The sequence below is a fragment of the Quercus robur genome, chromosome 7, assembly GCF_932294415.1.
Source record: "Quercus robur chromosome 7, dhQueRobu3.1, whole genome shotgun sequence".
In the NCBI taxonomy this organism is placed as follows: domain Eukaryota; kingdom Viridiplantae; phylum Streptophyta; class Magnoliopsida; order Fagales; family Fagaceae; genus Quercus; species Quercus robur.
Window position 1 is genome coordinate 12,892,570 of NC_065540.1, and position 72,089 is coordinate 12,964,658.

At 35.0% G+C, this 72,089-nt stretch overlaps 2 protein-coding genes and 2 long non-coding RNA genes across 5 annotated transcripts in view; 1 reads left to right on the top strand and 3 right to left on the bottom strand.

The window, feature by feature from the left end:
* The window catches only part of LOC126692315 (protein NRT1/ PTR FAMILY 8.1), a 4,394-nt gene extending 3,063 nt beyond the window's left edge, over window positions 1-1,331 (bottom strand). Inside the window, exon 1 of one of the 2 annotated variants that reach the window (XM_050387879.1) lies at window positions 1,147-1,331. Coding sequence is in view for 1 of the 2 variants with exons in the window: in XM_050387878.1 (XP_050243835.1) it covers window positions 280-303 (24 nt within the window). In the remaining variant the exon portion in view is untranslated. Of the gene's footprint in view, window positions 1-279; window positions 561-1,146 lie in introns of those variants that run through there. The other variant, XM_050387878.1, reaches the window with a different exon arrangement.
* A 23,048-nt stretch (window positions 1,332-24,379) lies between these two features.
* Window positions 24,380-44,290, bottom strand: LOC126692316 (uncharacterized). Its single transcript, XR_007644962.1, has 2 exons — window positions 44,187-44,290; window positions 24,380-24,794 (listed from the first exon to the last, which is right to left on the bottom strand). It is a non-coding gene; the product is annotated as an uncharacterized LOC126692316 (long non-coding RNA).
* LOC126692317 (uncharacterized) lies at window positions 41,678-42,351 on the top strand. Its single transcript, XR_007644963.1, has 2 exons — window positions 41,678-42,007; window positions 42,098-42,351. It is a non-coding gene; the product is annotated as an uncharacterized LOC126692317 (long non-coding RNA).
* Window positions 44,291-45,295: 1,005 nt separating the features above from the next.
* LOC126691033 (uncharacterized) lies at window positions 45,296-45,928 on the bottom strand. Its single transcript, XM_050386115.1, has one exon. It carries the CDS (start codon window positions 45,926-45,928, stop codon window positions 45,296-45,298), a length of 633 nt encoding a protein of 210 aa, XP_050242072.1.
* Window positions 45,929-72,089: the final 26,161 nt, after the last annotated feature.

The following is a 72,089-nucleotide window of genomic DNA, read 5'->3' on the forward strand; positions in this document are numbered from 1 at the left end:
GTCCAGGTTATACTTGATTCTTTTGTTAGTGCTTTGTTTGTAAAAAAGGTGAGGATAAATGGAGGAAGTTAGAATGCTACAGCAACCACTTAAATCCTAGATACTCAAAAATTTTACGCCAGTTTAATCTGATTTCTCTAAATAGTTGGTAACCTAACAGAGAACATGAAAATGAAATCAAGAGGCCTAAAATACCCAATAATCAAGAACTCAAGCAGCACACCTAAAATACCGGACATACATATCACATGCTCATGCTTTCCAATATGAATATCTCACCTGACAAATATTGCCACCCAACATTAGTTGAAGAACCCCATATTATGGAGAAATTTTTCTTTAAGCCCAAAACATAAATAACAAATTTCTAAAACATGATTTGAGTGGCATAAGGACATCATGAGCTCCATAATTATTACAAATCTGGGGAACAAGATATACATCATGAAAGAATCCATGGACCCGAAATCAATCGAACAAACAAAAGATGCATCAAGCCTAAACATTGTACCATCATTGTGAAAGTCATAACCCATTTTCCAAAATCCACCTTTTATTGGTTTCTTTTTGGTTTTGTTGATAGGCTGAAAGACCCATTTTGTGTTGGTGGGGCTTTTGCATGGACCACTTTAGGTTTGTTAGTGTTGAAAATGGTAATGTGGGTTTGATTAGATCACAATATTACTTTAAAAGCTCATACTCAAACAAACAAATATAAAAAGAGAGGTAGTACAATTTGAAGAATAACAAACACGATAACTTGAATTGAAACTTTTGAAAGTCAAGGGCTATGAAACTCCTAGTATTGGTCTTATGGTCAAAAAATCAATATTATAATATGCGAATGATTAGTTAACAAGATTGCTCAAGGAGTCAAACAAAACAATCTTAACATAATCAGAGCACGATAAATCCAGAAACCCGGGTTGAAATTTGAAACCTTGGAAGGTAGAAACAGAATTAAAAAAAAAAAAAAAAAAGGATTGAAGGCATAAATTAGAACCCCACCTGACTGATCTCTGGAAACGCCAGAAAAGTTGTACATAGTCTTTATACTCACATGAATGCATGCAGATGCAGATAACAACAGAAAAGGCTATACAGTGGACAGAGATTTCTAGCAATATTGATCAGATTGAAACATACCTCGAAAACAAGATCAGGGGAGAGACTTGCCGGCTTGGTGCCTTAGTGGTAGTAAAACAAGAACACAAGAGCAAAAGAGATCAAAGATTCTATACAAGTCAGAGGGGATCTTCTACTTTGTTTAAATAAAACGTAACTCTCCGGAATAATGGTAGTTCCACAACTATTCACACAATTTTTGCTACAACTTAGTACGTGTCGAGTTGTGAGTAGTAGAGATATGAACCTATATAGATCTATCACATTTTCTCCCCCAATCACAACTTGTCACGTAACAAATTGCGAAAAAATTGGTGTAAATAATTGTGATCCTAGCATTTTCCCTCTATGTTTGATGTCATCTTTATATAATGACAAAAAAATAAGGTGATTTGCAGTCGTATCCTGCAGGATCCTCTATTTTGAGTTTGACATTTTCTTTTTTAGTAAAGGATTGGTTATATATGGAATGTGTACCCAATTGCCATGCTGCTCTGCTGTATTTATTGTCAATGACAACTTGGGTTGGGCATCTAATCTAGGTGCGGTTGTGACTTGTGAATGTGACCTACATCATGGCCTCATTTTAGCATTAGCATCCCCAAAAATGGTTATTTAGCAACAAAAACACTTAAATTGAGCTTTACCCGTTTTAGCAATTGTGAATAGTAAGTTTGTATTTATTTTTTCATTCTCACTTCTCTCTCCTCTCTCTTCTTTGACTCTCTCATTCACTCTCTCCCCCTAACCCCTTCTCTCTCTCTCATTCTATTATTTTATTATATTGTATGTAAAAATAAAAAATGGACTGTTGGGTATGTATAAGTGTATTGTTAAATGAGTTGGTAAAATAAATAAAGATAGTTTTTTAGGATGTAAAATAGGTTGGTTTTTTTTTTTTTTTTAATTGCATAGAATGATTTTCTTAGCTAGGACCAAATCTGAGGCCATTAATACACCAAGAGCTCGAATTATTTTGCATCTCCCACAAGTACCCTACTCCTTTAGTTGGAATAATAATAATAATAAATTATTAGGGTGATTTTTGTGTACAGTGGAAAATGATAAATTAAAACTTGCGAACATTATGTTTCTAAGTTAAATATCTATCGAAAAAAGGTTTTTCTGTTAAATTTAAACACATAACTGCATTGAGATTCTTTGCAAATGAATTTATTAATTAATGCAACCAAAATTTTGAAATTAATTAAGAAATCTAATATATTGTCTTTAAGGTACTTTATCTAATTTTTGACCAATGGAAAGAAGTTGGTAAGGTTGAAAAGGTGGTTTTAATGGAATAAAAAAATTATTACTATATTATCCATATCTATATTGTGGGTAATTATTAAGTACTCCCGGAGTATCATAAATGCGTACTCTTTCTTCTCACATAACTATGGATTCTACTAACTAAATTTATGATGGAACCCAAAATTCATGTGAGAGGAGGGAGTACGCATTTATGATACTTCTGGAGTATTCAAGAATTTTCCCTATATTATATATAAAATGACTCTCCTATTTGAACTAAACTTTTATAATTCAAAAATACCCTCATTAATGAATGGTAACTTACTAACTTCTCTTAGAAATAAGGTCATAAATGTCAAATAAAATTTTTCATTTTGAATTTAAAAGAAAACTCCTAAAATTTAGGATTTTTTTCCTTCACGTTTATCTTTTTATTTCCTAAAATTTAGCATTTTTTACTACTTTTTCATCTGAATAAAAGTAAAACACCCCCATTTAAAAAAATAAATAAAATAAGAGAACTCCTAAAATTTAGACGTCTTTCCCCTCAACTTCAGCTTATTTTTCCTATCCATACTTTTCTCTATATCACTAGATCACTTTCAAACACATGTTTAAGAAAAAAAATTACAAATAATAGATGCAAATTATTAACCTTAAACCAAAAAAATAGAAGAACCTCTAAGGTGGGTTTTTTTTTTGGGTCAAAATAGCTATTAATTGGACATCATAAGATTTTGAACTATCATATGACATTTATTTGATCATTTTTGTAAAAGGGAGTTAATTATTACAATCAAGAGTAGTAGGTTAATTGGTAAAGTCTCTGATGATTAAATAAGAGATCTGGGATTCAATCACTCCCTACATCAAAAACCGATTGGTGTCTTGGTCTGATGATAAAAAACTTTTATCAAGAGCGGATGCCATATGTTGAAACTTTCTCAAAAAAAATAAAATAAAAAGAGTAGTAGGTTAACTTTGTACCTGGACTCTTTGCTGGGAAAGTTACAAAATATATCTTACAACACACCCACTCAAATCCAATACTTAAGAATTCCTTAACAACCAGCGAACAGTAAAGGAGAAATTTCAGCCAAGGCATCCAATTTATTTCCTTTTTTATATTTGTTTTAATATTTTATCAAAGAAGGCATTCAAACTTTTTATTATTATTTTTGAATGGGAAGGCATGCAAACTTAATTTCACACTTAATTTCACATAAAGGAATGATTATGAGCCAAGGGCTTTGTAGCTGAATTGGCACTTCTTTATGCGAATTAAAATGTCACTATATAACCCCAAAAGTAATATGAGTCAGATTGTATTACCATGTGGATTTAAGAAAGTAGTAAGTATTAAGAGCATTGAAAACACTAGTGGTGGATAACAATTGGTTAAGTTATTTTCCAATAGAATTAGAACAAAACTTTTATATCAGTTTTCTTTTTTGATATAAGATATAAATTCTACTTTAGAATAATCTATGTATATATGTGTGTAAAGCTCCCTTCTGGAAACTTGAACCCCAACCCTTACCCCCCCACACCTCACAAGTATTTATACTTGTAGAATGACCATCGCACCAAGGGTGTGTGGTGGTAAATATTAGTTTTCTAAAAACACCTAAACCTTTTAGGTGTATTGAATTTATTTATTTAGTTTTTAGAGAAACCAGACTAGTAGTTTGGGACTCCATTGAAAAACAAAGATTAATGAATTTTTAGATGTGGTATTTGAAACAGTTTTTTGAAAACAATTTTCAAAAAATAGGTGCCAAACCCGAACATAAATTTTTCTTATGGGGCTCACAATTTTATGTATTTTCAATTTTGATTACAAAAAATTTACAACCTACCAAAGAGTTATAATAAACATTACTTTTTTTTTAGGTACTTTTTTTACTCTATAACCATAAGGAGTTGAACCCCTTTTCTAGCCAAAGATGAGGTCTAAGTACTATGTACTAATTATGCTCTGTCTAATAATCAGGATCAAACGGTTTGCTATTTGGATACGAAATCTGTGATAAGGTGGGTTCTAGTTAGCTCAACTGGTAAAGTCTTTGATTGTTGTATAAGAGATCTGGGGTTTAATCACCGCCTACACCAAAAACTGATTGGTGTCTTGGTCTAATGATACAAAACTACCATTAGAAGCGACACCATAAGTTGAAACTCTTTCTCAAAAAAAAAAAAAAAAAAAAAAAAAAAACTGTGATAAGCTTTAGTTGGGGGAAATTACACTTTACCACCCTAAACTATACACCAAATTATACTTTGTACCCTAAATTATTCGAATGCACACTTTGCACCCCGGCATTACTTTTACTGTTAAGTTAGACAAAAATTAATAGCACATGACTTGCACATGATTTCTTACTTAGGTGGCACATTATCTAAAGACCAAAACACCCAAATAATTAAAAACAAATGCTTATTTCTTTCTCTTTTTTCCAGGTCTCTCTCTCGTGCATAAAAGTCTTTGTCTTCAGTCTTCCCCTCTCTCTCGCCTAGCATAAAATAACATAGTGATGAATACACACACCCAAAAAAAAAGCCGATTAGTAACACAGAAAGAATATAGAAGCAGGGAGAAAGTTGTGGTGACATCTTGGTGGATGATTCTCAGCGAATTAATCCCAAAAGAGTTGAAAACATGAAGCAACTCAAATTGACGATCAAAGAAATTTTTATCATTAGCATACTTGTTTCCATTATCAAACCATGCAAATAGAGGATTTTGATAGGAATACCTACAAAATATATCTACAATCACTAACAATTGAGGCATAGTCTAGACCACGTCTTTATAGGAATAGAGAAATCCTAGATCTGTGATTTTGCAACAAATAACAAAAATTAGACCGAATGGAATTATGGTCTCCACAAAAGGAATGTTCTAAAATTTTCTAGAGGAGATCAATCATTTTGATTAGATTTAGCATCAAAAGTAGAACAAAAATGTAAACCAGATATAACTTATTTACTGCTTAAAACCATAATTCCAATTGAACATTTCTTTTGCCTATGTTAACATGTATAATGTTGTGGGCTTTAGGCCCAGCTAGATTACTTGTATAACACACATTCTTGTATTACACTTTTACTTGTACTGCACACATATGCCTCCTATATAAAGACACTCATGTATATTCTTTCATTATGAAATACAATACAATAGATTTCAGTATTTCTAACATGGTATCAGAGCCACTGCTCTGACATTTTCTTAGCAGTATTGTCTTTATTGGTGCTACTCCATTCTCAACATCGCTCCTGCCATCACAACAGTCGTCACAGCCTCTTGCCATTGAACCTCCGACGTCTTTCAGCTGTTGTCTTTGGGTTCCGGACTTGCAGTCGCTGTCGTTGAGGAGTCCTACATCCCACAGACCACTGCACGTGTCATCATCGCCGTGAATATTGCTTCGATTACATTTCTGTAGGTATCACTGAGATCGTCTTGCACCAATCTACACGTTGGTGGTAGCCTTGCAACCATCGGACACTGCACGTGCCGCCCAAAGATTCTATGTCAAAGCTCACGCGCCACATGTGCTATCATCAGCTCCAAGCTGATGTCACTCGTGACGTCATCAGTGCCACGTCAGCCCTAGCTTATGTCAGCATCCATTGACTTTGATCGTTGACTGGACCATTGACTTTGATCGTTGACTTTTTCTCCAGGGTTGACTTTTGCAGTCCGAGTTCTCCTTACCCAATTTTTTGCATAGATTTCATTTTTGCAGTCTGTTTTTGCATATTGTGTCTCTAAATGGATAAAAAAGATATTTTTCTTCTTCACCCCATCAATACTATATTAAAGGGGAATAAGAATTACTTATCTTAGTCTTAAGTTATGCGCAATTTTCTTAAGGGTCGCATACTTTGGCAATATTGTACTGGTGCAATCACTATTCCTGTCAAGGGGGCAAGTGAAGAAGATGTTGCGTTCCTTAGTCGCATGATTGAATGGGATAGTCACAACCACATGATCCTCACATGGATTCGGAACACTTCCATTCCCTTCATCTCCAATTTGTTGGGCAGCTTTGATGATGCAAAATTAGCATGGGATATGTTGGCCAAAAGGTACTCTACTACTCATGGATCCATGAAATATCAATTAGTGGTTGAATTGCATCAACTTAGGAAAGAACCAGGGCAATCCATTAATGACTACTATGATCAGCTTCGCTTCATTTGGGACCAAGTTGACCTTTCGAATCCAATTTGGGCATGCTCAAAGGATGCTTAGCAATATGCTACCATTAGAAATGAATTTCGTCTCTATGAATTCCTGATGTTACTTCACAAGAACTTTGAGCCCATCCGAGGTTAGCTTCTTAATCGCAGTCCTCCTCCCTTTCTTGATACTGTTGTAAACGAGTTGGTTAGAGAAGAAGCTCATCTTGCAACCTTTCAAGTCTAGAATAAGCTCAATGTTTTGGCTATTACTTCTTCTGCTCCACCCATAGAGCAACCTCAGCAATTAAGTGATTCCTTTGGCTCTAGGATTCGTCGCAAGTAGACCAACAAAAAGTTCTACAACTATTGCAAGTGTTCTGGCCACACCATTGAGACTTGTTACCATCGCAACAAATTTACTGCTGTTGTTGCTAATATTGAGCCTACTCCGCCGATGGCTTCCATTTTAGCTGAGTCCCAGTCTTCTAGATCCACTATCAACCTCTCCCCCATTGAACTATAAGATATCATAACTCAGGCTGTTCGTATGGCTGGTAATGCATCTCTTTCCATTGCTCTCTCTATTCTACTGGGTAAGTTTTAAACTTGGCTTTTTGATTTTGCTTGTTGCAATCACATGACACCTCACTCATCCTTATTCTCCAAACTCGACCCTGCACTACATCCTCTTAATATTCATATAGTTGATGGTTCCACCATCCATGGGAATAGTCTAGGTTTTGTTTCGACCTCCAACCTTTCTGTTCCTGGGGTCTTCCATATACCTAACCTATCTTATAATTTGTGTTCTGTGGGAAAATTAGTTGAACTAGGATATCGCCTTATTTTTTACTATTATGGGTGTATTGTGCAGGATTCGAGGACGGGACAAGAGTTTGGGACCGGTCCTAGAGTTGGGCGTATGTTTCCCATGGACAATCTTCATCTTCCACCTGTTGCTCTTGTTTTTGTTGTTGCTGCAGTTGTTGCGATTTCTTCCTTACCTTCTCTTGCTCTTTGGCATTCTCGTCTTGGTCATGCACCATCTTCTCGAGTACAACAGTTAGCTTCTAAAGGTCTGTTGGGTTCTATGTCCAAAGACAATTTTGATTGTACTTCATGCCAGTTAGGAAAATAGCCAGCTTTGCCTTTCAATAACAGTGAATCTATCTCTAATAATATTTTTGAGTTAATTCATTCTAATATTTGGGGACCTTCTCCTATTGCTAGTATTGGTGGATCTCAATATTTTGTTGTTTTTATTGATGATTATTCTCATTATAGTTGGATCTTTCCTATGAAATCTCGTTCTGAAATTTTACCAATATACAGTAACTTTGCAAAAATGGTTGAAACACAATTTTCCAAACGTATCAAAACTTTTCGATATGATAATGCTCTTGAATATACTTAATATGCTTTTCAAGCTCTGTTACATTCCTATGGTACAATACATCATCTAACTTGTCCAAGTACATCTCAACAAAATGGTTGAGCCGAAAGAAAATTTCGTCATATTCTTGATACTTTTTGTGCTCTTCTTCTTTTTGCCAAAATTTCTGCCCCATTTTGGGTTGAAGCTGCTCTTAATGCTATTCATGCTATTAATTACATTCCAAGTGTTATCATCCATAATCAGACTCCGTATGAGCGTCTTTTTGGGTCACCCTCTGACTATCATCACCTTCGCTCCTTTGGATCTGCTTGTTTCATTCTTCTTTAGCCTCTCATGAGCACAACAAACTTGGGCCTTGATCTAGACTTTGTTGTTTCCTTGGTTATGGTGAAACTCAAAAAAGGTATTGGTGTTATGATCCTGTCTCTCATTATTTTCGTGTTTCCCGTAATGTTGTCTTTTGGGAACACTGCTTGTTTGTTGAACTCTCTCACTTTCGTTCTTCCCTAACTACCTCCTCTGTTTTAGAAATATTTCCAGATGAGTCTCATGTTTCTTCTACAAATACTCTTGATCCTCCTTTGGACTTCTCTATCCAAACTCTAAATATTTTTTATGCTTCTCCTAGACAGGTCGAAGATGAACAGGTTGATGACGAGCTACCCCACCTTGAGCCTGGGTCCCTTGCTCTTACTCCACTTGAAGATCCTCCTCATGACATTCCACCTTGCCACTCAACCCGGGTAAGATCCATTCCCGCACATTTACATGACTATCATTGTTACACTGCCCTTGCTATACTTCACGAGCCTCACACCTATCGTAAGGCCTTCATTGGCCCTTTATGGCAGATTGCAATAAAAGAGGAACTTGATGCATTAATCAAAAACAATACCTGGGATCTGGTTACTCTCCCTCTTGGACAATCTGTGGTTGGTTATAAGTGGATCTATAAAATCAAGACTCGCTCTGATGGGTCCATTGAGCGCTACAAAGCTCGTCTTGTTGCAAAAGGTTTTACACGAGAGTATGGGATTGATTATGAAGAGATCTTTGCTCTAGTTACTCATATCTCATCTGTTCGTACCCTCTTAGCTGTTGCCACTACTAGTAAATGGAATCTTTTTCAGATGGATGTTAAAAATGCCTTCTTTAATGGGGATCTAAGTGAAGAAGTTTATATGCAACCTCCTCCCGGTCTCTCTGTTGAGCTCCACCATCTTTCGCTTGGGTTACACTGTCAGTCCTTATGATTCTGCTTTATATCTTCATTGCATTGATAAAGGCACCATTTTACTTCTCCTATATGTGGATGATATGATCATAATTGGTGATGACCTCAGTGGCATTCAAGAACTCAAGGATTTTCTCAATCAATAGTTTAAGATGAAAGATCTTGGACACTCGGCTATTTCTTAGGTCTTGAAATCACTTATTCCACAGATGGTCTTTATATTACTCAAGCCAAGTATGCTTCTGACCTTTTGTCTCGAGCTGGACTCATTAACAGCAAGACTGTTGATACTCCAATTGAACTTAATGCGCATTTGACACCCTCGGGGGGAAAACCATTGTCTAATCCCTCTCTTTACAGACGATTGGTTGGCAGCCTAGTTTATCTCATAGTTACTCATCTAGACATTTCCTATGCTGTTCATCAGGTGAGCCAGTATCTGTCTGCTCCACGATTAACTCACTATGCTGCTATTCTGCGTATTCTTCGATACTTGGCACTCTCTTCCATGGTCTTTTCTACTCAGCTCAGTCTCCTCTTGTACTCCTTGCATTCTATGATGTTGATTGGGTAGGAGATTTCACTGATCGCAGGTCTACTACGGGTTATTGCTTTCTTCTTGGTTCTTCTTTAATTTCTTGGCGAAGTAAGAAACAAACCTTTGTGGCCCACTCCAGTATTGAAGCAGAATATCGTGTCTTTACTGATACCACATCTGAGCTCCTTTGACTACGATAGCTTCTTAAGGATTTAGGTGTGTCCACATCCTCTGCTACTCCTCTTTATTGTGACAACCAGAGTGCCATTCATATTACTCACAATGATGTCTTCCATGAACGGACTAAACACATCGAGATTGATTGTCATTTTATCTGTTATCATCTTGTCCATGGCGCTCTCAAGCTCTTCTTAGTCTCCTCCAAAGATCAACTTGCAGAAAAATTTACTTTGGTGTGAACGTCACTCCACAAGTATAAGTGTTTGTGGGGTGTTGGGGGGGGGGGGTGTGAAGCTGAGGTTCAAGTGTCTAGAAGAAAACTTCACACACATATACATTTAAATTACTCTACATATACATGTAACGCTCCGTTTGTTTCAATGGAAAATCTTGTGTAAAGATAGTTTTTTATGTTTTCTAGTGTTTGGTAGCATAAAAAAAGACAAGTCAAAGGAAAACTATCTTTGGTCAACATAAAAAATATGACTTATTTTTAGAGATTGTTTTCTATTAATATTTTTTGGAAAATAATTTTGTCTCACAACAAGCTCAATAAGAGAAGTTAGAAGGTTGTTTTTCAACTCATTTAAAGTTGTTACCAAATATTGGAAAATGCGATAGTTTTATAGAAACTTTTTGAAAAATGACTAATTTTTTAGAAAACATCATTGCTGAAACAAACAGAACTAAATTACTCTACATATACACTTAGATTACTCTAAAGTAGAATTTCTATCTTGTATAAAAAAAATAAAAATAAAAGACAAATTTGTTAGTAAATATAAATTTACTAATAAATTAGTAATAGATAAATTAGAAACTAATTTTTTTTTTCACCTAATATTTTTTAATAAAAATAAAGTCAGTTTTGGGAATAGCTCTAAGTAATTTTTGACTATTTATTGAAAAAGAAATAAACGGTCTGGATTAGGCCACCTCAAAGAGAAAACGATAAGGAAATGGACGTTATTATAAATTTAAAATCAAATTCCTATAGAGTTAAACGATCATTCTACACTTAGATGCTATCAACATAATTTATTCTAAAAGTCCACTACTTTAGAACGTGGGAGCAATCTCCCCGAAGTTCACTCCCACTAACTCCACTTAGCTAACGCATCTCCCATAAGGAGAATGGCACAAAACAAGGGGACTCACTCAAGGTCCCCTATATAAAGGTCAAACCTCACTCATATTAAGGTATGTGAGAAAAATCACGACTCTTATACTTTTAAATTTCTTAGAGATCTTTTGTGAAGTTCTAACTTAAGCATCGGAGAAGCTTAGGTCAGCACCTCACTGATGCTCTACGGTAGTGTTCTTCCTTCTTGCAGGTTTTCTAGTGCCTCCAGATGGACGGGTGGCTCACCAATTTTTCATGCATCATCGGTTATTATTTGAAGTTTGAACCTATTTTGTGTTGTGGAGGGCCAGTGAACTCTGAAATTTAGGTGAGCACGTGTTTTTGTAAAACTATGATTATTTGGATGTAATATTATATGTGACTATGGAAGCTCTTGTGTATGTGTTGTTGAGTGTGTAACTGTGAACAATTTTCATTATAATGTTATGTATACAGAGAATGAAATGCAAATACTGAGACCAATATTGTACTGGTTGGATTTGATGTTGAATTTTTTTTTTTTTTAAATATTTCAAAAAATACTTTACTTTTTAGATTTAGTTCTTTTTTTTTTAATATTTCAAAAAAATTGTTTTTATTTTAATTATTTAAAAAATTTTAGGCTATTTTAACTAACATGAAAGAGTTAAATCCACGTCACATTTCATTTGGATTAATTAGCACACATCATAAGCTCACATGGCATTTAATAGACATCTCTCTCTCTCTCTCTCTCTCTCTATTAATAGTTAAATCTCAGAGAAAATCCAATTAGATTCTCAATTTTCCGCCACGTACCCCATTTAATTTATAATTTTGTGCCAAGTGAATTATTAAGTATAAAAGTCGAAGAGTCCAAATCCAATTAGATTTTAAATTGGATTCCAACTGGAGTCCAATTTTCCGTTCTAAATAATAATAATAATAATAACTGGTTGGATTTGATGTTGAATTTTTTTTTTTTAAATATTTCAAAAAATACTTTACTTTTTAGATTTAGTTCTTTTTTTTTTAATATTTCAAAAAAATTGTTTTTATTTTAATTATTTAAAAAATTTTAGGCTATTTTAACTAACATGAAAGAGTTAAATCCACGTCACATTTCATTTGGATTAATTAGCACACATCATAAGCTCACATGGCATTTAATAGACATCTCTCTCTCTCTCTCTCTCTCTCTCTCTCTCTCTCTCTCTCTATTAATAGTTAAATCTCAGAGAAAATCCAATTAGATTCTCAATTTTCCGCCACGTACCCCATTTAATTTATAATTTTGTGCCAAGTGAATTATTAAGTATAAAATTCGAAGAGTCCAAATCCAATTAGATTTTAAATTGAATTCCAACTGGAGTCCAATTTTCCGTTCTAAATAATAATAATAATAATAACTAGTCGCTAACCCGTACGATGCACAGGATAGTTTTTCAAAAATTATATATATTTACTTTAAGCATGCTACAAAAGTATAATTATATTTGAAATATAATCAAACATTAAAGGAAAATTAAACAATTGTATACAATTATTGCAAGATATGCTGATGAAAAAAAAAGATGTAATAAATGAATGCTTTCTCTATACAAATCATGATAGGCAAATATATCATTTTATATTTAATAAATATATTTCTTATACTCTGTAATCTAGAATATTAGATGATACTCATATTCCACATGAGCACAAAGAAGTTAAAATATAAGAGACATGTGGATGAACATTACGATTGTTTGTACCGGGATCATGCATAATTTAACATGAAAACCATACTGTAAGAGGTCAATTATAAAAGTTTTAAATATACAGTGGCAATTACTATATTTAAACTTTACACATATGCAAATAATAAACTATAACAGGCCAATAAATATGAAAGTCAAAGCACCTCTTGTATGTACAAAAAGAATCCTTTACTTCATATATATATATAAATTCTAAAAACAGTAGAAATAGTACTCTTGGATAAGTATTGTCAAGTTACCAGCACCTTTATCAACCACTCACTATTTTTATTTTTTTAAAATAATAAAAAAACAGCCTTTAGCTTTCTACTCTAGAAAAAGTTGGAAACCAATACATTGAAACTTGAAACTACTTAGGCTTAGTAACACATTTGCTGATCTTATGGATTTTTTTTTTTTTTTTTTTTTTTTTTTTTTTTTTAAGATTCATCTCTTCTAAGAAGGAGTCTAGAGTCTAGATTGTTGGTTTGTCTTCTGACTCTTCTCTTCTTATAGTCTTCATCTTCTTCATTTGAATGCCCCAAATCTTTACTGTAAGTCTCTTATATTCTCTCACAGTGCCCAACGTATCTCTCTGTCATCTCTTTCATCTTCTCTTTAATTTTATTTTCTTTTTCCCACAATAAGATCCACTGCCTTTCTTCTCTTCTTCTTCTATCAAATGCTTTGAAAGTTGAAAAATGGGAAATGGGTTTGGTGGAGTTGGTCTTTTGGTTTGTGGGTATGGTGGGTTTTGATTGAGGAATCTGTGGGTATGGTGGGTAAGTGTCTTTAGATGCTTTGACGTTGGTTTGCCTTGGGTCTGATGGAGGAGGAGCTGGTAGAGGAAGGTAAGGAAGAGAAGGCATAACATCGTGAAAGGAAAAGGCAGAGTCTTCGTGAAAGGGAAAGACATAGTTGGGTTTTAAAAAAGTTTTTTTTTACGTTTAATTTTTTTTTTAATATTGTGCTGACGTGGAAAATTGTGGGAGCTTCAAAAGTTTCGGTTTTATATATATATATATATATATATATATATATATAGATAATAATAAGCCATTACATATTTTAGGACTATATGGTTTTAAAAAAAGTGCAAAATGATACCATGTATAATTTGAATCTCTTCTAAAAAAATATATATATAATTTGAACCGTATAATTATGATTGTTTTTAATCACACTTGTGCATATGCACAAGTTACACACTAGTAAAAACTAATGGATGGGCTAACAATCAAAACAATATGAAACTTTAGGAGTATAAAATCCAAATTCTGAAACATTAAAATTTAAAATTTAAAGATCCCCAAACTTCAAGGGGTGTGTTTTGCATTTTCAGGTTTAATTTTCTAAAAGCATCACTATTACTCCTATTAATCTAGCCAGCTAAAACCTAATGTGAGATCTTGATAAACTAGATGTACCACCGCACATCCTAGTTGGTGCGATAGTCATTCCACAAGTATAAGTGTGTGTAGAGTGTAAGGGGGGTAAGAGCCAGGGTTCAAGTTTTCAGAAGAGAGTTTCACACACATATACACTTAAATTAAGATAGAGTAGAATTTTTATCTTGTAAAAAAGAAGAAGAAGAAGAAGAAGAAGAAGAAGAAGAAGATAGACTAGATGTTTGAATTTGGTTCTGCTTAAAAAAAAATGTTTGAATTTGGTAAATGATACAACATAATAATAATAAAAGTATATATTCCTTTTTTTTTTCTTTCTTTTTTTTGTTTTGCTGAAAGGCTAAAAGCATATGGTACTTTTGTGCCTAATCACATTAGCAAAATAATAAAGTTTAAATATATTTGAAAGACAAATTTGCTAATAAATATAAATTTACAAATAAATTGGTAATAGATAAATTGATAAATTAGAAACTAATTTTTTTTTTCAGCTAATAAAAAAAGTCAATTTCGGGAATAGCTATAAAGAAAATTTGACTATTTACTAAAAAAGAAATAAACGGTTTGGATTAGGCCACCTCAAAGAGAAAATGATAAGGAAACAGACATTATTATAAATTTAAAAGCAAATTAATTAAAGCGAAATTAAAAAGAAGCTTATCTGGTTGCTCTTAGGAATGAGTCCAAATCTTCTGTCCCACTTTTCCTGCTCCACTCTATACTCCACCAATAAAAACTTACCACATGTTCACCTAATTAATTAATTACTACCATTAATTAATAATGGTAGTATTAATAAGTCAATAATGGTAATAATTAATTAATTAGGTGAACATGTGGCAAGTTTTTATTGGTGGAGCATAAAGTGGAGCAGGAAAAGTGGGAAAGAAGATTTGGACTTAGGAACTTAGGATATCTTTTTGGTTTCTCTTTCTGTTTTTCGACAAATCATCTGCTTTTGAGTGTGTTTGCTGTTACCATGGCGGCGGAGTCAATGCTAATTAGTTGCATATGCAGATCTTTTCTACTGACACCGATGAATGGTGCAACTCTTTTTTTTCGTCACCACGCAGATTGAATCCCTTCAGTATGTGGTCTGAGCAAGCTGGTGTTGTTAACTGCAATGGAATGCTGCATTGGGTAGATGAAAATGATAGAATTTTCAAAGGCTTTGTTGTGTTTGATCCATTCAATGATGTGCAACAATGCTACTATATCAATCCACCCATTGACTTTGACTCTAAAGACTTCGTCTACATTGGAGTATTCCAAGGGCGTTTCCGGATATATTACCATTTGATACATCGTCACAATGTTTGTGTTTGGGAACTTGAGGATGACGGTAATGCAGGTACATGGTGTCTGATACACAGAGTCTACTTCAAGGACATGGTTTCAAAACATTCTAAACTTGTTAAGATGGCCAAGGGGACTTTGCCGCCAGTGTCATTTCTAGCTTTCCATCCAAAGGATTCTGAAATTTGTCTTCATACTTGAGCAACCATTGTGGCCAACACTAGTTCCTCCCCTCCCATTGAACTTCGAATGCCCTCTCGATCTTTAGTTACTGAGATTGGTTGGGAACTGCAAAAACATTCCAATTTGTGTTAATTAGTCTATGTTAACGTATATTATGTTATGGGCTTTAGGCCCAACTAGTTTACTTGTATAGCACACTTGTACTTATACTACACTTTACTTGTCCCGTACACACATGCTTACTTGTATCGCACACATATGCCTCCTATATAAAGGCATTCATGTATATTCTTTGATTATGAAATACAATACAATCATTCAGTATTTCTAACATGGTATCAAAGCCAGGTTCTCCTTGCCCAGTTTTTCGCGTAGATTTCATTTTTGCAGTATGTTTTTGCATATTGTGTCTCTAAATGGATAAAAAAGATGTTTTTCTCCTTTGCCCCATCAATACTATATTGGAGGGGAACAAGAATTACTTATCTTGGTCTCAAGCTATGCGTAGTTTTTTTAAGGGTCGCATGCTTTGGCATTACTGTACTGGTGCAGTCACCATTCCTGTCAAGGGAGCAAGTGAAGAAGATGCTGCCTTCCTTGGTCGCATGATTGAATGGGATAGTCACAACCACATGATCCTCACATGGATTCGGAACACTTTCATTCCCTCCATCTCCAATCTGTTGGGCAGCTTTGATGATGCAAAATCAGCATGGGATATGTTGGCCAAAAGGTACTCCACTACTCACGGATCCATGAAATATTAGTTAGTGGTTGAACTACATCAACTCAGGCAAGAACCAGGGCAATCTATCAATGACTACTATGATCAACTTCGCTTCATTTGGGACCAAATTGACCTTTCTGATCCAACTTAGGCATGCTCAAAGGATGCTCAGCAATATGCTTCCATTAGAGATGAATTTCGCCTCTATGAATTCCTAATGTCACTTCACAAGGACTTTGAGCCCATTCGAGGTTAGCTTCTAAATTGCAGTCCTGCTCCCTCTCTTGATACTGCTGTGAACGAGTTGGTTAGAGAAGAAACTTGTCTTGCAACCCTTCAAGCCCAAAATAAGCTTAATATTTTGGCTATTACTCCTTTTACTCCACTCATAGAGCAACCTCAGCAATCAAGTGATTCTTCTGGCTCTAGCAATCGTCGCAAGCAGACCAACAAAAAGTTCTGCAATTATTGCAAGCGTCCTGGCCACACCATTGAGACTTGTTACCGTCGCAACAAATCTACTACTGTTGTTGCTAACACTGAGCCTACTTCGACGATGGCTTCCATTTCAACTGAGTCCCAATCTTCTGGATCCACTATCAACCTCTCCCCCACTGAACTACAGGAGATTATAGCTCAGGTTGTTCGTATGGCTGGTAATGCATCTCTTTCCACTGCTCTTTCAGTTCTACCCGGTAAGTCTTAAACTTGGCCTTTTGATTCTGCTTGTTGCAATCACATGACACCTCACTCGTCCTTATTCTCCAAACTTGACCCTGCACCACATCCTCTAAATATTCATATAGCTGATGGTTCCACCATGCATGGGAATAGTTTAGGTTTTGTTTCGACCTCTAACCTCTTTATTCCTAGAGTCTTCCATGTACTTGACCTATCCTATAATTTGTGCTTTGTGGGACAATTAGCTGAACTAAGTTATCGCCTTATTTTTTACTATTCTGGGTGTATTGTGCAGGATCCGAGGATAAGGTAGAAGCTTGGGATCAGTCATAGAGTTGGGCGTATGTTTCCCGTGGACAATCTTCATCTTCCACCTGTTGCTCCTGTTTCGGTTGCTGTTGCAGTTTCTTCCTTACCATCTCTCGCACTTTGGCATTCTCGTCTTGGTCATGCACCATCTTCTCGGGTACAACAGTTAGCTTTTAAGGGTCTGTTGGGTTCTGTGTCCAAAGAAAATTTTGATTGTACTTCATGTCAATTAGGAAAACAATCAGCTTTGCCTTTCAATAACAGTGAATCCATTTCTAATAGTATTTTTGAGTTAATTCATTCTGTTGTTTGGGGACCTTCTCCTGTTGTTAGTATTGGTGGATCTTGATATTTTGTTGTTTTTATTGATGATTATTCTCGTTATAGTTGAATCTTTCCTATGAAATCTCGTTCTGAAATTTTACCAATATACTGTAACTTTGCAAAAATGGTTGAAACACAATTCTCCAAATGTATCAAAACTTTTCGATCTAATAATGCTCTTGAATATACTTAATATGCGTTTCAAGCTCTGTTACATTCCTATGGCATTGTACATCATCTAACTTGTCCAGGTACCTCTCAACAAAATGGTCGAGCCGAAAGAAAACTTCGTCATATTCTTGACACTGTTCGTGCTCTTCTTCTTTCTGCTAAAGTTTCTGCCCCTTTTTGGGGTGAAACTGCTCTTCATGTTGTTCATGAAATTAATCGCATTCCAAGCACTGTCATCCAAAATCAAACTCCGTATGAGCGTTTGTTTGGGTCACCCCCTGACTATCATCACCTTCGCTCCTTTGGATCTGTCTGTTTCGTTCTTCTTCAACCTCATGAGCACAACAAACTTGAGCCTTGATCTAGACTTTGTTGTTTCCTTGGTTATGGCGAAACTCAAAAAGGGTATAGGTGTTATGATCCTGTCTCTCATCGTCTTCGTATTTCTCGTAATGTTGTCTTTTGGGAACACCGATTGTTTGTTGAACTTTCTCACTTTCGTTCTTCCCTGACTACCTCATTTGTTTTAGAAATCTTTCCAGATGAGTCTGCTGTTCCTTCTATAAATACTTTTGATCCTCCTTTGGACTTCTCTCTAGATATTTTTGATGCTTCTCCTAGACAGGTCGAAGATGAACAGGTTGATGACGAGCTACCCCACCTTGAGCCTGGGTCCCCTGCTCCTGCTCCGCCTGAAGATCCTCCACAAGACATTCCAACTCGCCACTCAACCCGGGTAAGATCCATTCCTGCACATTTATTTGACTATCATTGTTACATTACCCTTGCTATTCTTCACGAGCCTCAGACCTATCGTGAGACCTCCACTGACCTTTTATGGTAGATTGCAATGAAAGAGGAACTTGATGCATTAACCAAAAACCATACTTGGGATCTAGTCACTCTTCCTCCTGGACAGTCTGTGGTTGGCTGTAAGTGGATTTATAAGATCAAGACTCGCTCTGATGGGTCCGTTGAGCGTTACAAGGCTCGTCTTGTTGCAAAAGGTTTTACACAAGAGTATGAGATTGATTATGAAGAGACCTTTGCTCCAGTGGCTCGTATCTCATTTATTTGTGCCCTCTTAGCTGTTGCTGCTGCTAGTAAATAGGATATTTTTTAGATGGATGTTAAAAATGCCTTCCTTAATGGAGATCTGAGTGAAGAAGTCTATATGCAACCTCCTATTGATCTCTCTGTTGAATCAAACAAGGTTTGTCGCCATCGACGTGCACTTTATGGCCTTAAACAAGCTCCACGAACTTGGTTTGCCAAGTTTAGCTCCACTATCTTTCGCTTGGGTTACACTACCAGTCCGTATGATTCTGCCTTATTTCTTCGTCGTATTGATAAAGACACCATTTTGCTTCTTCTATATGTGAATGATATGATCATAACTGATGATGACCTCAGTGGGATTCAAGAACTCAAGGATTTTCTCAGTCAACAGTTTGAGATGAAAGATCTTGGACATCTCAACTATTTCTTGGGTCTTAAAATTACTCATTCCACTGATGGTCTTTATATTACTCAAGCCAAGTATACTTCGGACCTTTTGTCTCAAGTTGGACTCATTGACAGCAAGGCTGCTGACACTCTAGTTGAGCTTAATACGCATCTGACACCCTCGGGGGGGAAACCATTGTCTAATCCTTCTCTTTACAAACGATTGGTTGGCAGCCTAGTTTATCTTATAGTTACTCGTCTAGATATCTCCTATGCTATTCATCAAGTGAGCCAGTATTTGTTTGCTCCACGATCAACTTACTATGCTGATGTTCTGCGCATTGTTCGATACCTGAAGGGCACTCTCTTCTATGGCATTTTCTATTCAGCTCAGTCTCCTCTTGTACTCCGTGCATTCTCTGATGCTGATTGAGCAGGAGATCCCACTGATCGCAGGTCTACTACAGGTTATTGCTTTCTCCTTGGTTCTTCTTTGATTTCTTGGCGAAGTAAGAAACAAACTTTCGTGGCCCGCTCCAGTATTGAAGCAGAATATTGTGCTCTTGCTGATACCACATTAGAGCTTCTTTGGCTACGATGGCTTCTTAAGGATTTGGGTGTGTCCACATCCTCTGCTACTCCCCTTTATTGTGACAACCAGAGTGCCATTCATATTGCTCACAATGATGTCTTTCATGAACAGACTAAACACATCGAGATTGATTGTCATTTTATCCGTTATCATCTTGTCCATGGGCTCTCAAGCTTTTCTCCGTCACCTCCAAAGATCAACTTGCAGATATCTTCACCAAGTCACTTTCTAAGGGACGCACTCGTGATTTGGTTGACAATCTCAAGTTGGTCTCATATCCACCTTGAGTTTGAAAGGGGCTGTTAACATATATTATGTTATGGGCTTTAGGCCCAGCTAGTTTACTTGTATAGCACACTTGTACTTGTACTATACTTTACTTGTACCGCACATATATGCTTACTTATACCGTACACATATGCCTTCTATATAAAAGCACTCATGTATATTCTTTGATTATGAAATACAATACAATCATTCAGTATTTTTAACAGTCTAAAATTTGTTAATTGAACTCTAGTCATTGTTATTTATTTAGTCTTTTAATTTTTCCTTCTTCTATGGTGCTTACAAAACTCGTTTGTATTGGAGTTTTAATCTTTATTTTAAATCCCTAACCCCCTAAGTAAGTAAGAGCATTTTATGAAAACTATTGGATCCACAGTTATAAGGACTCACGGTGCTTCTTTTCTTTGAAGGCTTTATAATTGTTTGCCTTGTCTCCATCTCATATCCTCCATCTCCATGAAGACAGTTTTCTGTTTTGGATTACAAGGAAGCAGTTATCATGAAGTTGAAGGACGTCATATATATAAGATTGAAGTTTAGATCCTCAAAATCATTGTTCAGATTGTGGGAATTAGCGTATTGCTTTTTTATTATGCAACAGCATTTGTACGTAGCCGTAGAAGGCCAGAAATTCAATTTTCCCCTTTTTTAATTATAGTTGATGCTTTGAAATTTTGTTTTGGCATAATTAGCTACCAAATACCAATATGAATAGCAATTGAGTGTACCTTATATTTCTCTGAATGAAGGTTTAAAAGTTTTCTGATCAGATTTTCCTTTCAGTTGTCTACTGGACAAGATATTTTGATATGGAGCATCTCCTATTTTGTATCTAAATTTGGGAAGCCGGATTTTGCATTGATTTTTCTCTCCAATTAAGTTTTAGCCATGTTTTGGACGTATTTTTCTTCGATTTTGAATGGAATTTGTTAAAGCAACGAAATAACTCCATCCTTCTGGACAAATGATGCATACACACACACATATATATATATATATATATATTTTGCTTCACACTCCCAACTTTTGGACTTCACATTCTTTTTCCTTTTTCTTTTTCTTCGCAATGGGTCAAATTTAATCGGTATCGTAATAGTTTTTCTGCTACTCAGAAGCAGACTTTGCATATGATTTTGGAACTCTAGGATTTTGGTTATGCAGGTACGTGGCTCATGATACACAAAGTTACTTCATCAACATGGTTTTATAATATTCTAGACTTGTTAAAGTAGTGATGGAGCTCCAGCTGCCCGTGGATTTGCTAGCTTTCTATACAAATGATGGCAAAGTTGTCTTCTTACAATTTAGCAATTCCATTGTCTTTCGCTGCAGAAGAGGTCATTGAAAATGGCCAGCCAACTATGAATTATGGAGAAAACCTTAGCTGGTAACTCCTGTCACTTTGAGTCTGCATTTGCGAAATCTATATTCCTACATGCATAACCATCCGGGCCAACTCCATTTCTTCCACTCCCATTAAAATTTGATTGCCCTCCTGATTGTTAGATACTGAGGTTCTAAACTACACAGGTTCTGATTTTGACCAACAGCTTTTACCATTTTCTTACACAACTTTCTATTTTCTCATGCATTTTGGATTACATGAATCTTACTTTTGAGTCCATACTAATTTGTCAGGGATCCATAGTCAACCCCAAAATTTTGTGACTAAGACTTTGTTGTTATATATATATATATATATATATATATATATATATATATATATTATGGGTAATTGATTGAGACCAAAAGCCAATGTGATGATTGGCCCTTGGAGCAAATGTAACTATCTGCAATTATGAATTTTATTAATCAAAGTGGATGCTTTTATATATAAAGTAAAACTCCTTTTTTACCCTTTACTCGGTGGTAACCATTTGTTAAGACCTAAGCTGTAGCCTATATTTTCTTGCTTAAATTTATCCTTCCAAATGCCAAATTGCACATTGAAGTTTTCCAGACCCTTATTTTGTGCTTATGGTGCACCTCTTTGTTTGTCTTCTCTCCATGTGTGCCTTTACTCTACAGGTATGACCAGAAATATAAGTATTGCAATGAAATCGGGATAAAACATGTTAATGATGACTATTTACTTTGTCTGATTCTTTTCATATTGGGCACCGCCGGCATTTAGGGGCGTAGCTAGGAATAATTACTTGGGGGGGCCAGGTTGTAGTAGAGATATACTAAAATATAATTCAACCAATTTTCATGTGATTCAAACCATGAAAATTGAAAACTACAACGATAATTTTTCGGTTCTTTGTATGGATACCCTATGTTTCTAGGTTGATATGGACCTGTTATGAGATAAGCAGGTCGAATTTCATCTTGTTTGTTGATAGGGAATTCATATATTTATTTACGTGATCCTGGATCATGGTTTATCCCTTTAGATTGAATTCTTGAATATTTGGAGTGATGCTCATCAGACATTGAAGTATCAACATTTGTTTCTATAGATTACCTAAGTTTTGAATGACATACAACTTTTTCTTAAAAAATACATTAATTGTTTGTCATTTGCTCATTATTTGGCATCTAATTTCAATCCAAAAAAAAATATATATCAATTCAAAAAATGATAAACTAACTTGGAAGACAGATATAATAAATTATCATATAAAATTCATTCTTACATAGTCTCATGGCCCTCACCCCACCCGGACCCACTCAAGAGACAAACAACACAAAAGTCAAAAAGGTTGAGTCATAGAGTCAGTGGGTCAAGAATAAAGAATCCAATAACAATAAACACAAAAAGAAAAGTCAAATAAATATAAATTGCTTTACTGGCAAAAGATATCACATACACATACTTGATATTTCTATTATGCTATTTAGTATTTATTTCAGTTCTAGAGAAAAAGAAAGAGAATTGAGATGAGAATGGCCCCCCAAGGAGCTAAGTAGCTCCGCCCCAGCCGGCATTATTCCTATCCAACACTCTTAACCATTGATAGCATAAACCCAGCCGGGCCAGCCTGAAAGCTACATTGTAGTTGTGGATGCGTTATATTTTTAAGTTGTTGTCATGATGCTGACATCTTATTACTGTTATAAAATTTGTACCCACTTTGTATTATCTCTTAACGCTTATTTTGGTTGTACTAGTTATATCTTGTGTAATTTTTAGCATCCCCTATTCTTGTGTTTGATTAATTTGCCCTGTTATTATATTTATATTGTGTCAATTTCATTTCACGTGACTCTGTTTTCAGGTTTTTCAAGTATATATATCTTTTTTTTTTTTTTTTTAATAAAGTGATTATCTATACGACTGAGTCTGTATGAAGAATTTAGTGGATAATCAGTATGCTGTGTGATGATGGCCTCCTTTGGTTTTCCTTCACCTCAACGCTTGTGGATTGGAGCTAGATTGATTTGGGTGCGTATATCCTATTCTCTGTGTGATTGTTGTAGAATGCTGTGATGCAGATAGTTTTTCTTCTCTTCTATGTTCCTTTGAGTTATTGCTGTTCTGTTTTAAAGCCTCCAATCTGTTTTATGTCACCACCTACGTTGAACCGTTTACTCAAAATATATGGTATTTTTATTGTTTTTTTCTTTTTTGTCATTTTATCCATATAGTATATGTCTCCAATAATTCGTATGGAACAACTGTCTTTTCCAGAGTGCAGCAGGTATAATATTTCCCATCATCAGGGCAGAAGGAGTGAGGCAGATGTTCTTCCCTGCAACTGTTCTGGCATATTATAGAGCTCCTAGTGTTAAGTCAGATATTTAGAAGAATATGGCAAAGATCTGTTAGCATTGAATTTTTTGTAGTAAGCAAACCAGCTTGCATTACGTAGTGAAGACGGGAAGATTTGTATGCTTGAGCCTCCACTCGAGGCCATTGTACAATCATTTATTTGTTCGGAACACTAATAAGGTGAATTTAGTTGGGTGAACAATACTTCTGTTCCAACTCAAAACATGCATTTCTCCTTAACATTTAAGAATATTTTAAAATGGAAGAAGTTCCTGTTTCTTTTGATTTTTTGGCCGAACATTCTTGGGTTATTTTACATTGCCAACAAGTCCATTCCTAGACACCCTCCAAAGTCCAAACCAAATAATCAGTATGAATGTTTTCCTTTCAAGTGCAGTAAACTATATATGTTTAGTGTAATTTGTTTTTAATTATGCTCTTGTATAGTATGCTACGCCTTTTCCCTCCGTAAAAGGTTCCCATCAGTTTCTAAAGCTATCTTCGTTAATTTTATAGAATGAAGCTGGACAAGGTATTTTACATGCTTTTGTGCCTGACATGCTTACAGAATCTGCTGTTATGTCGTGGTTATCATGGGAAATTTTTGAAGTAGTTGAATATACACCAAAGACTTATCTCCATCAGCCACTGTTATAGCCAATTTTGAAACAAGAATATCGGTAGAGTTTGATTATATCAGGTAACATCACCAAGGTCATTGAAAGAATCCAAACCATCTATAGAAATTTTACACGTAAGCGGAACTTTTGAATTTGAAGAAAGGATAGGATTTATATCCCACACAAAATGAATCACCCGTTGGGACTGCTGAAATGTCACTGGTGTTCCTGGCCAGAGGTGGAACTTCCAATGGATGGCAGTTTTGAGATGAGTCCCCTTCTTCTTCTTCAAAGATGTGTATTTCAACATCATCTTCCTCTCTTATTCCAGATGGACTAGAGTGTGGTGCCAGGATTTTTAGTCTAGCGGGCAAGATTACAGAGAGCATTGAAAAAATCACCGAAAAAAAATATTAACATTTTTTTTAATTAAAATAAAAACCCATATTAATAACAAAATAAATAAAAATGTGCAATATTGTATAATCTCATTGTCTTGATCAGTTTACCTCTCATTAGGGGCTTTGTGATATTACTATTCACTCTAATATGAAGAAAGAGACCCCAATCTAAACCACTCTTAGGAGTATCAACCATAAGAGGATTACCAATCTTGTTGGCTATGTGATTACTCACAGCCTTATTCATGCTTTTGATGGGAATCTTAAAAACACGAATGTAGAATGGAGAACGTTGAAAAGTAACACTGCAATGGCTGAAATCACCATTAAAACGTTTCAATAATATAAGTGCTGAAATCACCATTAAAATATTTCAATAAAATAAGATTTTTTATCAAATGACCAAGGGCCTTTATCTTGATCTTCAATTGTGTTCTCCTCTCTGATGAAGATAGCAAGAAATTGGTTATTCCAAACTTCTCTAATAATTACACCATGAGGACAGAGCCAAAGTTGTTGAATAGTAGATTTAAAAGCCTCCTTATTATAATCTTTGTTGATTTGTAGTTTGAACAGAATACTAAATTGGATTTGCTGTTTGGAAAGAGCCACTTCTTGAAAACTAATATCCATAACATCTTTTTCTTTCTCAGATAGACGAAATAATTTCCATAGTTCCTCCTTATGCATCCATGTTGAAACAAAGAAAAAAAATACTAGAAAGAAAAGAAGGGAACCAAAAAACAAAAACAAAAAACAAAACAAAAAGGAGGGGAAGAAGACCTGAAAAACAAAATCCGATACTTCAATATGGAGCTCAAATCTGAGAGTTTGAATCTCACGTGGTGAAATGCGAGTCGGTTTCTTTTACTATTCAAGACTACAGGGAGCCAGGAAGAGAAGTTATTGGGAAAAAAAAAGTGATTTTACATATATTAAAGAGAAAAGATTCGTCCATAACATTTTTACAACAAATCTTAAATGACAGGTTGTTACCGATTGTTATTGTTAGGACAAAAAAAGTAATCTTAGTGTAAGGTTCAAACTTTTTTTTTTTTTAGAGAGTTTCAACCTATGGCGTCCGCTCCTGATGATTGCTTTTTATCATCAGACCAAAACACCAATTAGTTTTTGGTGTAGACGGTTATTGAACCTCAAATCTCTTATACAACTATCAGAAACTTTACCAGTTGAGCTAACTGAAACTCACGTGTACGGTTCAAATTTGAACCAATAATAACTAATCACCTATAATTTATTGTGAAAATATTTTTAAAATGATATGGACATAGCATCTCTATATTAAATACTTAATTGGTTGATCTTTAAAAATGTACTTTTTAAAATCATATTAAGATAAATAATTATGATACTAAATTATAAATAATAAGAGAGATAATTTAACATATATAATTGTTTTTTTAGTTCTGAATTTATGAATGATTGTGCACGTATGTAATTGTTATAAACTTTTTTTTTACTGTATTTGTAAAAAGGTTAGTATTGAACTGAATAAAATGCTATGCATTCTATATCATAGATATTTTGTGACACTCACCTTCCTTGTGGTTGGTCTATAAGACGTTATTATATCCTATATGGTTTGCTTTATTACATATTTTTGCTTTTAGTAAAATTTGATGATATGACAAGTTCCAATGAAAAAAAAAAAAAAAAAAAAAAAAAAAACAATCAAAGAAATAGCATTCTAACCTCACGTCTTTGATTCTCACTCAGTTTCTCTTGAAATCCTCATTTAGGTTTCTATATGTTTGCAAGGCATAAGCTCTAGTATAAAACTTTTTTTTCCTTTAATTCTCTCCCATCGGGTGTTATAGGCACTTGCCCCATCAACAAATTCAATTTAAAGTTGGCGAAAAATGTATCTTAAACAAACTACAAGAGAAATATGTGTCAAAATAAAACAAAATGTTAAAAGATCCTTAATTTTAAAAGTTATCAAGCTATTCAATTAAGAGAAAAGATAACAAGGTCAAGTTTTTATTTATTTTAAACATAAATAAGATAAGATTCACATACTCTATATTAGTAAAGATTCATCCCTTAATTAAATAAAAAATTATATAAATATATATATAGAGAGAGAGACTTGAATCCACCAAACCAAGCCAGAAACATCTCATTTAAAACCGAAGCATTGTTTACCATTCAAAGGAGTACAATCTTCATACCTTTCATTTAAAACCGAAGTATTGTTTATTGAGTACAATCTTCATACCTACATATACGGATCTTCATCCCTACATATATGGATCTCATCAAGTACCTATACAGATTATAGGTATCTCTGCCTATACTATCTATACAGATCTCATCATTTGTTCATCAAGAACCTATACAACTTCATCTAGTATCCATATAGATCTCAAAAAAATAGGCTATACAAATCTCATCAAGTAACCTATATAGATCTAAAAAAAATAGGCTAATTTTCATTCCTTCATCACCTACAAAACACAGATCAACATAAAGCAAGAAAAAAAATAGTATTTTTAAAACTTCAATACCACTATACTCTCAAGTTTTTTCTCAAATTCATCCCATGAATGCAAATACTCAACATCCCAATCATTGAAGTCTACGTCAATTGCAACCAAAAACAAAAATTCTGTATTTGCATCGGATGATGATGTGGGAGAATCATAGACAAGCTTAGTTTCAATGCTGATGTCCCCTACCACTCTAGCTTCCACAACTTGCTTGGTCCATCCTCCATTGCCTTCTGCTTTCCAAACCCAAGAGGTGGTGACAATCCTCTTATCTTCATTAGACGAGATAGAGCTGATAGCCTTCCAATGGCATTGTAGAAAAATTGTCTTCCGATTCTGTACCCTTGTATGATGCCCATAGTAGATACAAAGTTCGAAAAAACTTCTCAAAACTTAACATTGAATATAGATACCCCCAATTTGAACCATTGATTTGCATTTAATGTTTAAGTTTTGAGAAGTTTTTTCGAACTTTGCATCTACTGTAAGCATCATATAGGGGTACAGAACCGAAAGACAGTTTTTCATGAAAAGACTATTAGCCCTATCTCTTATCTAATGAAGATAAGAGGATTGTCACCAAGGCAATGGAGGATGGACCAAATAGGTTGTGGAAGCTGGAGTGGCAGGGGACAACATCATTGAAACTAAGCTTGTCTGTGATTCTCCCTGATCATCATCCAATGCAAATACATAATTTTTGTTTTTAGTTGCAACTGACGTAGACTTCAATGATTGGGACGTTGAGTATTTGCATTCATGGGATGAATTTGAGAAAAAACTTGAAAGTATAATGGTATTGAAGGTTTAAAAATACTTTTTCTTTCTTTCTTGCTTTATGTTGGAATACCTATGTTTTGTAGGTGATGAAGGATGAAAATTAGCCTATTTTTTTAGATCTGTATAGGTTACTTGATGAGATTTGTATAGCCTATTTTTTTGAGATCCGTATGGATACTGGATGAAGTTGTATAGGTACTTGATGAACAGATGATGAGATCTATACAGTTACTTTTGTATAGGCAGTATAGACAAAGATACCTATAATCTGTATAGGCACTTGATGAGATCCATATATGTAGGTATGAAGATCCGTATATGTAGGTATGAAGATTGTATTCCTTTGAAGGGTAAACAACACTTTGGTTTTAAATGAGATGTTTCTGGCTTTGTTTGGTGGATTCAAGTTATATAATTTTTATTATTTTATTTAATTAAATAAAAAGTCAAGAGTGTGAGAGCATAAAGTACAAACAAGAAGCAGCAAGCACCGTCCGTTGAGAGAGAGCACAAGAGAGACTGGGAAGCACGGTCGTGAGAGCAATGACAACTCTAAAGAGAGAGAGAGAGTAAGGATCAAAGAGAGACTAAATTCTTGATTTGTGCATAATCCCTAAATTCTAGATACATAGCACGTCACTACCAAACCATGATAATATTAGCCAAATTAAAACACTTGTCAAAGAAAGCACATATAAACTTACAAGCTAAACAACAACAGAAGGGTAAATTCCTTTCTCAGCATTGTAATCATAATTTCAGATTAAATTGCAAAGGGTCAACCCATTTTATAAAATTCATTTGGTCCACTTATTGTTATCCAGAAAGCTTGAAATTAAATAGGGAGAAGCCCTTGTGTGTCTACCATTTACCACCAAAAATTCGGTTCAAAATGAATTTTCTATAATCTATTAAAAATCACATAGTGCAGCTTACTCAAATCTGTCAGGGAGAGATTTAGAGTCCCAAAGAAAATTACTAAAATTTTAACACTATGCCAAAAGTTTTGAGACTTCATTACACTTAAAGCTACATGTGTTAGAACATATTAACAAATAGAAACGCAACCCATAACCTCAAATAACAATCATCACAACAAAAGAAAGAAATTCAATCCCATAATTCATATAGGCAATTTAACAAACACTTAGCATGCGACATGCAAATGCCCACATTCAAATACATCAAAGTCATTCAAATGCAAGGAACACTTTAAAATCAACTCATGCAACAACAAAACCCATATAGCTGCTTTAGGAAACCAACCCACAAATACCCTTTTGTAAATTAGAAAACCAAAACCTTTTATCAAAGCAAAAACTCCCAAATGAAATGAAATTTCAGATTTTAACAAAACCATTAGCTACCCAAATCTTCTTAACTCTCTAATTTTCCATTATTCATCAAAACCCATCAAGTATTCACCATAATTATCATAAAATAGAAAAACCCAAAGGATTTCATAAAATAAATTGAGATAAAAGCTTAGATTTTTACCTTGGGTTTAATTCACTTCAAAATTTCATGGAGTTTTGGCTACTAGAAGAATCAATGGAGGCATAATCCTCCCTAACAGGGAGATCTCTACGCGAGAGAGAGAGAGAGAGATGAGGAAGGAGATATGGGAACTTAGAGGTTTAACCCTCACCTAGCCCATCACCACAAATCACTTAAATGCCATCACATGCTTTTAATATTAAAAAGACCTCTACAAAAATAATTAACAACCGTATTGAAAGACACAAAATTCACTTGGGATATTATTCATATTGTAAAATTGCTTAAAAAAAGGTTTGGGGTGTTACATTCTTCCCCCCTTGAAAGAATTCCGTCCCCAAAATTATAAACATAGTTTTGTATTTCAAAACAAGACCGAGCAATCATTGACATTAACATTTTTGGCATAAACCTTTCAACTGAAAGGGTCAAGGATTACTTCAAACAATGACTTATGTTTCAAACCAAAATATGGAGTTCAAATTGCAAGGGATCAAATTCAAAAAGGGGTTTAAGGGTAACCATTCTTGAAACCAAGAGTATAGGAGTATTCCAATTAATCTTTGAAAATAGAAAAAAAAAATTTTTTCTTCGACTAGTTTCAAACACAATTGTTGAATAATAGCCATAAGGCCAAAAAGTTAGCTTATAATTTCCAAACCAAATTAGTCACATGAAATCTTCCATTTAACAAAATCAAAATTGTCTTTTATAAATACAATTCACATACCCTACACTAAACTTAATAGGCTTTTCAGAGTGGTAAGAAAATACTTGTAGTTAAAACCGAACAAGTCTTGGATTTGTAAATTTAACATTTGTCATGAAGACAATTATGTCCATTTTGAACAAACCGTTTGCAAGACTTATAAAATGGCTTTCAAAACTCACGTAAAGAATACAAATATTCTTCGGTGACAAACCAAGGCTACAAATAGCAATCAAGCAAAGAGTCATAAGGAAAGCATGTCCAAATTTCAACTTCTTAAAAAAAAAAATTTAATATCAACAAGGCGACCATTATAAGTTTTCCAAAAAGAGAAATTTTTAAAAAGAGTCTAATGAATTATTTACATATCCCTTTTTTTTACTTTCACATATAACACTTAACAAAGTTTGTAAAACATCTCATACACAAGTCAAAGGTTGAGAAGGTTAATCTCTACAGCAAGATCATGCATAACAACCTAACATATAGGTTCCAAACCAACCAAAAACAAAATGAGAATAAATACTGGGGCAACAAACAAGTATACATCAGCTTCATAAAGTAAGAGAGATTGCTCATAAGAGTTCATGAAAATCATTTACATGAGATTTAACATACTATAGGGCACATAAACTAAAAACAAGTTTGGGAGGTCTCGAACACTCGTCAGTTAAAACTAAACCCAATAAATGAGGCAACAAATGGCATCATAGCGCAATCAACTGGAAAATTAGAGTTAAAACATGCGTCAGCCCATCTACTTTCATCGATATGGAGCAAGGGCATTTTGAAAGTAGCATCCATTCTCAAAATTCAGCAAAATTGAACCTTGGGCAGGTTCAATATCAATATCAAAACTCAAAATAATTTAAACATTTGAAATTAAATAAAATATATTTCCAAGAATCAACTTCAAAACACCAATTTCTTTTGTAAACTTTTTTTTTTTTTGAAAAAATATATATAATAACATGATAGCAAAAGACTTGATGGTTAGCAGTTTGTTAGACACCACGTGAGCTTAACAAGATCAAACATATCATCTAACCAACCATCAAAAATAAGAACTTGTCAGATTATGCTAAAGATTGTTGGTCAACAACTTGTCTTACTGCGCGCGGCCAACGAGGTTCAACCAAATTGCACCACCCAAAGTTAGCATGGCCAACAATATTTGCTACCAGCAAATTGTTTCCAAGCAAGTTCTCAAAATTTATAAAAATGAAATATGGAAACTAGGTTCCTTTTTGTTTACTCAAAACAATCTTAGGAATTCAGCTCAAAAACTTTTAGGCATTTCAAAAACAATGCAAATAATAAACAACCTGCTAACATGAGTACAGTACAAAAGCACAACAATTTTCACCACAACTATTTAAAGAACTTATAATAGCGTTGCAACACAGAGAAATGCTAAACAAATTCCAAGTCATTACAATCAACCAAGTTTAACACACAAGATAGTTCCTCGCCTAAACTACCCAAAAGAAACAACCTTGCATGGATTGCTAAAATAAAACTTAAAGCTCTAACTCAGATCATGATAATTTCCTAACTTCAAAGCATGAGAAACGAAACCTTCAAGAGAAACTGCATTTTTTTTTTCCACTTGCAGAGCAACTATTTTTTTTACCGTGATTAGATTTTAAAATAATGGCAACATAAAAATAAAAAATAAAAAATAAAAAAAAAAAAAAAAAAAATTGAATCAATAATAAAAAGAAAATAATTGATTCATAACATCAAAACCCTAGAATAATAAAAACACTTGGAATCATTGATTCCAACAAACCCTAGAATGATAAAAAGTCTTGGAATCATTGATTCCATCTAATCCTATTATAATGAAAAGAGTGTAGAGAAAAAGAACTTAGCAGCAAGCAACCTCGACGCTAACGAGAGAGTGAGAGAGAGTTAGGATCAAAGAGACTAAATTGCAGAAACCCTAATTAATTAATGTAAATAAAAATTGAAACTTTCAAGATTTAGATCACGTACCTGAAAAAATTTACGATCTTAGTTAGGGTTTGGGTTGGGTTCAGATATGCAATGTGCATAATCTAAAAAAGAGAGAGAATGGAACGTGTTTGGAGTCTATGAACAAAAATGACTTGCTTGCTTAATACTGGTACCCGATGAGGGTTTTAATATATATATATATATATATATATATATATATATATATATATATATTAGTTTTTATTACGGGTTTTGGTTTGAGGATTTTTTATTTTTTATTTTTGGAGCTCGGAATTAAAAATAAAAATTAAGACATCTATATTATGTAACACTAAATCAATCATCAAAATTAATTTCTAAATTTCCATAAAAAATATTAATTTCTAAATTATTTGTATTTTTTTCTTTGGAAAAAAAAAAAGTAAAGTTGACTTTCCCTTTATCCTATTGGAAAATAAAGTCATATTAATTATAGGAATTTATTGAGACATTTTTTTTTTTAATTTTCGATTTCCATAATTCCTAATCTCATGTACACCAGACAAAATTTTTAAAAAAAAATTATCTCATCACACAAACAAAGCATATGTGATGAGTTTAGTTGATAGTATAGATAGTTTATAAAATTACTAATACATAATTTTTTTTTCATTTTTCTTAATTTTAAATTAAAAACCCAATTTGGATCGGGTCTAAATATCCATGGATACAAAATCCAAGTAACAATTAGGTTTGGGTGCTAATAGGGTATTAGGATCTATATTCATGGGTAAAATTTTTTGAAACTCGGTCAATGCCTATCGTTAGTCACGATCACCATTCAAAAATAATTTGTGTAGTATTACACACAACAAGACATTAAAAAATAAGTCGTGATTCACTGACTCGACTCAAACCCAAAGGAAAATACTTGATTAAACCTGATTTTTTTTACCCGACATAAAAACAGGTTGACTAGTGACCTGACCTATTTTTATGGGTCAACTCGGCTTGACATGACTAACCCAGGACTTGACGTAGTCTTTTCTTTAAAAAAAAAAAAAAAAAATCAGTAAAAAGAAAATTTAAGACATTATTGATTTAATTGTTTGTTGTAAGTCTTACAATCCTCAAATCAAACTCAATTGACAAATATAACTACATGCAAACGAATTGAAAGGTGAATGGTTGGAACATTCTCTTGCTTGAATAGCTTGATAAGTAAAGATTGTTGAAAATATAATTTTGAAATTATAAACATTTATGAGAAGCATTCATAAGTGTAAAAAGAGCAAAGTTGAAATATATTAACGAAGTTGACATAAATTATAGATACTTAAGGTTACTTTTTAACAATCCAAGGTCAAAATATACTGCTTTTCAAAATAAAAGATGATATGAAAGTATTAATTTGTTGAGTTGAGTTCATTCTTAATATGATTAATGAATTTAAAGCAATGCATTTTTTTTTATATATATTAATAATAAAATGGGTAAAAACAGTGGCCAACCCGTCCCAATTCAAATGACCCGTTTTCTGTCCGAACTCGATTTACTGACCTGATCCGGAATAGGAGAAGAGGCGATCCAGGTCCAGATCCAGATCGATATCGAAAAACTGCCTGGTTCTCTGTTGTTCGAGGTACTTTATCGACTCCCTTGCCGATCAGCTCTCCAATATAAGTCCATGTCGAAATGCTGGTATTCTCTGATTTCCCATTCTGAGTTTGTTCGTCGCTCCAATATAAGACCCCTTTACTCTTGCGTTACACTATGACCGAAACATCCTAGCTCTTCCATTCCATAATTCTGAGGATTGTGGCGGTGACGACAGAATCGATTTTCTCAACTTCCTTCCATGTATGAGAAAAAATTATCCTTTTTACATCGAAGCATCGTACAATGACTTACCATTTTGATGTTTGGGAACTCGAGGATTACGGTAATGCAGATACGTGGTGCCTGAAACACAAAGTTTACATGAAGGACTTGGTTTCAGAATCTTCTGATCTTGTTAAGATAGCCATGGACATATGGCGGTCCGTGTCATTTTTAGCTTTCCATCCAACTGTTGTTGAAATTGCCTTCTTACAATTTCGGAATTACATTGTCTTGTGCAACATGCAAACGATAGTAAAGGGAAATCTTAGATGGCATTCCAATTTGTGTTGTTAATTGAATGCTAGACATTATTATTTATTTAGTCTTTTTCAAAAGTTCTTACAAAACAAAATTGTATCTTTATTATGAATCCCTAGGACATGAAGCTGATGACATAAACCCAGCCTCCTGAAAGCTACAATGTAGTTTTGGATGCGTTATATCTTTGACATCTCATTACTGTTATAAAATTTGTGCCCACTCTGTATTATCTCTTACTGCTTATTTTGGTTGTACTAGTTATATCTTGTGTAATTTTTAGCATCCTTGCAGTGTCCTTATTCTTGTGTTTAAGTAATTTTCCCTGTTATTATATTTATATTGTGTCAATTTCATTTCACGTGACTCTATTTCCAGGTTTTTAAAGTATATATATCTTGTTTTTTTATAAAGTGATTATCCATATGACTGAGTCTATACGAAGAATTTAGTGGATAATGCTGTGTGACGATGGCCCTCTTTGGTTCTCCTTGTTCATTGAAATATGAAATTTTTTCTGTGTAGTAGGTGGCACCCATTTCAGGAGTGTGATAACTACAACTTTCAAAATGAATTTTTTCCTTTCAATGCAGTGAATTATATATTTGTTGTAATTTTTTTTTTAATTATGGAGCTGGACAAGGGATATTCGATGCTTTTGAGTCTGACATGCCTACAGAATCTCCTCTTATGTGAAAACACTTTACACCTTACTTGTACGTGACTATATTCATGTCAGCATTTGGTGATTGGGTATGGCAATATTTTGTGTATCATAAAATGGATGTGTTTATCTTGCACTGGTGAAATAAAATTTTTATTTCACGCACAGATATAGATACTGTGGGGTGCTCTCCCAGCTGCCATTCGATCGATGATCAAATTAATTAGAATTTTTAATATACCTCTTTTGGTTTTCTAATCAATTTGTTGGTTGGATTATTTTTTGAGGCAGCTTTTCTGTATTTAGTTATTAATTTATAGTAAAAGGCCTTTCATTTGGAAAAATAATGGAAAATGAAGTTCACATCTGATCATTATCATTATAAAGCTTGTTCTTTACTCATATTACTATTAGTAAGTTAAACATGCACAGATGCACTCAATGGGTCTTAATTCATGACTGCACCTTCCATCTCATTATTACTTATAGTACTATTATGGGATCATTCCATGCACTTCCATTCCTTTATACTCTCTCTATATCTCTTCAATTTGATATACAAATTCTGTAAGCTTTTGTATGCTTTTGTGTACATCATTGAGAAACTGACTATGCCACTGATTGATGCTCAATCATTTGATTGTATGTTGGGCATACTCCAGTGCGTATATATCAGAGTCTGATTTTTTATTTATGGGACTAACAAGGGTAAATTAGAATATCAACCTCGTCACAGAGTTCCTGTTGTGACAGTGGGATGAAAATCTCTCATTGTTGTGAATGAAGAAGGTACCACAAGTGTGTCCCCTCAACCTGGCGCATCACCTTTCAGAAAAGGTATGGCTGACCTCAATATTACAATTTCAGATTATCTTCTTTCCTCCCCATGACACTGTAATATTCTTTTTTCCTCTTCAATTTAATTTTTTTGATTGGATTTCTTCTTTTATGTGTGTCCCTTTGATTATATTTGCCTATCTCTTTGACCTTAAATGTTTTACAACCTCTTTTGTGTGTGTGCTTAAGGTGCTGTTGTCTAAATTTGAATTTGTGTGGTTTTCTTTATTTCTGCTTGGCAAGATGAGAATAGATATTTTATCTTGAACATATTGATTACAGGAATACTTTTGCAATTCAGTATATGGATTTCCCTCTTGCTATCATATGGGAGAAATTTCTTGAATTTTTAGAAAATGCACTTCATGAAAAGGTCTGATTCTTGCACGATTATGTTGCTATAATTCTTGCAACTTTGGACTTGTAAAATATATTGAAATTTTTCTGGTGGGGTATAGCAATACAATTGAAAGTTATAATGAGCTGGTATAACTATAAATTATTAATTTTTTTAATTAATCAATTATACTAATTACTGGTATAATCATGGAGGATACATTTCATCCCGTTTCTATTGACTAACAATAATTCATGAAACACAAGGGTCACAGAATATATAGATGACAGTAGCCATACGAATTTCAAACATAAATATTGATTTCAAAGGTAGTAAAAATGCAATGAAAAACAGCATTAAAATGGTATAATGAACAATTTATAGTTCCAAAATAATGTGAATAAAATCTCTTTATGTATCATATAGAGTGCAAAAAGCTTGTGGTTGTTTGCATATGCAAAGAAGAATATTATTATTCCATCAGTGCAGAATTCAATTCCATACTGTAAACCAACTCATGTTAATAAAATATAAAGTTTTTTATTTTTTTTTAAAATTTTTTTTTTTTTTTATAAAGAAAGCCAATCAATTAAAAATAAAGTCAATTTATGCAAATTATCAGCATATTATTGTGTCCAAGGATATTAATCATTTATTAGAATACTGTGATCTACATATAGTTTTATTATTAGTAAGAAGTTACCTATCAATTAAAATGATCATTAAATTGCTTGTTGCCACACTACACCCGGGAAAAAATGGATCACTTCAATTTGGTATGTATCAAAATGAAGTATAGTTTAAAGAATTGGTATCATTAGACATATATTACATATTAATTTTACTATGCTAAAAATATGATTTTTTTTTTTTCTTTTGAGAAAAGAAAGGCCATGTGTGAATCACCCCACTTCCCCTGGTACATTGCCACTACTCAACCCAATCACCACGATTTCTACATATTATGGAGCATGGGTCAGAATTCAGAACTCGAACCCACGACCTCTTGGCACTTGATTCGAAGTGATGGGCTTCCTACTGCTGCACCACACTTGCTGGTGGTCTAAATTTTTTTTGTTACGCTAAATATCTATAAGGATGTATATACATGAGAACAAATATACTAATGTCAAATGTATGTTGCATTGTGCTAAATATCTATGAGGATGTATATACATGAGAACAAATATACTACACATTTGACATTTAAATGTATGTTGCATTGTGCTACTAATGAGCTCTATCTCAAATGGTGCTCCCTCCAAACTTGATAATAGGATGGAGAGTAAGGTTGTGGGTTCAAGGCCCATGAGGTGCATTGTGACTTAATTAAAAAATGTTTACTTGGATTGTGCTGTATCATTTTTAGACACTGTTGAGAGTCAGATGGGTTGGATTTGTAATGTGACTTCAAGTTTTATATAAGGAATTATTGATTTATGTAATTTTTTGTTAAAAGTGAATCCTTTTGTCTTAACTCTCGAGACAACTATGGTATAGTTTTAAAAATTGAACCCTACTAGCCTATTCAATCGGGAATTAGGCCCTAATCGGGTTAGGCAAAAATCGTAAAAATGGCATTTCAACTGTAATAACGGCCATTTCAACCGGTAAAAATGGAGAACCAAATCCTTTTTTTTTCAGTTCTTTGACTGGTCCGGTTTTTAAAACCATTGAATCTTATTCACTTGCCTGGTAACTAACTTGCAAGTGAAAAAAGCTGGTCCTCATGCAATCTCACTCACTTGACTGGAAACTAACTAGAATTCAGTTCCTCCCCTCCCGTTAAAGTTTGAATGCCCTCTCGATCTTTAGTCACTGGGATTAGTTTGAAACTACAACAACATTCCAATTTGTGTCAAGAAATCTGAAATTCGTCAACCAAATTCTAGTCATTTTTATTTATTTAGTCTTTTAATTTTTCCTTCTTCTATGGTGCTTACAGCACTCATCTGGATTGGAATTTTTATTTTTATTTTTATTTTAAATCCCCATCCCCTAACTAAGAGCATTTTATGAAAACTATTAGCTCTACAATTATAAGGACTTCAGTGATTATTTGAAGGCTTTTTAATTGTTTGTCTTGTCTCCATCCCATTTCCCCCATATTTCTGTTTTGGATTACGAGGAAGCAGTTATCATAAATTTGAAGGCTGTCATATCTAGAAAATTGAAGTTTAGATACTCAAAATCATTGTTTGGATTGTGGGAAGTAGTGCATTGCTTTTGTAGTGTTAGATTAAATGATAAATTATTAATTGTCCCAAAAGCTTAAGTTATTAAGAAATGAAGGTGATATATCATGTAGTATGCAACAACATTTGTAGACAGCCATGGAAGGCCAAAAATTTGAATGCTTTTCTTTTTCCTTTTCAATTATAGCTTATTCTTAAAATAGTGAAATTATGGTTTGACATAATTAGCTACCAATATGAATTCTGTAGCAATTGAGTGTATGCTTTATCTCTCTTAATATTCATGTGTGGCGTACATGCTACTTATATTACACATATTTTGAAGTTTTCTTGTATCTATACTGTTTTTGGTTCTTACCTTTCAAAGATAAAAAAATATCGTCTTTGGTTTCTTCAGTCTTTTATTCTAAGTACATTATGTGATATCCTTGCTTGGTAATGTACTACAAACTTAGAGTGACTGCTGAATCTTTGTGTTGATCTTTGATTGTGGCATCGATATGGCTAGAAACAGATGGTATCTTATACATTGTCACTTTGACTGAATTTTTAGTTATTGATATTTATTGTTTGAGACCTGATATGTTTCATGTAATTGAGTGGATTTTTTTGGTGTAGATGGATTAATTTTCATTTGAAACAAAGGACATGGTTGAGGATAATCACATGATTCCTGCACAGGTGTTCAAGAAGAGCCTTGATGGCTTCACTTCTGAATTTTCGTTGGAGTCAGACCTTTCAACTTTATTTACTTTAACTTTCTCATTTTGTAGTTGGTAAATGTGAATTATGTGTTTTGTTGCTCTTGCTTTTATTTTGGTTTTGTTTTTAGTTGGCTAAAGTGTGTGAAAAGAAGCAAGAGGCTTTTTATGCACTTAGACATTAGGAGTTGGGAAGGACCAAAGAAAGCAATCTGAGGCCATTTTGCACCAGGTATGCTTTGCTTGGTGCATTCTTTATGGATAATCTTCAAGCTATAATGATTCCCTGCATTTTGAATATCAATTTAGATTATATTATATACTGTAATTCATTATTAGAATTTCTTTTGCTTTTTTACTTATTAAATAAATAGAAAAAAAGAAGAAGAAAAGAATATGTTGCTTTGTCTGAATTTATGTAGTGTCATGTTGGAGCTTTCCGTTTGGATGACTGTTAGTTCATAACAGTTTCTGGTCCATTTCAAGCACAACAAACAACGAACTACCCATGATGCTTTTGCCTTAGGCTTTAGGTTGCTTTTTCTCACTCTTCTTGCTTTAAATGTGCAATATTGGGCTTATTATCTTCCCTTGTTTTTGGACATACAATATCTCACTGAGTATAGTTTCTTCTTGCTGAGCTCTTAAAATTTTGCTTCATGAGTTTTTCCCTCCTTATGTTTACGCTTTAACAAGCCAGTGCTGGATTTGATATATTTCATCGTCATCATCATTATTGTATTGTTAGTATTGTCTAAATTTAATTACAACTGAACAGTGTATTTCTTAATCTGTTGGCTCTTGGCTATTTACGAGCCTCTTTTCCCTACATGAGTGAATATACTGAAATTTTGGTTCTGTCTTGGGGTTTATCAAACATGCTTCTGGGAATGACGGAGCTTGGATGTGTCTTGCATTAACAAAGGTCCCCTTTAGTAGTGCCTATTACAGTGACAGTGTATTGCAATGGGATGAACTGCAAATCTTGTAATGTGCTCTATATTTACTAATGATATAATATAAATTTTGCTGAAGTGTTGCTTTTTATCAAAATAATTTTTTTTTATGGTAGTGTTCAGTGCAAGCTTACAACATCCCAATTAGAGGTTAATTTAAAGTGTTGATCTTGGAATTTTATAATTTAGGATATGCATTGTAAATCATATCATATCATATACCATGTAATATGATATTATCCTTGTATTTTGTAACAATCCTCGCCCATCCCACTTTAGTATGACGTGAGACTAGTTTTACATGTCAACAATCCAATTTCCCTTTCGGCTACTCAGTTGCTTTGTCAAACACTTGTAACTGCTTTTGTAAATTGCCTTTCTCCAATCATGTGAGTACTCTTAAACTCATGAGGGTAACTGTCAATGAACATAAATTGCTGATGAGCTTTATCTCAAATTTTATTACCTCCTCTTGTAAGAGCTATATGAAAGGCTAGGTTGCTAGTTCAAGGCCCACTAGTTGCGTGTGTAAATTACCAATCAAAAAACAGTTAAGAATTTGTTTGATCTTTATCCTTAAGAACTTTCAGAATTTTGAAGATACATACCCTTGTCCCTAACTGTAAGATAATTCACTTTTACCATGGGAGTACTGTGATCAGAATTGCAAGGCAATCCTGTGTCTATGCAATATGCACCAAGAACATTTGGGCTCACATCACCCCAATTTTGATTGACAACGTGCAGATACAAAAACTGATGCTTGTCAACTTGACTGAAAGCATTCCCGACCCATCTTGGAAGACTGAAAAACCTTGTGGTGGGCTGTACTTAAGAAGGCTGAAAGGAGGAGGCAAGTCTCATCAAATCATTTCCTTTTTCAAACAAACTGTATATAATGAAGTTGGAAAGAAAGGTATGTACTAGATTTCATGTTGTGAATGTGCTCTACTTATGATCTATTTGTGTCATTTTGCTAATTCAACCAAATCCTTGAAAGAGTATTTATTAGTATTTGTTGATGATTTCTCCAACAATGTTGGATTCAGTTCGAAGTCAAGAGTATAAGATTCAGTGGGTTGTTATCAAGTTATAAACCAACGTAATACGTTATGTTCTTTATGCAGAGAAACTAGAGATACCTAGTCCACCGCATGGTGATAGAGCTTTTGATGGAACATCTTCTTAGTTGTTCTTTAATGTGTGATGCAGAATTTTGCATTGATTTGCTTTCTAGTTAAGTTTTGGCCGTGTGTTTTGGATGTATTTTTCTTTTATTGTGAATGCACAATTTTCACTCATTAATGCAATGTAATTACTCCAACTTTCTGATCAAATGATGCACTAAAGATGTATTTTTTTTTCTTTTGCTTCACAGTGGGTTAAGTTTCATCAATATCAAAGTAGTTCTGCTGCTACTTAGAAGCATTTTTTTATTTTTTTATTTTTATAATTATTTTGGAACTCAAGGATTATGTACGGTTATGCAGGTACATGGTTCATTATACATGAAGTTTAAAATAGTGAAGGTGCACCCACCAGCTGCCTGTGGATTTCCTAGCCTTCTACCCAAGTGATGGCGAAGTTGTCTTGATACAATCTAGCAATTCCATTGTCTTGTGCAACATGCGGATGTGGGTATTGAAAATGGACAGCCAACTATGAAATATGGGGAAATTTTTAGCTGGTAACTCCTATTACTGTGGCTGTACCTGCAAAATCTATCCTTCCACATGCCAAACTGCACATTGAAGTTTCCCTGCAACCCTTATTTTATGCTTATGATGCACCTCTTTGTTTCTTCATGTGTTCCTACACTCTAAAAGGTATGACCAGTAATATATGTTTTGCAATGAAATCAGGAAAAAAGACATGTTAATGATGATAATTTAACTATGTGATTCTTCTCATATTAGGTGCCTCCAGCATTATTCCTATTTGACACTGACCATTGATGGCATAAACTCAGCCTGAAAGTCTCCAAGAGTTCAAATTTACATTTTAAATAAGAATGTCTCATTGACATTGTAATTCTGGATGCTTTTTTTTTTGGGGTTGTTGTCTTGATGCTATCATCCCATTTGTAGTGGATGCTTTCATAAAGAGTGACTAAATTTTACGATGGGTGTCATCTCATAACTGTTATAAAATTTGTACCCACTTTGTATTATCTCTTGTTGCTTATTTTGCTTGTACTAAGGTGCCGTTTGGATTCAGCGTTTTCCGCTGAATCCAAAGCTGCGTTTTTCCTTCTTTTTTTTTTTTTCCTCACTTCACGTGTTCCAGGGGACAACGAGTACTGTAGCAGTACTGTAGCTGCATTGTAGCAGCACTGTTCGTCACTGTTCACGCATTAAAAAATATTAAAAATGGGTCCCACAATACTATTCACATATTTAAAAATTATTTTGCTACAGTACTTTCAGTTTTCAGTTTTCAGTTTCAGCAACAATAAGTTCAATCCAAACGGACCCTAATTATATCTTATATACTTTTTACTTACTAATTATAATGTAAATGGCAGCCCACTTTAAAGACCTATAAGGGATGAGAAAATGGGTAGGTGTAGTGCTCAAGCAATGTTTTGGATATGGACAGCTCTCTTGGGATCTTGTTTAGCCATTTTAAAGTTGAATCGAGTCTTATGTTATTGTTTATTTGCTGCTGGATCAATTTTAAATTTTAATTAAGTTCTACTAGAATAAGGGCAATTCTGTAATTTCTACAAATCTGAAATGTGCTGTCCTTTGCTGTATGAAAGGCTCACGAGTCTTATTTTATGTCTTGTGTCCTTTTCCTATTTGGTTTTGAAGTTATTAAGTTCTTTTTTGTTTGTATTAGTAATCCTAGTCATTCTACGAATAGGTTATCTAGAGTCCTATTCCTAGGGGAAAAAAATTTCACAATAGCCTATATAAAGGCTTCATTGTAGTGAATAATATTTATAATGAGATTGATTCTAATAAAATTACAGCAGCTTATTTTAAGCTTTGAGGGTGATTGTCTTCACCTCCCTAAGTTTGAATTCTTAGGAACACCTAGGTGTGATTGCCTTGTTTTTATGTTGCTTCTTACCCCTGTTTTAATCTCAACAGCCATCAAGATTCATTATTTTCTTATCTAAAACCTTTAAACATCAATCCATACTAATGACCCTTCATGAACTTTTCAAGAAATCTATTTTAGTGTTGAATTCATAAAGATTCTACATCAGATATTTATAATGTGCCAAGTTCATTTTAGGTGACTGTTTTCAGGTTCTTAAAAGTATATAAATCTTGTTGTCTATAAAGTTACCTAAATGACCACAGGTCTAGAGAAAATTTAGTGGATAATCAGTATGCTGTGTGACGATGGCCATCCTTGGTTTTCCTTCATACTGCAATGGACATTGTCCATCGAAGTATGACACTTTTTCTGTAGGTGGCACCCACGTCAGGATTTTGATGACTACAAGTCTACAACTTTCATAATGAATGTTTTCCTTTCAAGTGCAGTAAATTGTACATGTTTAGTCTAATTTGTTTTTAATTATGCTCTTGTATAGCATGCTATGCCTTTTCCCTCTGTAAAAGGTGCCTATCAGTTTCTAAAGCTATCTTCGTTAATTTAATAGAATGAAGCTGGACAAGTTATTTTACATGCTTTTGTGCTTGACATGCTTACAGAATCTGCTGTTATGTCGTGGTTATCATGGGAAAATTTTGAAGTAGTTGTTGAATATACATCAAAGACTTAACTCCATCTGCCACTGTTATAGTCAATTTTGAAACAACTACTATATCGGTAGAGAGTTTGATCATATCAGGTAACATCACCAAAGGATCATTGAAAGAATCCAAACCATCTAGAAACTTTACCTGTAAGTGGAACTTTTGAATTTGAAAAAAGGATAGGATTAATATCCCACCCAAAATGAATCACCCGTTGGGACTGCTGTAATGTCACTGGTGTTCCTGGCCAGAGGCGGAACTTCCAATGGATGGCAGTTTTGAGATGAGTCACCTTCTTCTTCTTCTTCGAAGATGTGTATTTCAACATCATCTTCCTCTCTTATTCCAGATGGACGAGTGTGGAGCCAGGATTTTAGTCTAGGGGGCAAGATTACAAAGAGCATTGAAAAAATCACCAAAAAAATATTAACATTTATTTTAATTAAAATACTAACTTGTATTAATAACAAAATGAATAAAATGTGCAAAGTTGTATAATCTCGTTGTCTTGATCAATTTATCTCTCGTTAGGGGCTTTGTGATATTAATATCCACCCTAATATGAAGAAAGAGACCCCAATCTAAACCACTCTTAGGAGTATAAACCATAAGAGGATTACCAATCTCGTTGGCTATGCAATTACTCGCGGCCTTATTCATGCTTTTGATGGGAATCTTAAAAACACGAATCCAGAATGGAGAACATTGAAAAGTAACACTACAAGGGCTGAAATCACCATTAAAATGTTTCAATAAAATAAATGCTGAAATCACCATTAAAACGTTTCAATAAAATAAGTTTTTTTTTATCCAAATGACCAAGGGCCTTTATCTTGATCTTCAATTGTGTTCTCCTTTTTTATGAAGATAGCAAGAAATAAGTTATTCCCAACTTCTCTAATAGTTACACCATGAGGACAGAGCCAAAGTTGTTGAATAGTAGATTTAAAAGCCTCCTTATTAGTTATTATAGTCTTTGTTGATTTGTAGTTTGACCAGAATGCTAAATTGGATTTGTTGTTTGGAAAGAACCACTTCTTGAAAACTAACATCCATAACATCCTTTTCTTTCTCAAATAGACAAAATTATTTCCATAGTTCCTCCATAGAAGCATCCATGTTGAAATTGAGAAAAAAAAATACTAGAAAAAAAAAAAAAAAAAAAAAAAAAAAACAACAACAACAACAACAAAAAATAGGACGGGAAGAAGAAGAAGAAGAAGACATTATATCTCATATGGTTTGCTTTATTACGTATTTTCACTTTTAGTAAAATTTGATGATATGACAAATTCCAATGGAAGAAATAGAAGAAGAAGAAGAAGAAGAAGAAGAATAAAAAAAAGAATCAAAGAAATAGCATTCTTTTTTTTTCTTTTTTTGATTCTCAACTTAAAGATTTCAATAAACTGAAACTGATTTCATACATATAACATCTTGCTGCACTTGTGCAGAGACAATAGGTGGGGTATCCTCCACCCAAATGACCCTATCTATTACAGACTTGGCATTTCTTGCCAAAATATGAGCTGCAGAATTTGTTTCCCTGCAGATATGAGACACCTTCCACGCCTCAAAACATGTAAGATCCACTCCTATGCCTTCAATGACATGTTGGATGCTACTCGGGACTACGCTTTGATCACGAATTGCGTTGACCATAGTTTGCGAATCACTTTCAATGATAATCCTTTTGAGACCAAGATCCCACGCAAGTTGAACCCCATCTTCCACAGCCTTTGCTTCTATCTCTAATGCACCCAGAGGCATGTCCCATCTTTTACTCATTGCTCCCATAATTTGTCCCTCATCATTCCTAATCACCACCCCGCTTCCGCAGCACCCAATCTCCCTGAACACCGCACCATCTGTGTTAATCTTATACCAATCCTGTCCAGGAGGAGCCCAAGGACATTTGGTCTTAGGGGGCAGCCACAACTGAGGTTGATTTTCCTCCTTAATTTCAGCAACGTACTCAGCCACAGCCCGGATCAAAACCCCATTACCTTTACATTTCCCCTCATGAATAACCATATTTCTATTATTCCATATGCTCCACGCCGTATAGCAAACATAGTCCAGTCAACCTGCGGGTGTGAATTCATAATCTCCCATACTATATCTACGAAGTCATTTATAGGATCTTGCAGCCATGGAAGCTTAATTTTAGTTCCACTCCACACAGCCTTTGCATATTGGCAGCCCCACAAGATATGACCAGATGTCTCCCTTAGTCCACACAATACACAGCAGTCACCACTCCCAACACCCCGAGCCATAAGCCGATCCTTGGTAGGGAGAATGTTTTTGCACGCTTTCCACATAAAATGCTTTATTTTACTTGGGCAAGTCAGCTACCAAATAAGCTTCCATATGGACCTCATCTTAGAACTATCTGAGCTGCTTCCAACATCAGGACGAATATTCCTTTCTTTCAGCCATTTTTGTGCAACCACATATGCACTCTTAACGGTAAACTTTCCATGAGTGGTCCAAGCCCATATAATTGAATCTTTTGGCAGTCTCAAGCTAAGTGGGATTCCTAACACTGCTTCGGCTTCATGAGGGAGAAAAGTGCTTCTTACCTTGGTAATATTCCAGCTTCTCTTATCAACATCAATCAGGTCCGAGACTTGCACTGCTTCTTGCTGGGGTTGTCTTGGGCTGAAGAGTTTGAAGGATTCTGGTCTTGGGATCCACTGATCATCCCAAATATTTACTCTTTGACCATTACCTATATTCCACCGATATCCCTTACTTATAACCTCCTTTGCTGCCATAATGCTCCGCCAAGCATAAGAAGGTCATCGGCCCAATTGAGCGTGAAGGAAAGAGTCCTTTGCAAAGTACTTTGCCTTATAAACTCTATGCACCAAGGAATTCGGGTTGTTTAGAATTCTCCATCCTTGCTTGGCTAGAAGGGCCAAATTGAAAGCCTTAAGGTCCCGAAATCCCATACCCCCCTCTGCCTTCGGTGTGCATAATTTCTCCCATGATACCCAAGCCATTTTTCTTTCCTTTTCCTTCTGCCCCCACCAAAAATTACCCATCAAAGAATTCAGATCCTTACACAAAGAATCTGGCAGCTTGAAGACACTCATTGTGTATGTAGGTGTGGCTTGTGCATCGGCTTTGATAAGAACTTCTCGACCTGCGTTGGATAACAGTTTACCCTTCCATCCTGCGATTTTCCTTCCCACTTGATCTTTAATCCGGTTAAAAGCTTTCCTTTTCCCCCTTCCAACTAGTGGTGGCAAACCTAAATACTTTTCATGATGTCTAACAATCTCCGCACCAAACTTTTGCTTAACTTGGTCCTAAACATCCCTCCTCGTGTTCTTGCTAAAATATAAGGAAGTTTTTTCCTTATTAAGCTTTTGGCCCGAAACCCTCTCATAATCCTCCAAAACCTTCATCACTCTAACATACTCCAACATCGAGGCTCTACAGAAGATTATACTATCATCTGCAAATAACAAGTGTGAAATACTTGGCACCCCTCTACTCACTGCCACCCCTTTAATTTTCCCATCTCTCACCTCTTTTTTCAGCATTGCCGACAACCCCTCAGCACACAATAAAAATAAATACGGCGAAATAGGATCCCCTTGCTTCAATCCTCTTGAAGGAACAATTTTACCTTTTGGCTCCCCATTTATCAAAACCAAATATGACACCGTGCTAACACACATCATCATAAGCTCAATCCAATTCTCATGAAACCCCAATCTCCTCATAATGGCTTCAAGATAAGACCATTTGACCCTATCATAGGCCTTACTCATGTTGAGCTTCACCGCCATTAGCGCTTCTTTACCTTTTCTTCTCTGATCGATACAATGCATCGTCTCAAATGCGACAAGCACATTATCTGTTATTGATCTGCTAGGCACAAAGGCACTTTGAGATTCATCAATCACCTCCCTTAGGATTCTTTTCAGCCTATTCTCCAGAACTTTAGAAATGGTTTTATACACTACATTACATAAACTTATAGGCCTAAATTCAGTGATTTTTTGAGGGGAAACAACCTTCGGAATAAGACAAATAAAGGTTTCATTAAGTTCACAAGGCAGCACACCAGAATTTAAAACTTCCAGCACACAACTAATAACGTCAGGGCCAACAACATCCCAAAATTGATGGAAGAATAAGGGAGACATACCGTCGGGGCCTGACGCCTTAGTAGGATGCATCTGCTTCAGCGCTTTCCAGACCTCCACTGCCTTGAACTCTGCCAATAACTCCTTGTTCATATCGGCTGTGACCCTAGGGGATATTGCCTCCAAACTTTCTACAAAATTGGAAGGAAGGTCCGACTTGAAGATATTAGCAAAGTATTCTAAAATTATGGACTCAATACCCTGTTGATCATCAATCCACTCCCTATTCTGATTTTGCAGCCCCTCAATCCGGTGTTTCCTTCTCTGTTGGCTAACTGTTGCATGAAAAAATTTTGTGTTTCGATCTCCCCACTTCAGCCACAAAGCTCTAGACCTCTGCTTCCACATAATTTCCTCTCTTAATAGAACCTCATTGATTTCCTTCTTCAGACACTTTATATCCTCAGCTTTGTCAACCATTCCATCAATGGCTTCAAATTGTTGAAGTTGGTTTCTTTTCATCTTCAAAGTATTGTTCACATTCCCGAAAACCTTCCAGTTCCACCTACGAAGGTGTTCTTGGCAGTTTTTCAAACGGTCTGTGATTCTAAAATCCGGGTCCCTTCTCAAAGGATCCCAAGCTTCCTCAATCACCTCTCTGCACCCAGGTTCCCTAGTCCACATCACTTCGAAGAAAAACCTCTTTCTTACCGGTTTGTGGGGTTGTCTCCGGTTTAAATACAATGTTAACAAACAATGATCGGAAATAGACATTGAAAAATGATGTACACTTGCCTCAGAGAAGCGTTGGACCCAACTCTCACTTGCCACCATCCTATCCAGCCGGAGTTTTGTTCTCTGCTCTCCTTCCCTTCCATTGCACCAAGTGAATCTCTGGCCCACAAACCCCAAATCAAAGAGACCACAACTGCTCAAGCACTCCCTGAAATCCTTCATTTGACCTGCATCTCTTTCCGGACCTCCGAGCTTTTCATCAGACTGGGAAATTTCATTGAAATCCCCAAACACTACCCACAGCAAATCACTTTGTTTTTTCAGAGCTTCCATCAATTGCCAAGAAATGAATCTTTTGGCTGCATCGGGTTGCCCATAAAAACTGGTAGCCTACCAAGGAGCAGTTGAGGATCTTTCATGGATCTCGACATCGATGTGTGAATTGGAACAACTCTTAAATCTCACATTCGTACCCTCTCTCCACAACATAGCTAGCCCACCACTTCGACCATCACTAGGAACCGTAATACCCTGAGTGTAGTCTAATTTATTTTGAATACCTTTGATTCTACTCATACCAGCCTTCGTTTCCGCCAAGAAAACCAGCAGGGGTTTTTTTGTTCTCACCTCGTCGGTGAGTGTCCGAACTACCAGGGACGACCCCAGTCCCCGGCAGTTCTAGGCTATGACATTCATGTGGCTTGGCGGTGCTGCACCGCAATTACCGCCACACCGCCAACCGTTTGTTCCTCTCCATTCTTCTTTTTGCTCTGTCCCGTACTCCCTCTTCTGCATTTCAGCTCACTTATGTTAGGATCTAATTCTTGAAGTGGAGTTGGACCAACACGTTTTCCATTAATTGGGTCTCCTTCAATCTGGGCTGCCTTATTGTGAACTTCCCATGCAAGCCTTTTCCAATACCTACTAGTTGGACCCAAGGTTTCTGAAATCCAGCCCTTATTTTCATCAAAACACATGGCTATTGGGCCCAATTCCTTACCCTCAAGCATTGGCCCAGCATCATTTAAATTGGACACAAGGTTTGGTGCCTGACTTGAGGCTTTCACGTCCAGAGCCACGTGATTATGAGCTGTCTTCCCTTGCTTGTCTTCCATCACATCCGGCTTGGCCACATGCTTTTCAACACTTGACTTCCCCAATTTAGCTTCCTTCTCCTCAAGCTTTCCCATCACCTTTTTAACCTTACCATTCTCATGCACGTTTACTGACATGGGCATAGGTTGAGCTAGACCCTCCATACTTTGTGTAGGATAGCTATTTTCCTAGCTTAACGTCTCGTGCACGTTACTTCCACCGCCCCCCGATGTTTCCTTTACCGTGTGTATCAACTCTGCCGGCTTCGTCGTAGCTTCCCTTGTTACCCCAAATCGTTGGACCTCTCCACCACCATAGCTTTGTTTATTCAGCTCCCTTCCACCCCACCGGACTGGTTCACCCCTTAGCCAAGCCCCATATTGAAGCTGGTTATCTTCTTTCGAAGTTCTTTGATCCTGATCATCAGAGCAGTCCTTAAGGGCATGATCTAGAAGCCCACACCTGTAACAGAAGTTGGGTAACCTCTCGTACTTGAAGTTAACCCATTTTACTTCACCTCCTTCAATGGTAATCTTCCTCCCTCGCACTAGCCGCCTTGTAACATCGATGCGCACACGAACTCGCAAACATCTACTCCATTGCACACCTGAGTCTGGGACATCCACCTCCAGCACTGCCCTTAAGCTTGAACCAATAACCCACCCTGTTTCTCTCGTTCTGCTTTTCAAAGGAAGATTATAAATTTGAACCCAGAAGGGAACCCATTTTAAATCTAATTCCTTTGGGGTTAACTCCCCTTCAAATTCTTGGATTATAACTAGTTGCTTCTTGTAACTCCAGGGACACATATCCAGCACTTTCTTTTTGTCTTTCACATCTCCAAACTCTACCAGAAAAACTTCCTCATCTACTTCAGATATCTAGACCCCCTTATTGGGTTTCCATAGCATTCTCAGATTTTTCCTCAAAGCATCCAGATTTATACTTCTCTGAGTCCAAATCTTCATTAGAGCACCACACTTTCCCACCGCTTTTGCTGCTTTCGTACTAGTACTGTCTAGATTTATTCTAGTATCTTCCTCCTTCGTGAACTTTAGTTTTTTTCACAACTCTTCCAATTCCTCTGCCCTCGCTAACTCTTTCAACTAAGCTTTTCCTACAACACTCAGAAGCCTAAACTTGCACCACTAAAAGTAAATGGGGACAAAAGAGAACCCCACTACCACTACCTCACCCACTCGGAGGATACTCCACTTCTTGCAAGAACTGCAAGACACTCAACTGCTACTACGCACCAAAGCACGAGAGCACTCCAACACACTAGAACCAAAGAAATAGCATTCTAACCTCACATGTTTGATTCTCACTCTCAGTTTCTCTTGAAATCCCCATTTAGGTTTCTGTATGTTTGCAAGGCATAAGCTTTAGTATAAAACAATTTTTTTTCTTTAATTCTCTCCCAATGGGTGTTATTGGCACTTGCCCCATCACCAAATTCAATTTAAAGTTGGCGAAAAATATATCTTAAACAAACTACAAGAGAGATGTGTCAAAATAAAACACAATGTTGTGAAAAGAAGACTCTAGAAAGAAATCTAAAACGAAAAACTCTAGAAGGAGAAAAGAACTTTTCATAGAAAATATCAGTTGTACATTTACACTGTGGAGCCACTGATCTGTTTATATACTAATCAAGATAATGAAAGGCTAAGTGTAGAATCAAGAATTCTGTTATATCAGATTAACTAACAATCACACTTGCTAAAATAGAATATTAAACCAACTGAACAGTAAAACAGTGCGTTAAACTCAAACATTAAATGATGCTCCAAAACGCTGTGTATTGAACTTGAAGTTTAAATGATATGGTGCGTTTCATCTTCATCAGTATCTTCTTCTTCAAACTGCCATACATGTTGAAAGATCCTTAATTTTAAAAGTTATACAGTTATTCAATTAAGAGAAAAGATAACAAGGTCAAGCTTTTTTTTTTTTTAACATAAATTAGATAAGATTTGCATACTCTATATTAGTAAAGATTCATCCCTTAATTAAATAAAAAAAAATTATATATATATATATAGAGAGAGAGAGAGAGAGAGAGACTTGAATCCACCAAACCAAGCAAGAATTATCTCATTTAAAACCGAAGTGTTGTTTACCCTTCAAAGGAATACAATCTTCATACCTATATACGGATCTTCATACCTACATATATGGATCTCATCAAGTGCCTATACAGATTATAGGTATCTTTACCTATACTACCTATACAAAAGTACCTGTACAGATCTCATCATTTGTTCATCAAGTACCTATACAACTTCATCTAGTATCTATACAGATCTCAAAAAAATAGGCTATACAAATCTCATCAAGTAACCTATACATATTTCAAAAAATAGGCTAATCTTCATCCTTCATCACTAGCAAAACATAGGTATACCAACATAAAGCAAGAAAGAAAAAAAAATTGTATTTTTAAACCTTCAATACCATTGTACTCTCAAGTTTTTTCTCAAATTCATCCCATGAATGCAAATACTCAACATCCCAATCATTGAAGTCTACGTCAGTTGAAACCAAAAACAAAAATTCTGTATTTGCATCGGATGATGATGTGGGGGAATCACAGACAAGCTTAGTTTCAATGCCGATGTCCCCTACCACTCTAGCTTCCACAACCTGCTTGGTCCATCCTCCATTGCCTTCTGTAACTGTCTTCCGGTTCTATACTTGTGTATGATGCCCACAATAGATGCAAAGTTTGAAAAAACTTCTCAAAACTTAGCATTGAATACAGATCAATGGTTAAAATATCACAAATACCCCCAATTTGAATCATCTTGGTTTCATACTTTCATCTTCATCATCAACTCTCTCCCTCACGATTTTGTCTATTCTATTGATAAAATGATACTAGGGCATGTAAGGGGTGAGCTCATTGTCATCTAAATCCCAATACGTCACACGAAAGCCTGGCAATGGATCTAGTACAATGGCGCCATCAATATTATGAATGGCTTCATCATGAATTTGAATAGTAAAGCTAACAAATCTAGACACATCACCCTTGAGTTGCTCTTCAAGAGGTTCCTGTATCTCATACATTGGAATTGATCTACCATCTGGTATCATAGCAGTATTAGAAGCAACCAAATCCATCTCTTAACCTGAAATAAATTGTAATGGACATTAACAATTGCATTCATAATAATAATAATAATAAGAATGTATCACTTTATTCAAAATTTATCATATTAGAAAATAAATTAAGGTAACACATTACAAAACCAAATATATCTATCGTCCATTGCTAATACTCTAATACCAAACATATTTATTGTCTATTGTCCACAACTCAATTACTGAATTCTAAATGGGAATAATAGACATGTTGCGAAGGGACAAAATGGAACAAGTTGACATTATAAATTTTAAAAATCATTAGACAAGAAATTATAAAAAATGTGTGAAAAGTATCAATAGTTCTTTGGTTTTGTGGTTGATTTCATATTATTAAGAGATATTTTTACAAAATTTGGCACATTAGAGAAATAAATAATTTTGGGGTTCAAGTGGTTTAACTGGGAAGAAGAGAATAATGAGAAATGGTCAACATTGTAAAATAAAATTTTTCTCCAAACAAGGATTTTTTCCCCCATAAAAAAAGAGTGTAAAGGGAGTGCAAAAACTAATAGTTAACAATTGCATTCATAATAATAATAATAACCATGTTGTTAAATTCTTTTGTCATCTTCTAAGATATATAATAATTATTTTTATTTAATAGTGTAATAAATTTCAAAGTAAACAAATCACAATCTTATTTAAAACCTGAAATAAACAGAAAATTTTAATTTGCTTACCCTTCACTGTCCTACTTTCAAAAGAATCTTTACGAAATACAATCTTCATCAACTACCTATACAGATCTTCATTTCAAAACATAAACTACCAAAATCCAGTTATACCAATAGATATCATAAATTAAGCCACAAGGATAGAAGTATATGATAAGTTTCTAAAGTATAGGAACTTTGATTTTCTTCATTATTTTGCATATCATCAATTAAGCCACAAGGCTCGTGACTGATTTTGAAGAGCTTAAAAATAGGGAAGATTGACATGTACACTAGTTAGTAACATAAAACTCGTGAGAGGTCATAAATTTTGGACCAGTTAATTTGAACAAACATAATCTTATTGACTAGTTGATGTGTTGCAATATTTTTATTTTAATAAAAAATTGATTTGATGCAATTAAAGAGGTAATATTATGTGTAACGATTGTATGTGACATTTCTCTTACATGGATCTACCTTTCAAATGACATGTATACATGAACAGCTAATTGATGAGTGTCTAAAGTATAGGAACTTTGATTTTTAGGGAAAAGATGGAAGCATATGTGATGCAAGATCGTTAAGAAATTCAGCACTATACTAGGTTTTCTTTTATGAATTCTTGAATAAGGATTGATGTTTAAGAGTTTAGATTAGAAAATAATGAATGTTGACAGCCGTTTGAGGCTGAAACATGGGATAAACAAAAAATAACATAAATAAAACACTAGGCAATCACAGCTAGGTCTTCCTAAGCATCACACCTAGGGTTTGTTGGCATCACACCTCGGAAAAGTTTGCATCACACAAACAAAAGCTTAAAATAAGCTGCTGGATTTTATTAATCAAAATATTCTAAAACTAGTCGATAACCTGTGCAATGCACGGGAAAATTTTGCATAAATGTATAATGTATCACACAACAGAGAAATATAAGAAAAAGATGTGGCTACTATCAAAAAACTAATCCATGGCTATATAGTTGACAAATTCAGTTATAGCAAAAAATGAACCCAAAAATACAAATGTTAAATCTTTCAAAAAGCCAAAAAAATTAAAGAATCTGAATATTTTGAGCCTAAAAATTATTAAAACAAAACAATATAAGTGTGTGTATGTGAGATTACACAACAAAGAAATATAGAAAAAGATGAGTTACCTTCAAAGGAATAATTTGTGGATATAGTTGTTGAAATCCGTTAGACAATTTCAGATCTTGCAAAAAAAAAAAAAAAAAGGTGAGAAATCAAAGAATCAGATGATAAAATTTCCAAAAGTCCAATTATAATAATAATAATAAATTAGATGATTCAGAGCCTAGAAATTATTGAAACAAAAGAAAAGAGTATATGACTTCACAATAGAGAAATATAACAAAAAGATTGGTTACCCTTGGTGAAAATAGCTAGAACAATATCGAAGATGTGTTTGTTTTCTTGGTTGTTTAGAGATTTTTGCTTCATATAGGATTTGAAGTCTAAAAAAAAGAACACTATTATCATCAACTGTAATGTAACCCTAGCCAAACAATGTGAGAATCTACAATTCTACATTAGATTAAACCCTAAAAAGAACTTCGTTTTTTCAAATATGGTAAAACCCAAGAAATTGGAAAATTTTAATTGTAAATTAGCATACCTTTAACCTTGATTCAATTTTTTTTGGCAAGAGCCCAATCTCTAGAACAAAATTAAGAATAGAACAAAATTAAGTAAATCAACAAACCAAATTTAAACACCTTAGTACTTTTCAACTAATAAAAAGTACTAATATAGAGAAGAACAAAGCCGAATAGTCTTGTGTGGCATAAGTCATGACTCCTATTCCTATACCAATATTGCCAAAGATTTCTGGCAATTCAACCCTATCCTATTTATTTTAATTTCTAAATGAAGTTGAATTCTTATTTCTATAGTAACTTGACACCAACGCAATAGATAAAAACAAAATTATGATATGTTATTAAAGACGGTTACAGTTTTTGAGTGAGAGAGAGATAACCGAGTTTTGTAGTGTTTCAGTAGGATAGGTAACAGGGTTGCAAAAATAGAAACGGTTTAAACGTGTGAAAGGTTATGTATTTTTTTTATACTAATTTTTTGTTTTTTTTATTTAAATAATGTTGACGTGGAAAATCGTGAAGAGGTCAGAGGCTTCGGTTATATATATATATATAACATGACTACAAAAATTGATGAGTTTCTAAAGTATAGGAACTTATCATAAAGTATAGGAACTTATCATAAAGTATAGGAACTTTAATTTTTAGGGAAAATATAGAAGTATATGTGATGCAAGATCGTTAAGAAATTCAACACTATACTAGTTTTTATTTTTATTTTTTATTTTTATATGAATTCTTGAATAAGGATTGATGTTTAAGAGTTTAGGTTAGAAAATAATGAATGTTGACGGCCGTTTGGGGCTGAAACAGGGGGTAAACAGAAAATAACATAAATAAAATACTAGGCAATCACACCTAGGTCTTCCTAAGCATCACACAAACAAAAGCTTAAAATAAGCTGCTGAATTTTATTAATCAAAATATTTTGAAATAACATGACTACAAAATTGATGAGTTTCTAAAGTATAGGAACTTTGATAAGTATAGGAATTTAGGGGTGTGCGCAGTTTGGTTGGTGCAGTTTTTTCTAAAATTTATTATCGAACCGATAAGGATCGGTTATCCCATAATCGTAACCAATGCACACACCAAGGGTCGGTTTTTCGACCTATAGCGATTCCGTCTGCTATCCATTTATCTAGCAGCACGTCCAGTTCCTTAGGAGTACATGGTATGGGTGGGGGCGTATCATATTCCCTCCCTTCGGTCTTCCTTCTCCACTCTCTAATGGACACCGCCATAGCCTGCGGGGCATTTCTTTTGTCTGAGCTTGGTTTTACGGACTGGGCCATCTTCCTGGCTTTTTGCAACAGCTGTGCGAACTGGGAAATTTCTAGATTTTCCAAGACTGCTTTGTATTCCCGAGTCATGTTAGTCATACACATTTCTACTAAGGTTCTTTCTTCACAATGATCATAGCAATCAAGTGCTATGTCCCTGAACCTCTTGATGTATTCCATCAAATCTTCGCCATTCCTTTGCTTGGTTGCCTGCAGGGTTGCAAGTGTTACTGTTTCTTCTCCATGGAAGTACTTAGTGCAAAATACATCTACCATGTCATCCCAAGTTGGGATTGATCTTGGTTTTAGGCCGATGTACCAGGTGTATGCTCGGTCACATAATGACTTTGAAAATTCTCGGAGACATAAGTCTTCGTTTGCGGTGTAAGGACCAAGGGTATCAATAAACTTGCTCACGTGCTCAACTGTACTTTCCTTCCTGCCATCGTATTGTGCAAAGGCCCTCGGCTCATACCTCTCGGGGTATGATTTGCTGAGTACCTTTAGTGGGTAAGGAGGCCTTTGTGCGTAAAACCTCTCCTTAGGTGTTCTGGCTCTCTCTTGTTCTAGGAGAGCCGCTACTTCAGCCATAGTAATGAAACGCTATTCTGCATTCCGTGGGACACCTCCTGCTAATGTCTCTTCTTTGTCTGCCGCATGCTCTAGGTCGTGCTGGCTTCCTTTCTCCTTCGTTTTGTCTGCTTTTAGTTGACAGATTTCTTCCATCATTTGTTGCTGCGAGTGCTGCAGTGATTGCAATACTTCAATGAAAGTGGGCACGACACTCATATTTTGTGTCGTTCTGGACTTTGGTGGCATTGTCTGTGAGGGATTTTGTGTTTTCACCCCTATCTGTTTCCCAACTCCCTAGTGAAGTCGCCAATTGTAAATGTGTGATGGGCTGTGCTAATAGTATTGGGTTGCTTCCTGCTGCACTAGGCCTAAGTTTTCTGGATAAGGAAGTTGTAACCGATCCAACTGCAACTCAATTTGATTCGGCCTATGCGCAAACTATGCCTAGTTTGCTAGGAATGTGCTTGCGGTAGGCAGAGTTGTTTCAAATAAGTTGTGGCAGACAGACATAATAACAAAAAATAAAATATCTGGCTACTTAGTAGGAAATGACCAAATGATCCCCAAGCACAATCACAGTAATAATAATCACTTTTACAAAAAAGAAAGAATAAAAGGGAGCAAATAGTAATATGTATGGGTTAATTAGGAGATAAAGAAATCAGTTTAAATCTGGTCCGCAGGAGCAAAACCAGAGAGGAAAGAACGTTCCTTCTCAACGCAATTAATCTCCCAGGAAAGTCTTGCTGTGGAGATTAATTACCTTGAGGGAAACGGACCTGAATGGTTGATGCATAAAGGCTCCTTTTGGTTTTGACAGAAAGCAGGATTTCGTGAGGGAGAGAGGAAATCAATCTACCAGTGCATGCCTAGCGTTCTAACTCTCCCTCTATTTTCTTCTTGGTTGTTTTCTTTATTTTCCTCACACTCATTTCTTTTCTATTTCTTGGTATCTTTTTTCGAATTCCTATTTTTTAGTTATGGTTCCCGTTGTTGCTCTGTTTTTTATTCACGGCAAGGTTCTCTTTTTATAATGTCTGTCGTGACCGAATTTTACTGTTTTAGCCCTTAACCTCCTTTGTCTGGTCTAGGTGTACTGACCGTGTGCCACCCCCTATCACCAGACAAAGAAGGGTATTTTTGTTTGTTTGTCTGCCGTAGCACCCTTTCCTGCTACGGTCTGGGTTCTTTCTCTCTCCCTATCCCTTATGGCATGCATCTAGTGATTCCAACTCAGCTTGCTTCTTTTGGGTAGTATGTCATCCCAGCAGGACACTTCCCCCAAAAGAGCCTGAGTCGGAACCTCAAAAATAGATTTTTCCCATCTCCCCACCACCAAACCATGCCCTCTTACCTCTGAACCACAACCTCACCATGTCTTGTATTGGCTGGGTACAGGCTAGTAGTGCCTGGGCCTTGCACGTGCCTTCCTTCCATGTGTGTCCAAAATCTGCCTGCTGGTCGTTCGCCTACCGTGGTCTAGAGGCTTGCCTGCATAGTCTGCCGTCCGTTCCTTTTGATCTTTTATGTGAGCTGCCTTTCGATTTTCCGCTCCCCTAAGGAGCTGGGCTTTATTTGATACTGGGCCTTACATTTCTTTCGGCCCATTTCTTGATTACCCTCATTTCCTGCCATATTACTCTGTCACTCCTGCTGTAATGACTTAATCCTGCTGGGCCTCTTTAGGCCAGCCGTTTACTCTTTCCCTCAGTGGCTTGGTATGACCATTGGTTTTCCTACTTATGGGCTCCTGTGTCCCTTTTGTCTTCCTCTTGGGCATCCTTGGCCCACTTGCTTTCTTTGGGCTTCCTTGGCCCTTTTACTAACTCTGCATTCCTATGGGCTTTTACTAACTTCATTAGGCTTCCCTGGTCCAATTACCTTATTCTCATCCTTGGGGTTCATGGGCCTACCATTAACCCCTTACTTTCTTTGTTTGCATTACTTTGGGCCTACAATAGTCCTTTCTCACTTTTCTATATCATATATTGCCCATGGGTATGCTATTTCTCTCTTTCCGGGCTTCTTTAAGCCCACTTGCCTCTTTAAGGCCCATCTATTTATTTCATGAGCCTGTGATCCATTATTCCTGCCGCTTGGACCTAATGGTTTTGCCATCTGTTTGCCAATTCTTTGCTGCCCCTGTCGTTGGGCTTTCTTCTTTCTACTTGGATTCTCAAAAATAACCCTCAACAACCCCTAAAAGTTCTTGGAAGTCCAAGGAAAAAATCCATGCTAAGATCCTCCCAAGGAATATGAGGTATCGGTAATGGTGTGTAAAGGCCAATGTTCTTCTTTCTCCCGTTGGCTAATTAACAAATGCGACAATGAGACACAACCTTCGCAACACCTATCTTTAAAATAGGCCAATAAAAAAAAACCTTCAACCATAGCAATTGTCTTATCACGCCCAAAATGGCCTACTGCCCCTCTAGCATGCAATTCACATACCACTTGTTCTCTAAGAGAAGTGTTGGGCATGCATAAGCAAGTTCCCTTAAAGAGGTAACCATCATGGATAGAAAAATCTGGGTATTGTGCTCGCTGCCCATTCAATAATTCAAAATATATGATGCTAAAATCCTTACACGAAGAGTATTCTATAATGAGTTGATCAAAGCCAGTCACTTGTATGGCCAAAGAAGTAAGTATATAAACTACTCAACTCAAGGCATCTGCTGCTCTATTCTCAACTCCAGCTTTGTGCTTGAGAACAAAAGTATATTCTTGCAAAAAAGAAACCCACTTTCCATGTCGATAATTTAGTTTCTTTTGAGAGTTGATATATTTTAAAGCTTCATGATCTGAAAATAAAAAAATTCCTTGTAAATGAGATAATTGCACCAATAACGAAGAGCTTGCACGACAGCATAGAACTCCTTGTCATATGTTGAATATTTCAGTTTAGCATTATTTAACTTCTCGCCAAAGTACGTAACTGGATGTCATTCTTGACTTAGAACACCTCCAATCCCTACATTTGAAGCATCAGCTACAACTTCAAATGCCTTAATGAAGTTTGGTAGGCGAAGAATAGGCGATTTTGTCATTAATTTCTTCACTTCCTTAAAAGCTTTGCTTGTTGCCCCTGTCCAAGAAAACTGTCCCCTCTTTAAACTATCTGTTATAGGAGCCATAATTGTGCTAAAATGTCAAATAAACCTCCTATAGAAAGTCGCCAAACCATGGAAGCTACAAGCTTCATGTAAATTAGCAGGTTTAGGCCACTCTAAAATAGCTTTACCTTTTTAGTATTAGGTTCCACACCTTTAGATGAGACAACAAAGCCCAAAAATACCACACGAGATGTCATAAAAGAACACTTTTTTATGTTAAGATAGAATTTTTCTTGTCGAAGAATCCTCATTACTTGTTGCAAATGTGCGGTGTGCTCTTCTTTGGTTTTTCTATATATAAGTATATCATCAAAATAAACAACTAGAAACTTGCTAATAAAGGGTTAGAACACTTGTGTCATAACCCTCATGAAGGTACTAGGTGCATTGGAAAGGCCTAATGGCATAACCATCCATTTATAGAGACCATCCTTTGTTTTAAAGGTTGTCTTCCACTCATCTCCAGGCCTTATTCTGACTTGGTGGTAATCACTCTTAAGATCCATCTTTGAAAAAATATTAGAACCTCCCATCACGTCTAACATCTCATTAAGTCAAGGTATGGAAAACCGATATCTGATAGTAATCTTGTTAATTGCGCGGCTATCAACACACATGCGCCAACTTCCATCATTCTTAGATGTAAGTAAGGCTAGAATAGCACATGGGCTAAGGCTCTCGCGAATAAAACTCTTTGAAAGCAACTCCTCAACTTGTCTTTTAAGCTCTTCGTGTTTTCATAGATTCATGCAATATGCTGGAAGATTGGGCAGTTGTGACCCAGGTACCAAGTCAATGGCATGTTGAATGTTACCCATTGGTGGCAAATCGTTGGGCAATTCATTTGGAGCAACATCTGAAAATTCTGACAACAACTTAGACACTTCTGGGAGTGTTTCTTGAGGTGTTGTGGGAGTTGGACTGCTCGTTTCTTTGGCCATAATAGTAAATACAACTCCACTCTTCATTCTTTCTCTTTCAAACTTCTTCTTGGTTAGAACACATAGATGTGTTCTTTGAGCTTCAGCAATAATACCAAGCCTTTTCTGAGTTTCAACAACATCCTTAGTCTTGATCTCTTGTCTTTGTTTCATTTGCTCTGCAAACACAATTTTCTCATTGTTGAACATGAATTGATATGTATTTTTCTTTCCATTATGGTACACATCTCGATCATAAAGCCAAGGGCGACCCAATAAAATATGTGTTATAGTCATGGAATAACATCACACCATATAGAATCATTATATTGTCCATGCGAAATAGAAGCCAAGCATTGTTCAGTTACTGGAATAGAAGTGCTATTTATCCATGCTACCTTGTATGGTTTCGAATGTGGTTTCGTTAGTAGATTCAACCTCTACACAGTAGCCTTAGAAACAACATTCATGCCACTGCCACCATCAATAATAAGCATCTTCAATCCTACAACGTACTATGGTCTGAAATATTGAAATTTGCTTCCAATCCTCCTTTTGCTTGGATGCAGCAAGGATATGCCTAACAACCGAAAGAGGGATGTATCTTCTTCCACTTCTTCAAGATCATCAACATTCAAGGGTTTAATTTCGTTGCTCGAGTCATTACCCTCTCCATCTTCCCCATATAGGTGCCTCTTGAGCCTTAACATCAACATATAAATTCCTCTTTGGGCATTGCCATGCCATGTGTCCCTTTTCCCCAAACTTAAAACAGTGGTCCTTACCTACTTTCCTCCGATCACCAATATCAGCATTTGCTTTGTAGTTGGGCTGCATAGTAGGTGCCCTAAGGTCAGTTTTCCTTAAAGGTGTCTCCCCGGCTTAGGAAGGAAATCTTCTAGTAAGGGGTAGCTTTAAATGCTTCTCAATCTTCAGTGCCAATTGGAATGCTTCATCAACTGTGTAAGTTTGCTAGGTAATCATTTGGCTACAAATGTCAGCCCTTAACCCTGACTTAAATCGGGCAAAAGTCTGTCATGGATCTTTGACTCCCTTACATTGAATTTTCAGCTCCTCAAATTTATTCATGTATTAAACTATTGACATATTCCCTTTTCTAAGAGTAGTCAATTGTTTGAAGAGTTCATCCTCATAATCACAAGGCAAGTACTTTTGTTTTAGTGTGTACTTCATGTCATCCCATTTAACAATTTGAGGCTGCCTAGCGCATCGACGATTATACTCTACTCCTATCTACCAGATCTGAGATTGTCCAATAAGTATCATAACAGCAAATCTGACCTTCCTCTCATCGGAAATGTCGTACTAGTCAAAATATCTTTCTAAAGAACCAAGTCAGTCTAAAAATACTTGGGGATCAATTCTTCCCTCAAAATCTGGTACTTCTACACGAACTTTCTTTGTTATATCTCCAGCCTCATCACGATACTCATGTCTCTTGTAATAATTTTGTTCCATCAGCTTTTGTGCCAATTCCCAAACTATAGGGTGAGGCCTTTCAAAGGCAGTCCTACCTTCAGCTTTAACATGAGAAGGTGAGGTAAGATCTTCTCCTTGCTGTCCAGATTTCTCCTCTGAGGGCTTCTCCTTATCCTTGACACCATTGCTTGAGGCAACAGACTTGTGGGCTGTAATTTCGCTATTGTGAAAGACAGCAGCTTGCAACTTTCCAACTATCGCTTCTAAAGCATCAACTCTATCAGCCATGGAATACAATAAGACCTGCCGCTGCTGATCAAACATGTTTCCTCTATAAGGTTGACCGCTCCTAGTTGTCATGGTGCTGATTTAAACTTTGATACCAATTTGATGCAAGATCGTTAAGAAATTCAGCACTATACGAGGTTTTTTTTTTTTTTTTTTTTTTTTTTTTTTTTTTTTTTTATGAATTCTTGAATAAAGATTGATGTTTAGGAGTTTAGGTTAGAAAATAATGAATGTTGACGGTCGTTTGGGGTTGAAACAGGGGATAAATAGAAAATAACATAAATAAAACACTAGGCAATCACACCTAGGTCTTCCTAAGCATCACACCTCGGAGAAGTTTGCATCATACAAACAAAAGCTTAAAATGAGTTGTTGAATTTTATTAATCAAAATATTCTTAAATAACATGACTATAAAAGAGCCTTTATATAGAGGCTATAGTTATCCTTTTCCTAGTAGGACTTGGACTCTAAATAACCTATTCCTAGAATGAATAGAAATACTAATAATAATTAAATAAAAGACATAATAATACGTAAACATAAAATAAGACTCGTGGGCCTTTGGTACGACCAAGAACAGCCCTTTCTAGATTTCTAGAAATTACCAAATTGCCCTTATTTTAATAGAACTTAATTAAAATTGATCCAATAGCAACTAAACAATAAAATAAGACTAAGCAAGGTCACATGAGAGCGTCCCATCATCTGAAACATCCAAAATTAAGGCTTGAGCATTAGAATCAGCTTTTTGACTCTAATAAGTCTTCAAAATGGGCTGACACTTACGTTCCCCATCAATATGATAAGTTTCTAAAGTATAGGAACTTTGATTTTCTTCATTATTTTTCATATCATCAATTAAGCTATAAGGTTTTGAAGAGCTTGAAATTGGGGAAGATTGACATGGACATTAGTTAGTAGTTAGTGACATAAAACTCGTGAGACGTCATAAGTTTTGGACCAGTTAGTTTGAGCAAACACAATCTTATCACAACTAGTTGATGTGTTGCAGTATTTTTATTTTGATAAAAATTGATGTGATGCAATTAAAAAGGTAATATTTTGTGTAACGGTTGTATGTGACATCTGTCTAATGCTCTGTTGTTCGAGGTCCCTTATCAACTCCCTTGCCGATCAGCTCTCCAATATAAGTCTATGTCGAATTGTGGTATTCTCTAATTTCCTATTCTGAGTTTGTTCACCACTCCATGCACCACCATCACCAAATTAGTAAGTCAGAGTTAGACTCAAACCCCTTTACTCTTGTGTTACACTATAAACGAAGTATCCAGGACCATTTCGTGATTCTGAGGATTGTGGTGATTGTGACTATGATGGTGACGGTGATGGTAACAATGACAGTAAAGGAAAAATGAAATGAGGGATTTTTTTGAGGGAAAGATAGAAGAAGCATATGAAAATTTTCTAAAGTATAGAAACTTTTATTTTCATCATTATTTTGCAATCTTCATCAAGTACAAAACATAGTCTACCAAAAATTCTGGTATACCAACATAAGGCAAGGGAAAAAAGAAGATAGTATTTTTAACTCTTAAAAGAGGAATTCTGCAAATAAATTTTTGCAAATTGGCAGAAAGAGATCCTATATTATAAACCTAGAAAGACATTCCAATCATTCATTTTAAATTTGGAAAATTTCTCAAAAAAGAAGCAAACAAATAAAATACTTCTAACAAAAGACGATAGGGACAATAGGATCTACATATTTTTGCTTAACATCTACCTACCCAAAAAAAAACACAAGCAGGGAACATATGGGAATATATCTACAATGATACAAAAGCAAGTGAGGATTCTATTAACAAAGAGTTGGCCCAATATCTAAAAGCAATACAGGATATTTAGCACCAAGTAATTTAGAATTGGCCCAACCCAAACCAGAAAAACTTGAAAGGCAACTCATTCATTTATCTTTCTTAGAAAGCAAAACCCTATAATAAAAAACCCCTTTAATACATCTATTTTCTTTCCGAATCAAATAATTTTTCTGAAAATTCAACAGTATAACCAAAACCTCCTATTGCAAAAACCTAGAAAACACAAAAAAAAAAAATCCCCAAAAACTAAAATTTTCAATTCATTCTTTAAAATTAAAAACCTAGAAAGGAAAAATCCTATTCAACTCATTCGTTCATCTTTCCCAGTAAGAAAAACCCAAAAAAAAGAAGAAAAAATTACCCATTTAATTCATTTATTTTCTTTCTAAATCAAATTCTTTTTCTAGGAAGCACGGGTGCGCCGATTAGGCCGACGCACCCAAGTCGGATATGCATGGACGCCATGTGGCCATGGACGCAGTTGCACGTGCGTCCGTGGCAATTTTTTTTTTTTTTTTTTTTTTTTTTTTTTTTTTTTTTTTCATTTCTGATTCGGTTTGAAACGGGCCGAAATAGGCCTTCAATTGATCTAATATGGGCCGAAATAATTTTTTTTTTTTAAATGTAAAATATTTCATCAAAACACACTGTTTTGACAACCTACTTTAAAGAAATAATCCTAAAATCATCTCAAAGTCTCTCTCATTCTCTTTGTATCCTCTCTCTCTCTCTAACCCATGGCTCCAGCAGTCCAGCTCTCCCTTATACTCCCTCCATCTCTCACTTTATTGTCTACTAATTCTCTTAAATTGACATATGTTTACCATTATATGAAAAAAAAATGCCTACCAATATATAGAAAATATAAATAAAAAATATATTTATTAATTCATTAATAAATGTATCTCGCCAAGGTTGTCAAAATCGGGATCCTATGTAGTATTGTGGGAGGTAGCTGGGATTGTGGATTGTAAGATCGGATATTGGATCGTAAGATCCTATATTATTTGAGAAAATAACAAAAAAAAAAAAACACATTGGTATATTAAATAATCACAAAAATTATACATTCATTCATAATTTGCATCCATTTGATGTAATTACCATACATCACTATGTCCATTTGTAAGCATCATTTAAAAAAGCCAAAAACCTCAAAACATGACACTCTATTGGGATGTTATTTTTCATTTGGATCCAGCTGATACTCTATCTCTCTACATTAGAATAGCAAAACTTGGTTTATTGAGATGTTATTTTTCATTTGGGTCCAACTGAGCTTTGGGATTGATAGAATCGTATAATCCTACTGATCTTGAATGATCGTAAAGATCCTTGAAAGCTTCCGATCTTTTTGGGCAAGTGGGATTGTAAAATCGTAGGATCTAGATCAGGACTTTGATAACCATGTATCCCGCCACACCGTATCCTATTTTTTCAAAAATTTCCATGTCGGTGCACCGCACCCGAACCTGAATCTGTACTCGTGTTTCCTAGTTCTTTTTCCTAAAAATCAACACTATAACCAATTCCTTCAAAAAAAATCCCCCCCCCCCCTCCCCCAAAAAAAAAAAAAATCAATTCCTTCAATAGAATTTGAAGAAATATGGAAACAATGGCAAAGGAGTGTTAAAGATTATACCTTCAGGATGATGAGATGCGAATTGGAGAGCGTTTATCTCAGAGCGAGATGCCAATCTTAGAGCATTTATCTTGAAGTGAGATAACAATCTGAGAGCGTATATCTCGAAGCGATATGGCAATCAAAGAGTGTTTATCTCGGAGCGAGATGCCAATCTAATAGCGTTTATCGTGGAAAACGTTTATCTCAGAGCGAGATAACAACCTGAGAGCATTTATTTCGGAACAAGATGGCAATCGAAGAGTGTTTATCTCAGAGCGAGAGCAATCTTCTAAGAAAAGATTTCAGAGAGCTAGGGTTTTGGGATTTGTGTGAGACTGAGAGAATGGTTGAGCGGGAATAAATTCCTTGTTTGAATGTTTAAACATTGATAGCCAAAATTACCGCTACCATTATTTGGTTTTACTGAACTGAGCCCCGTAACTTGTGTTTGTGGCTTGTGGACCCACGAAGTGGGCTGAATGTTTGGAATTAAGAAAGCTTTGGGAAATCTGATGGGGTGAAGTGTTCATGCAGCCGTAGTTTTTATTAATGCCGGTTTAACCTTGCTTTGGAGATTTAGGGCTCGTTTGGTACATATGTTTAAAAACTGAAAATTGTTGTTTAAAATTTTTTGTGAAAATACGTGTGGGTGAAAAAGTGTGTAGAAATGCGTGAAATGTTGTTTAAAAACTGAAAATTGTTGTTTGAAAACACTCACCAAACACCCCCTTAAAGTTCAACAATCTTTAGTTTTAACATAGTATTCTTTTCAATACACTCTCTCAGTAGAGATAGTTTTAGTTTCTTTTATGCAATTATGAATCTAAGATTGTCACGAGGTCTAAGTAAAATTATAGTTTTATTAAGGATAGATTTTCAATTTAATTGTTCTTTAATGGGTTTTAACGGCAAAATCTGACACGACTTACAAACACGACATGATACAAAATTAACATGTTCTGGGTTGAGGCTTAATGAATTAATGAAATATTCAAGAAGACACAACTGACCCATTTAATAAATGTGTCGCATTCGTGTCCAACTCAAGGAACTCGTTTGACTCATTTAACTAAATGTCATTTTATCAATATACCCTACAAAACCCTAGGTATATAAATTCATTTTCTTTCCTAGTTGCATTCTCCCAAACCCCATGACCGCCTCTCACTCTCAAACCTCAATCTCACTGCACCTCACCTTATTTTCTTAGCCACTGTCACCCTGCTATCATTGCGGCACCAAGTCATCATTGCCCTCATTCTTCACTTCTCTCTATCACTCGAAACCCTAATTTCCAATTGTCCTTTACTTTCATCTTTGAACTCTTTGCCACCATCGCATCATTATTGTCATCTTTTACTTTTGCCTTTATCTATTTTTCTTAAATTGATTGCTTGGAACATTAGTTGTTGTGGTTTATTTTGTTTGACATGTTGTGATTGATTATTTGTAATATTGAGATATGTTTTAGTTTTGAATGATTATTTTTTATGCAGTTACTTTGTTAGTTTTGAATTTTATATTAAGAAAAAAAAATTTGTTTGGTTTTTCATAATTCAAATCAATTGAATTAATACTAAACTTTGTATTTTTTCTCTTTGATAAAATATGACAAACAAGTTGACACAACTAACTTGTTTATTAAACAGGAAATCATGACTTGTTTAATAAACATGTTTGGTTAGTGTCAACTTATATAGTTGAATATTGATGAGTTGACATGACACGAACCTAACATGCAAACAAGAATTGACATTCCTAGGTTATATGCTTTACAATCTAGGGTTTAGTGTTATGGGTCTAGAGTTTATGGTTTTTGGTATTTGGAGAATGGGATTAGGGTTTTGAGTTTAAGGTTTAGGGTTTTATGCTTTACGATCTACGGTTTAGGTCCAAGTCTAGAGTTTATGCTTTTTAATGATATGGGGATTGGGATTAGGGTTTTGAGTTTTAAGGTTTAGGGTTCATGGTCTAGGGTTTATGATGTTTTATGCAATGTTATGAAATCCATTCCGTTTTGGCCGGAAACTCTCAAATCAGCATACAAATCGGAATGGTAACCCCCTTGTTCCACCTCAAATAGAATTTCGGCCCATTCCGGGACGTTTTGTGAGTTTCAACCAATTTCAATCAATATCGACCCAAATTCAAGATCTAGCTGGTATGCTCTTTGACCTTCATCTTCGTTTAAAATAGAGGGAAAAAACTGAATCTTAACATTTCCTAAGCTTTAACTACTGCATATATATATATATAAAGAGAGAGAGAGAGAGAGAGGTGAAATAAAAAATAAAGAACAAGGTGAACTAAATCAATTGATGAAGTAATGGCCATGTGAGAGAAAAAAAAAAGAAAAAAAAAGAAAAAGAAGAAAAGAAAAAGAAGAAGAAGATGAGAAGACACAAAGACACGGTTAGAACTTAGAAGAGATGAGGAAGAAGAATAAAGGTTTAGATGAGAAGTTATGACAAAAGAATATAAATTAAGTAGGTGAGAAAGTCAATTGTTTCAAGTGGGTGAGCTTAGAGAAATTATTAAATCCACTAGAAGGATTGCTGACGTGGTCTTCTCAACCAATAAGACAATGTTATCTATGCAAATATGTGAGTGAGCTTCTTAATCAACATTGGGAATAAAAAATAAAAATTATCAAGTGATGTCATATTTGCATAATAACGGTATTTTATTAGTTGGGAGGTTAGGGAGGGCCATGTCAGTAGTCTTCTTGGTGGACCTAATAATTTCTTGTGGACTTGGGAATAAAAGGAGTAAGAGGACCTTCTTGGAAGGTGGTCCTCTATTTACAATTACCAAAAATATTGGTTTTATTAAAAAAATCATAAATAATTGTTTTTTCATAATAAACTCTACTCCCTTTATTTGAATTTTTTTATATAAAAAAATTAAATTCATTATTTTATAATTTATATAATAGTAATATATATACATATATATATATATATATATATATATATAACTCCTTAAGAGTTATACATTTTTTGTACTGTAAATTTCTAATAAATCTTAAAAAAAATAGCATTAAATGATTATTGCTTTCCACATTTTTTACCTAATTAATAACAGATTTTCTCTATCCACATTTACTACTTTCCATAGATCTCATTGAGTGTTGTTTAACTGTGTCCCTTTCTTCTTCTTCTTTTATTTTATTATTATTATTATTTTTTTATACCCAATAAGGGCATTATCAATTTATCATCAAACAACCTGATTAAGTTACAAGATCCATATATTTACCAAACTGTCGTCTAAAGTATTACAAAATTACTATAAATGGAGAAGTCCTATATCGAATTCAGAAATATGGAGACCTCGCCAACAAGGTCCTCTCAAGACACCCAGACACAGTAGCTACAACTTTTTGGTTTGCTCTTTCTCTTCCAACAGAGAAACAACATTATTAACATCTTAATGGCTTCCTACGCACCATCATCTTCAAGGTTGTTGACCCACTCACATTCATCAATCCATTCACTATATATATATCTATACGGGTTCATTTAAAGCTGTTACGGTTGAAGATAGGGCGGATTTGAGATTTAAAAATAAAATAAAGAAGGGAGCAGGACGAGAAGAGTGTTTATGTAAAGAAAGCATCAGATCTTTTGGAGTGTCAATCAATGAGAGAAGGTGGCAGAGTGTCAAAAGTGTGTTCTATAATAAAAATAATTTTTGTTACTAAGCTTGCAAAAAGTTTTTTATTTTTTTATTTTTAAAGGAAGAAAGGGACACAGTTAAACAATACCCAATAAGGTCTATGGAAAGTAGTAAATGAGGATAAAGAAAATATGCTATTAATTAGGTAAATAAGGTGGAAATACTTAATCATTTAATACTATTTTTTCAACCGTTGGATTTATTAGAAATCTATGATACAAAAAGGTGTAACTCTTAGGCTCCGCTTGGGAGGAGGGAATGGAATGAAATGAAAATGAATAAAAAAAATAATTTTAGAATATTCTTTCATTCTCTTGTTTGGGAGTTTTAATAGAGGGAATGAAAAGTTCATTTCCTTGTTTGGAAGTTTAAGTAAGAGGGAATGAAATGGGTAGGAGGGAACACTCATTCCTCTTTATTCTCTTAAAACCTCAAATTTTCATTCCCCCCGAAATTGGGAGAAATGGGAGGGAATGAAATTAGATTTAATATTTTTTTACTAAAACTCCCAAAATACCTCTATATATTCAACATTTTATTTTAAAATAGGGGTCTAATAGTAAAATTGTCATAAAATAATTCCATTCCATTCTCTCCATGTTGCTCCCAAATAGGATTACTTACATTCCATTCATTTCCATTCCTTTATTTGAAAACATCCAATCAAGGTTACTTAATTCTATTCCATTCCATTCCCTTAAATACATTCTATTCCATTCCATTCCCTTATGACCATCTCATTCCATTCCATTCCATTCCCTTATGAACTCCTAAGCGGAGCCTTAAGGAGTTACACCAGGTGTAACTCTCTCTCTCTCTCTCTCTCTCTCTCTCTCTCTATATATATATATATATATATATATATATAGACACACACACACACACACACACTATTATTTTATATAATAGTAGTCCCAAAACGTCTTGAAATAGTACGACAAAAAAGACCAATATCGAAACATTTCATTCCAATGGACAAATTGAAACAGCTTTTGAAACAATATTTCTAACATTGGTTTTAAGATTTAAGGATTGGGATTAGGGCTTTGAGTTTAAGATTTAGGGTTTTATGTTTTACCATCTAGGGTTTAAGGTTCTCCATTTAGTGTCGGACCGTGTGCCTTATCGATCCATCCAACGACCAATTGGTGAAGGATGAGGGGGTACAAATCTTTTATAGCATTTGATCGCAAACCAAGCCCATTTGGTATTGGAGCAAATTGTGAAATCCCTCACAATCCCTCCCTTATAATGCGGCTCCAACGATTTGAACCTATAACCGGGCTCTAATACCACTTGTCGAACTGTGTGCCTTACCAATCCATCCAACGACCAATTTAACACGAAATTCCCAAAGATGTGAGAAACAAAATAGAGAAAACACACACCAAAGAAAAAAAATTACACACACAAGACAATATTTACGTGGTTCGGCAATTTGCCTATGTCCACGGAGTTGCAGAGATTTTACTATTATCAGGGGAAAAAAATAGAAGTGTGGCAATACAGTTTTCTCTCTCTCTCTCTCTCTCTCTCTCTCTCTCTCTCTCTCTCTCTCTCTCTCTCTCTCTCTCTCTCTCTCTCTCTCTCAAAAACTACAACAACAAACCCTAATCACCAAAACAACGGTTTTTATATCCTTCGCACAAAATTCACAATGGGCTACAATACAGGCCAAAAAATTTTTCCCGGGGGCGTTGCCCTCGGACCCCCAAGCGGCTTGTCCATGAGTGCTATGGCTTGGGCCTATCGGCCCAAGCCTCAACTCCATGGACTAAGCCTCAGAAAATCTCTCATTAAAAACCATGTAACATTATTTCGGGTCGGGTTGGGTCGTCAACCGAATCAAACACAATTAGGCTCCACAAAGCCCAACATTTAGGGCTAATGCTTTTTAGGATTTGAGGTAGTTTGCATATAATATTTTCATTGTGCTGGTATAGTATTAGTAAAGAGCAAGATAAGAAAAAAAATGCTAAGATCACAAAAAATTACATAACTTCTAAGTGGTGGAGAAAAAGTTGTATAATTTTTTGTGATCTTAGCCTTGTTCCAAGATGAGACGAAATGTCA

Coding starts and splice junctions, on each gene's coding strand:
- LOC126691033 (XM_050386115.1), bottom strand. CDS start 45,928: ATGGTTATTCATGAGGGGAAATGTAAAGGTAATGGGGTTTTGATCCGG.